This window comes from Myotis myotis, unplaced genomic scaffold (genome assembly GCF_014108235.1).
Source record: "Myotis myotis isolate mMyoMyo1 unplaced genomic scaffold, mMyoMyo1.p scaffold_m19_p_4, whole genome shotgun sequence".
In the NCBI taxonomy this organism is placed as follows: domain Eukaryota; kingdom Metazoa; phylum Chordata; class Mammalia; order Chiroptera; family Vespertilionidae; genus Myotis; species Myotis myotis.
The window spans coordinates 67,332,965-67,405,053 of NW_023416346.1; the positions used below are offsets into that span (position 1 = coordinate 67,332,965).

Here is a 72,089-nt window from a genome sequence, read left to right on the forward strand (position 1 = left end):
CTAGTGGTTCTGTAACTGGCCTGATTTGCAAAACTATATGGAAGAGATGACTGAATTTATCCCTGGGAGAAAGGGGGAGTTCGTCATTGAAGGAAGAGCACTGAGGATGAGTTTGTTTGATAAAGGCAGATAAAGTGTCTTAGGAAAATTCAGTAATGCAGCAAATCATCATTACCATTAGAATTGAAGGCCCAGCTCCCCCATTTGCTTGCTAAGTGCTCTCCTACAAATCATGTAACCTTTCTGTGTCTCAGATCTCACATCTGAAAATTGAGTTGATATATGATCATTCTGTTTACAATCCATTCTCCTGCTCCCAAGTTCAAATTAAATATTCTTTGGTCATGGTTTGAAAATTGTAAAAGACTTGATAAATGTAAAGACTTGATATTCTTGTTACTATCATCAGGGATCCTATATAATAAAAGGCTAATATGCAAATTGTCCCCTCGACTGGGAGTTTGACTGGGAGTTTGGCCAGGGGGTGGGGCCAGCCTGCCAACTGCCCATGGCCCCTCCCCCCAGCTGGGCCCCACCCATGCATGAATTCGTGCACCAGGGCCTCTAGTCATGTAATAATGATTCTAATTATTAAGTATTCACCTTGAGGAGATACCATTTCAATTGTTTTACATGAATTATCTCATTTAATTCTCCCAACTCCATGGAGTAGTTACTATTAATTTTCCCCTTTGACAGATGAGGAAATTCAGTCTGAGGAAGTTTAAGTAATTTGTCCAAAGTCTCAAAGCTAATACATGCTATATCCGAGACTGGACCCCTAGGAGCCTGATTTAAAACCCGCATTATTAAAGAATGTTGTCATATGAAAAGTGGCTGCAAATTCTAGCTAAGGACTCTAATGTCTAATGAAAGTAAGATAGATGTATATCTATCCTTAAAGTTCAGAAGGTCACAGGACAAATGCTCCCTGGAAAAGGCAAAATAGAGTCTTATGTTAATAAAATTTAAATTGGTTGAAAAGGACAGTTTCTATAAATTGTGTCTATTGAGGCAGGTGTTTCATTCATTTATCTAATCAATCAAAAATGTTCTGATACATGAAGTACTTTTGGGGTGAGAGTGGAGATGAGAGTTTAGCTTAAACTAGTCAATGTATTTCTCTGCACTACGTTCTGGCTGAATACAACACATTTTTATGATAATGAAGATAGCTTGGGAAAATAAAAATAAACTTAAAACACCACCAATTAAGTTATTATGTTCAACTTCTTTCCTTACCCAACCTGATTACCAGAGCTGTTGAAACACGCTGATTCATATTTTCTCTTCTCTCTTCATACCTGCAAGTGCAGTGATGCTTAAGGACCAGTGTTAACTGTAATCAGCAAAAAACAAATGAAAACTATCCAAATCAGCCTGGATAATCTATAAACTCTAAGAGTTTCTTCCTTTAATATTTCAGATTTCTAACTATCTATGTTTCTTTACGTGGCTGCATATGTTTCTGTTATTTATATTCATAGATAGTCATTTGTAATTTCCTTTTCCCTTACTGTATTGCAGATCCCTAAAGGGTAAAAACTTCAGCATTGCCCAGGCTACCATGCTACAGCCACTGCTTTGGCATATATTCTGAGTCACACAATTTGCTAACCTGACACGTAACAACATGTGATATCAATTTTTTTTTACCTATTTATTATAACATTGCCTGCAGCAGTTGCCATGCAGTACTCAGGAATATAGGAAAGTTCCACATTAGGAACTCAGCTGTTTTCGCTTAGACTCTCCTGAATCTTTTTCACCTTTGACTGACACTGAAATAATATATAATTACCTGAATCAGGAATCTGAAGATTCCTGTATATTTGAGTTACTCCAAACTCAGTAACTCTAGATACCTGCTTTTCTCTATGGAAGAAATCAATTCTAAATTGAAATCCCTCAATAGCCCTGATTATGAGCATACAGATTACTTATTCAATCCCTTACATTTTCTGATAAATAGCCAATGTAACCTGTTTGGCTTACTCTATTCCAAACTGTTTGATCATGAAATTCCTAATCATGGAAATAAATTTGATATCCTAAAAATTAGAAAAACACCTAAAATGATTTTGGCATACTGAAATGGAATAAAACTTGCTTTTCATCAGTATGAATTATGGGCTTAGTAAATATTAGAAAATATATCATGGTTGAATAACTTTATTTTGACCATAATACAATTAAAGAAGAAAAATATCTTTAACATTGAATCTATATGGCATAAAATATATAATTTGAATGTAGGTGATTTGCTTATTCACTCAACAAATATTTATTGAGCAGGCACTAATGTTAAACAATACACACAAAGTCTGCAACTTCATGAGGCTTACATTTTAGAGGCGGGATATAATTAACACATTTGGGCTTTATTTCAAATATGTCAGAATGAACTCACCAAGACTTTAATAGAAAATACTGGGTCTGGGAGCACTGGAGAAACAAGTTAAATGATGTCATGAAAAAATATGTAGCTAAATCCAGAATATCGGACATTCTATAAAACAAAGTTGATCTTTTCTAAAATTACATGGGGAGAAATGAAAATTGTTGTAGAAGAAAAGTTTAGGCAGTGGTTCTCAACCTTTTGGCCCTTTAAATACAGTTCCTCATGTGACCCAACCATAAAATTATTTTCGTTGCTACTTCATAACTGTAATGTTGTTACTGTTATGAATCGTAATGTAAATATCTGATATGCAGGATGGTCTTAGGCAACCCCTGTGAAAAGGTTGTTCGACTGCCAAAGGGGTCGCGACCCGCAGGTTGAGAACCCCTGGCTTAGAGAGACAATTAAATGGCATGTTTGAACCTTGATGTTTTCCTGGTTTTATATGAGGTTTCCTTTGGAGAGATAGAAATGTTCTAAAATTAGATTATGGTGATGGTTGCATAACTTTTGTAAATTTGAAGCAAATCATTGAATCTTGCATTTATAATGAAAATTAGCCCATCCGGCGTGGCTCAGTGGTTGAGCATCGATCTATGAACCAGAAGATCATGGTTTGATTCCAGGCAGGGCACATGCCTGCATTGCTGGCTCGGTCCACAGGGTGGGGTGCAGAAGGCAGCCAATTAATGATTCTCTTTCATCATTGATGTTTCTATCTCTCTCTCCATCTTCTTTCCTCTCTGAAATCAATAAAAATAGAATTTAAAAATAGAATTATAATCCAAGTAAGGCTTTCTATAAAAGATTCTGAGGGGAGGCATCAATGGATATCAAATATGGATGGTTATTAGATGATTTCAGAGAATTATTTTTAATTACATTAAGAGTTATAATATTGAGATTATGGAAGATAATGCCTTTATTTTAAAGAGATACATATTGAGGTATTTGCATATGTAGCATTATGAAATCTGTAACTTTCAAATTGTGCAGCAAAACAGAGAAAAAAATAACAAATTAATAAAATTTATTGACTAGGTTGTGCATATATAGGTGTTCACTAGAAAAGTTTTTCATGTTTTCTATGTGCTTGAAAACTTCCTAATAAAGTGTTGGAAAATATATTACTTTTTAAGAGGGAGAGAGAGAAAGGAAGAGAGAGAGAGAGAATGAATCATTGGAGAATATTACATAAGGAGTAATATTATCTTTGTTTTTGGCAATCTTAACAAATTGGACCTGCTTGTAATTTGATTAGGAGAACAGATATCTCTCAATTGTTGAAAACTGAAAAACTGAGTGTATTGGGAAATAGTTGATTATGAAGCTACAAATAGACTTGGCCTAATGTTCTATGTGTAGCAGTATAAATAGTAGTCATGCAATTCACCTTTTCATCCTGCTTCCTATCTGTTCCACCTTTTACCTTTCAATTTCTTCTGGTTCACTTATTTTTTTAAAAGTCTTTATTGTTTAAAGTATTACATATGTCCCCTTTTTCCTCCATTGATCTCTAGCAGCCAGCCTCTGCCCCCCAGCCCAGGCCTTCAGCCCCCTATTGTCTGTGTCCACTGGTTATGCTTATATGCATACAAGTTATTTGGCTGATCTCTTACCCATCCCCCTGCCTTCCCTCTGAGGTTTGACAGTCTGTTTGATGCTTCTCTGTCTCTGGATCTATGTTTGTTCATTAGTTTATGTTGTTCATGATATTCCACAAATGAGTGAGATCCCGTGATACTTATTCTGGAGAGCATTATGCTAAGCGAAATAAGCCAGTCAGAGAATAAGTATAGGCTGGTTCACTTTTGTTGTGAGCATCACAAAAAGTCCCTAATGCTCTTGGTATAAAAACCAAATAACTAATTCTAGGGGGTCTGACCTAAATAATCTGATTGCTGCTTATCGCTTCAACTTTACCTTCTGACCCACTCATCCTCCTCCCTCTCTGCAGGTCAAACGCAGTGGCCTTTTTTCAGTATCTTGGGTATGACATATTCCTTCTAACCAAGGCCTTTGCATGTACTATTAACCTCCAAGTGGAACTTTCATATTATTTATTTAGAAAAGCCTTTCTAGATGTCCTTGAGAAAGTTAGGTCTGTCAATTATGCTCTGAAAGCACCTTGTGCATTTTCTTTTAATGGTCACTGCAATGATAATTATCTAATTATCTGTTCAATCATTTGTTTAGCACCATTTCCCTCCATCATATTTAGGGTTGTATAAGGAAAGGATCTATGTGCATTGTGCTCATAAGCTCACCACTGAAGTTCTAAAACAAAGTCAGCATATAAACATGCTATTGTTTATATCAAAAACCACCTCTCAATCCCATTTTACCCATTATCTACTGCTTCATTTCTCTATTGCCCTTTTTAAATCAACACTCATGAAAAGAGCTGTTTATTCAGAGTTTTCAACCCCTCTACTCCCATTCTCTCTTGATCCTACATCAATGGAGCTTTCACCTTAACTACTCCATAAGAACTTTTGTTGTCCAGGTCACCAATGACCTCCACATCACTAAATCTGGTGATCAGTTTGCATTATTCATCTTTGTTTCATCATTCAACATCAATTAAGAGAGTGAGCCACTCCCTCCTCTTTAAAAGACTTACCTCAATTGGCTTCCAGAATCACACACTCTTGGTTTTCACTCACCTTCCCAGTGGCTTCTTTTTAGACTCTTTTTCAAGTTCTTCCATTGGAACCAGAGATAAACGAAAAATCAGAAAATGTTTGTTAAACTTCTCACATTAAGTTGGCAGCAAGTTTTGTTAAAGTAACAAAAAAAGTAACCAAATTTAAAGAGATGCTGATCGACATGGATGGACTTGGAAAATATTATGCTGTGAAATAAGCCAACCTGAGAAAGACAAATAGCACATGATCTCACTTATTTGTGGAATCTAATGAACAAAAGGAATTGACCAACAAAATAACACCAGAAGCAGGGAGGTGTGGAACAGACTGACATACCTCAATGTGAGGTTGAGGGGACAAGAAGAGATAAACCAAAGAACTTAATATACTTATATGTATAGCCTATGGATATGGGCAATAGGGTGGTGAAGACCTAGGGGGTGGGCGAGTAAGGGCTGGGAGGAGGAGGGAGAGGGGAAATGGAGGATTTCTGTAATACTATAAACAATAAAAATATATTTAAAAATAAATAAATAAATAAAATTATTGGAAAATTAAAAAATAAAGATGCTGATCAGAACAAAAGTTTATTTCATTCAGGTAAATAATAACCCTACTTAAAATGTTATGATTAACACTTTCTCACCATTATAGTTATTTATTATATTGAAATAACTACTTACTATAAGTAATTATAGATTGCTCCTTGATTTCACACTTTACCAATAATTAGTGACTTAATGTATTCTTTTGTCATTGCGTATTGAAACTCCTCCTACCCTCAGTGGAATCATTGTTCTGAAACCAATTTTCTTTTCTTTTTATATATAAATACCTTTAATTCAGACCCTGTAAAGTTATCAGATGTTTGGGAAAAAGGTTTCTAAACAAGAATCCATAAATCTTTTAAGATCTTAGCTATGAATGAGTGAGATCATTATCCATTTCATAAAGTCCCCCAAGTGAGTAACAATGTATAAAGTAAAAAGAAGGTCCCTCAGAGTTTGTAATTCTTTGGCTGCACAATCCTGTCTTCTTTGCTCAAGAAATTTGTAGTCAATTTCAGAATCCATTCCAGGAGCCAACTTCTTTCTTTTAACTATATTTTATTGATTTTTTACAGACAAGAAGGGAGAGGGATAGAGAGTTAGAAACATCGATGAGAGAGAAACATCGATCAGCTGCCTCCTGTACTCCCCTTACTGGGGATGTGCCCGCAACCAAGGTACGTGCCCTTGACCAGAATTGAACCTGGGACCCTTCAGTCCGCAGGCAGACGCTCTATCCACTGAGCCAAACCAGTTAGGACCCAACTTCTTAATTTAGATTACAGGCAAACCATTCAGGGAAAAAGATACAGAGAAAAAAACAAACAAAAACCACAAGGTCGACAAGAATGAAGAGCCAAAGATGCAACCAGTGGGAATGTTTTGAAAATCAGTCCCTGGTTGTATTTTTTGATTCTGCAGCTGCCTCTCCAGGCTTCATCCAAGCCTTGATACTCGCACCCAGGCCTCGTGGTTTTCACCCAATGCTCAAGGCTTTACCCCAACTTCATGGCTCCCCACCAAACCTAACCACTCCACCATCTTTCACCACTCCCTTCATTTCTCTCACGCCAGTTGCCAAGCAACAGTCTGAGCATCTGGAAACCTCCTGAAACCCAGTAAATTTAAACAAACTCTTCCCCAAGGCCTGGAATTCTGTTTTATATTTATATAGTGTTTTCAAATTTACAAAGTAAATTAACAAAGAACTATATTGGGGTCAACTGATAAAATAATTTAACAATCCAAAACATCCTAAGGAATAAATTAATTTTTTCCTTCCTTGGTGTCCTTAAACTTTGATGACCAACCTAGAATGATGAACTAGAGCCTTCTGATGGCAATTCCAGACATTACTCTAAGACAGGAACTCAAAGCATGGTCTTGAGACCCATGGTGGCCTCCAAGATCCTTTCAGAGAGTCTGCAAGCTTCTTCTTTTTCCAACTATGTTATATGTGTGAGGTCTGATTTTCTTCAGCAGATACGGGAATTATTAAGTCAACATTAACAATATTTTAAAATATAAAATAATATACCTCTGCTCACTAAATATTTTTTTAATTTGGAAAATATAGTGACTTTTCATAAAATATTATCTAGTGAAAATATAATGGTCTTATTGGTATTTTCAAATATTTTAAACATTTCTCAGTTTTAGTTTCTAATACTAAAAAGTTTTCTCAGATGTTATTTATGACATAAACAAATGCTCTTTAGGGTTTTTGATAATTTGTAATAATAAAGTGGAATCCTGAAATGAAAAAGTTTGAGAAACTTCCTCCAAAAAAATATTTCTTGACTCCAGAGAAGAACTACTAAATAACTTCTGTGGTCATGAACTTACTTTAATATATATATAATGTTTTTTTTCAGTTGATTTTAGACAGTGAGGAAGGGAGAGAGAGGGAGAGAGAAACTTCTATGTGAGAAACATCAATAGGTTACTGCACCCGCATCTGGACTGGGGACCAAACCTGAAACCAGGCATGTGCCCTGACCTGGCAACCTCTCTGTGCTTGGGGATGATGCTCACCCAACTGGGTTACATTGGCCAGGGCAGAACTTCCATTAAAAAATATATATGTGTTTATTGATTTTAGAGAAAGGGGGAGGGAGAGAAATAGAGAGATAGAAACATAGGTGAGAGAGAAACATTGATCGGCTGTCTCCTGCACTCCCCACACTGAGAATTAAGCCCATAACTTTGGCATGTGCCCTGACCAGGAATTGAACCGTGACCTAGCTCATAGGTAAATGCTCAACCACTAAGCAAGCCATGTCTGCCAGGGAGAACATACATTTTTAATGCACCCTCCGGTTACTCTTACACACACTAATATTAGAAAAATATAATAAAAACAGGTATACAGACATTGGTGTCTGATTCAACACTAGTTCTGCCACTTCTGGTTATATCAGTAGCCTGCACCACTCTCAATAGATTCCCTGCTCTTTTTTTAAATTTTTATTTATTGATTGATTGATTTCAGAGAGGAAAGGAGGAGAGAGATAGAAACATCAATGATGAGAGAGAATCATTGATCGGCTGCCTCCTGCACACCCCACACTGGGGATGGAGCCCACAACCCAGGCATGTGCCCTTGGCTGGAATCGAACCTGGGACCCTTCAGTCCACAGGCCGACGCTCTATCCACTGAGCCAAGCCGGCCAGGGCGATTCCCTGCTCTTACTTTCCCTTTCCCCACCCCTTAAATCCTCTTTCTACTGTACATTCTCATTTAAATAGTTACTCATTTCTGGAAAAAGTTTGAAAATTTCTACATAAGAGGAGTTTAGGGGCAGCAATCTGGTTCTTAAAGAAAATTACGGACATAAAATCACTATTCCATAGGTCAAGTACATTAATTTTACTTAGATTGTTTTATTTGAGGTGATTATGCCAGGTCACAGAATTTGGAGGGTATGATGGAGATTTATGGGGTGGTAGTAATATCTCCTAGTAATATCTCCTCTTTGGCAACATCACGTACAAATTTGCTTCTGCTTCTGAACAGGGAAGGCATTCTCAGATAATTTTATTGTCTCTTCTTTGCCAATGAGCACAGACTACAGTAACCTGTGAGGCTGGCAGCCATTTTGCCCTCCCTTAAACCCACCCCAAATCTGTTATCCTTATACAGAAGGTGTCAAATTCCTCAGTCCTCTCTGTGATTGGCACACAACACTGACCAATCAGAGACCTGGAACTATGGATATAATCAATGAACAGAAACCTACCAGAAACCCATGAAATTTTGCCCAGCAGTGAATAAACAGGAAAAAAACCCCACAGGTTTATTTAAAAATAGCAATGTTCTCTCTAAAATAGTGCTGCTCAAGATATAGTCCACTAACACTCAAAATTAGCAACATAAGAGGTATTTAAAATATTTTACTTGATTTCAGAGATGAAGGGAGAGGGAGAGAGAGATACAAACATCAATGATGAGAGAGAATAATTGATTGGCTGCCTCCTGCATGACCCCTATTAGGGTCGAGCCCACAAGTCAGACATGTGCCCTGATTGGGAATGGAACCATGACATTCTGGTTCATAGGTCAACTCTCAACCATTGAGCGACACTGCCTGGACAAGAGGTGTTTTTAAAAATTCAGATTTCTGTATTCTATCCCAGACCAACTGTATTATAATATCTAGTAATACGACATATAGATTTGTAATTCCAATAATTTCCTCAGATTATTATGATATAAATTAAAGTCCGAACATCATTGCTATAGGGAAAATTTTAACAAGAAACAATAAAAAGAATAGGAAAAATAAGCATATTCTGTATCACCACCTCTTTCTTTTATTGATTGCTAATGGATGGATGATGTCACCTGCACTCCTTTACACACAGGCATAATATTTTCTTCTATCCATTTAAGACACTATTTATTATTCTGTCAGTGTGCCAGTATTATCAGGATTAGGAAGGCTAATCCAAAGTAACTAAAGTTATGAGATATCTAAACTAAAGTCATCAAGTATAAATTATAATGCCCATCTACTTGTGATGGGAAATATTGTAAACACAGGGATGTTCAGTTTGATAACCTCCATATTTTGAATCTAATAAATAATACACATACAAAAATAAATTATAATAATAAATTACCATGGTGAGTCTGGAATCATCACAAAATGTGTCAGTAGATATTTGTAATGATTACTGCCTCAGTTTTAATTTGATATACCTACCCACCTCCACCACTGGCTTTGGGCTGGAATATTTCAATTTTTTAATTTCCAAGACATTGCAAGGAACTCACAGCTAGATCTCTGAGTTTTTTCTAATGTAGTAGTTTTCTTTCTGATAATTCAGTCCATTGTTAAATTATTAGATTTTACCTTTTCAATTTATGATCACATTCTATTCATGCCTCCTTGAAACTCATCCAAAACTGTGGGTGTTTCCAAATGAAATTATCTACTCATAAGCAGTTTCTTGGGTTAATTTTGCAGGTGGCTTATCCCAGCAGGGCTTTTAATTTTCCTTAATTTCACCTTAAATTTATGACACCGTTTTACTGATTTTACAAGGCACTTGGAATTCTGAATATATTTTTAAAGCGCTCTTCAGAATGTTCAATATAATATCTACACTGAAATGTATTATAATAGTAAAAGTTTAATAGCAGAGGTTTTACACTAGAAACATTATATTATGATAATTGGAGAACATTTTCAAAACATTTCCCTCTGTCTCTGTTAAAAGACATTTCCTAAAGATAGCAAATAAGTATGTGAAAAGATGCTCACCCTCATATGCCATTAGTGAAATGCAAATTAAAACAGAAACAAGATATCACTGAACACCTATTAGAATAGCCAAAATGCAGAACACTGGCATCAAATGTTGACACTGATGTGGACCAACATAAACTCTCATTGTTGGTGGGAAAGCAAAATGTACAGTCACTTTGGGAGACTTGATTTTTTTTTTTTTATAAAACAAAACATACTCTTACCTTTCAATCCAGCAATCATGCTCCTGAGAACATGTCCAAAGGAGCTGAAAACCAAAGTTTACACAAAAACCTGCACATAGATGTTTATATCAGCAATATTCATAATTTGCCAAAACCTGGAAGCAGCCAATATATCCTTCAATAGGTGAATGAAAAAAAAACAAAAAACGGTGGTACCTAAGACATTGGAATACTACTCAGCACTGTAAATAAATGAGCTATCAAGCCATTAAAAGACATGAAGAAAACTTAAATGCATATTACCAAGGGAGGGAAAGCCAATATGAAGAAGCTCTATCTTACCTAATAATAGACAAACATGTAAATTGACCATACCTTCGCTACATTAACCAGCCAATCAGGAGAGTATGCAAATTAACCTAACAAAGATGGCGGTTAATTTGCACATATAGGCTCCAAACAGTGGAGCAAAGCCTGATGGCCCAGGGGCCAGAGCAGCGACAGCCCCGGGACCGGCGGAGCAGTGAAAACCTCACGGCCCCGGGGCCGGCTCCAGCTGGAGCCTGGCCAGAGTGAAGGCCTGGGTGCCGGGTGCTGGAGGAAAACTGGTTCCAGCAGCCAAGGGAAGGGAAAGCCTATTGCATGAATCTCTTCATGCAACAGGCCTCTAGTATTAAATAATTCAAAATGTATGACCTGAGGGCATAAAGGGAGACTATCACCATATTTAATAAAAACATTTCAAAGCAAATCTTAAAGGAATATATATCTCAGTGACATTACAGACACACACACACAATTTTAGGAGGGTCTTATAAATAATACAGATTACTGTTGGATTTTGTGTACCAGGAATGCCCTACATGCGAACATATTCTTAATTCTTTTCTCTAGCCAATCTATCTTCCACACTACCAACTCTATTTAACTTCCTTAAAGAAAGAAACCTAATTCAGTCACTCCCTAATCTGAATTACTTAGTTTGCCAGAAAGACCCTGGCCTCAACCTGCTTCTTCAACCTCATCTCCCCTAAACTCTTTCATCTTATTCTCTGCTCTTCCTCCATATATCACTAAGATTCCTATGCCTCAGGAAAAAACTTACTATTCCCCAAATATTCCAGGACTGTTCTTAACTCTTTGACTTTAAACCAGTGGTTCTCAACCTTCTGGCCCTTTAAATACAGTTCCTCATGTTGTGACACAACCATAAAATCATTTTCGTTGCTACTTCATAACTGTAATGTTGCTAATGTTATGAATCATAACGTAAATATCTGATATGCAGGATGGTCTTAGGTGACCCCTGTGAAAGGGTCGTTCGACCGCCAAAGGTGTCGCTACCCACAGGTTGAGAACCGCTGCAAACAAACATGTTGTTTTCTTTGCCTTGAATATTTTTCCTTTAATCTTTGACTTTTCACATTGTACTAGTAGGAAATAATTTATTTCTCCTTAATATTCCCATTGCATAGTCACTCATTCCTTCAACCAATATTCCTTGAGTGCTTACTATGTACTCAGCACTGTGCTAGAAAATTCTGGTGATTTCACAATACAATCATGGTCTCTAACTTCATAGATTTTAGAAATGTTCATATTAAATAAATAATTAAAACTGTAATAGTATAATAAAATGTATACGGTTTGGTGAGGATACATAACTAGTACTTAGTCTAAAGAATCAGGGAACAACTCTCTTTGAAAGATGAATAGTCATTAGCCAGGTAAAGGAGATGAGGGCCTGTCCAGGGCAGAAGGAAAACATATATGATGATACTGGGGCAGGAATGAACTTGGCTCCTTAAAGAATCAATAGACAAAATGACTGGAGGACAGTAGCATGGGATAATACTGGAGAAATGGGCAGGAGCATGTTCATGAAGGATCTTGTAGAAAATATTATATATTTTTAACTTTGTCCAAAAAGCCATGGAAAGAGGGATGTTTTTGGTAACAATGATTTTTATTTTCTTTATGCTCATTAAAAATTTGCATCGACTTCTATAATGGTAAAAATAACAATAAAAGAGGTATTTAAAAAGTCCTCCAATAACTGTCACCTCAGGGTGAAGTCCAATCCCTCAGCCAGTGTGTGAAGCATAGTGGCTCCTCCCACCTCTGCCATCTGCTCCTCCAGCCTTACTGTGTAGCCACACACCATTCCTCGTATCATGGGGAGAGTTTTGGACAGAAAAATACCCATTTTTATTTTAGGAAAATCACTCTCAATAAGAAAAAAGAAAGAAAATCACTCTATTAGGAGAAAAATAGATAGGAAATGAATATGACTGAGTGCAGAAGGAATATTAATCTAGGTGAGAAATGATGGTTATCTGTACTAGATTGTGGCTAGAATGCCATGGCTCTTGAACAGCACCCTTAACTGAGCATCACACAGTACAGCAAGTGTGAAGCCACTGAACATTTTAAGCAGGGAAGTAATGTGATCATGTATTAATTTTTAAAAGATCACCTTGCACTTGTATGGAGAAATTATATTAGTGTGCTAAGAAAAAATACAGGGCGATAGTTTAGGTAGTAGTCCAGGTATGATAGTTAAGAATGGGGTGGTGGTGCCCCTGGTCTGTGTTGCTCAGTGGTTAGAATGTCAGCCCAAGCACCAAAGGGTCATGGGTTTGATTCCTGGTCAAAGATGCATACCTAGATTGCAAGTTTAATCCCCAGCCCGGGTTGGGGTGCATGCGGGAGGCAACTGATTGATGTCTCTCTCACATCAATGTTTCTCTCTCTACATTCTCTCCTTCCACTCTCTCTAAAAATCAATGGAAAAAATATCCTCGGGTGAGGATTTTTAAAAAAATGGGGTGGTGGCAGTAAATAAAGATGGTCTGAATTAGGAAGTTGGCAGTAGGAGACAAATGGCAGAAATGAGATACTATTTTGTAGGTAGAACCAAGAGGAATCATAACTGATTGGATATGGGCTAAGAGAGAAAAAGGAATCAAGGATGAGTACCAAGTACTATCTGGACCTTGGCAGATGGAGGTGCCATTTATTGAGATGGGGCTCATTAAAGAAGATTAGTGGATGCCCTAACCAGTTTGGCTCAGTGGATAGAGCGTTGGCCTGCAGACTGAAGGGTCCCAGGTTCCATTCTAGTCAAGAGCATGTACCTTCGTTACGGGCACATCCCCAGTAGGAGGTGTGCAGGAGGCAGCTGATAGATGTTTCTCTCCCATCAATGTATCTAACTCTCTATTCTTCTTCCTTCCTCTCTGTAAAAAATCAAATATATATATATATATATATATATATATATATATATATATATATAGTGGTGAAAAGTAGGTGAGCAAATTCGGGTTTTGCACATGTTAATTTTGAGATGCCTGTTAAATATCCAAATAGAGATTATGAATAGGCAGTTGATTGTACTGACGCTGAGTTCAAAAGTGATTACCTTATACCTCAGTTAGTTTAGACTCTGACACTACATGAAGTATGTCTTTAGGGCAATAATAATGATCTGTTGTTACCATGGTTTCAAACACATAAGAGGTACTCAATATACCTGTTTTTTTATTTGAATTAAATTTTGTAGTCAATCTTAGTCCCTATTTTAGCACAACTCTAAACACATAATTAATGCAATTTAAAAAGTTACTCAGTGATATGTATGTTTTGTCTTTACAAAACAAGTGGTTTTGTAATTTTTTTAATACTAACTTGGCATAGCTCCTATCACTGGGCTTTTGGAGTAAGAAGTACCTGGAACAAAAATTCTCACAAAAACACACACATGGTAGAACTTACTTAGCTGGGTGATAAGATTGGGAAATCTTCTCCCCCTAAAACATTATAAACCTGGACAAAAGTAACACAAGCAACTATTTCTGCACTCTGGAAGTTGATCAAAAAGTTTATTCTTAAAGAATCACTGATGTTGGGATACAAAGCCCTGGGGCTGCTCTATAGTCCACATCCCAGTTCATTCAGTTAAGAGGTTCTCCAAGGACTTATACATTGAAAACCACAAAACACTGCTTAGAGAAATTAAATAATATCTAAATAAATAGAGGAACAGTCCAGTCTCTTGGATTGGAAGGCTTAATATTATCAAGATGGCAATTTGACACACATTGATGGATACACTAAATGCAACCCCTATAAAAATCCTGGCTGGCTTCTTTGCAGAAACTGACATGGACAAGCTGATCCTAAAATTTATATGGGAATACAAGAGAGCAAGAGAGCTGAAACTAAGTTGAAAATGTGGAACAACATTGGAGAACTCACACTTTGATTTAAAAACTTAGGATAAAGGCACAATTAATCAAGATAGTGTAGTAATAATACAAAAATAGGCATATAGATAAGTAGGACAGAATAGAGAATTCAGAAATAAAACCTTACATTCATGGTGAATTTGTTTCCCACAAATGTACCAAGACAATTCAGTGGAGAAAAGGATAGCCTTTTCAACAATAAATAGTGCTGGGGTAATTAGATACCCCAAAATATAAAGAAATTAGACCCTTACTTCATACCATATACAAAAAAAAAATAACTCAAAATGGATCACAGACCTAAATTTGAGAGTTTAAACTATAAAAATTCTAGAAAAATATAAGTGAAAATTTTCATGATCTCAGATAGGGCAGAGTTCTTAAATATAACATTGAAAGCATAATCCGTAGAAGAAAAAATGGGTATATTGGAGTTTATCGACTTTTACTCCTAAAAAGTCACTAATAAGAGAATAAAAATATAAGCCCAAGACTAGAAGAAAGTATTTACAAATCATAGATCTGATAAATGGCTTATATACAGAACATTTGAATAACTCTTCCAACTCAATTATTAGGGAGATAAAAACTCAATTAAAAATGAACCAATTATTTGAATAGACATTTTCACAAAGAAAATATATGAATGACAGAAAAAGGACATAAATATACATGCAGCATCATTAGTGATTTAGGGAAAATTAAATCAAAATCCCAAGAAGAAACTATTATGGATCTATTAGAATAGCTACAATAAAAAAGACAAATTAAGTGTTCAGAAGGATGCTGAGAAATTGGACCACTTGCACATTGGTGGTGGGAACAAAACACGGTACAGCTACTCTGGGAAATATTTTGGCAGTGTCTTAGAGAGTTATACACAAATTTACCATGTAACAGCATTTTTATTCCTAGGAATTTAACCCTAAGAAATTAAAATACATGTCCATCCAGAGACGTGTGCAAATATAGTAGCATTACTCGTAATAGCAAAACAATCCAACTGTCCAAAATCTAGTAAATGGATGAGCAAAATGGTATCCTATCTAATAAAAGAGAAACATGGTAATTAGCCGTACGTCCGCTACCCATCCCATTGGCTAATCAGGGCGATATGCAAATTAACGGCCAGCCAAGATGGCGGCCGGCAGACAGGCAGCTTGAAGCTAACATGAGGCTTGCTTGCTTCAGTGAGGGAGGACTCCAACGTTCCCCGCGTGCCTTGCCGGTCTCAGCTTGCAGTTTGAAACATTGTTGCAAATATAGAAGCTAAACAAAACCCCAGAAACCTGCTTTCAGCCAGCCGGGATCTCAGAGCTGGAGTTGATACAGTCTTTCAATTATAGAACCCAAACAAACCAGATACCTGCTTTCAGCAGCAGAGGCCTCAGAGCTGGAGCCAGAGCTAAAGCTGGCCCAGAATAAAAATAAAAGGAAAAAAGGAGCAGTTGGGAGCTTCAGTCACCCGCCAGCCTGAAAACAGCCCTCAGCCCCTCACCCAGGCTGGCCAGGCACCCCAGTGGGGACCCCCACCCTGAAGGGTGTGTGACCAGCTGCAATCAGCCATCATCCCCTCAACCAGGCTGGCCAAGCACCCCAGTGGAGACCCCCACCCTGATCCAGGACACCATTCAGGACAAACCAGCCGGCCCCCACCAGTCCACCAGGCCTCTATCCTATATAGTGAAAGGGTAATATGCCTCCCAGCACCGGGATCAGTAGAGCCAAGAGGCCTTCTGGCACCAGGATCAGCGTGACAGGGGCAGCGCCCAAACCCCCTGATCACCCTGCGGTTCTGTTTGTGACAGGGTGTGGCGCCCCAACTCCCTGATCGGCCCTGCTCTGTGTGTGACAGGGTGCGGCGTCCCAACCCCCTGATTGGCCCTGCTCTGTGTGTGACGGGGTAAAGCCATAACCTCCCCATCGGTCCTGCCCTGAGTGTGACAGTGGCGGCGCCCCAACCCCCTGATCCACCCTGCTCTGTGTGTGACAGCGGGTGGTGCCCCAACTCCCCCATTGGCCCTGCTCTGTGCATGACGGGGGGAGCTCCCCAACCCCGTGATGGGCCCTGCTCTGTGCGTGACAGGGTAAGGAACCCCAAATCCCCTGATGGGCCCTGCTCTGTGCGTGACAGGGGGTGGCGCCGCAACCTCCCCATCAACCCTGCCTTGAGTGTTATGGGGGCGGTTCCCCAACCCCCCAATCAGCCCTACCCTGAGCGTGACTGAGGGTGGCATCGCAACCTCCCGATCCGCCCTGCTCTGTGCATGACAGGGGGCGGCGCCCCAACTCCCCAATCAGCCCTGCTCTGAGCCCGACCAGGGGCTGCACCTAGGGATTGGGCCTGCCCTCTGCCACCCGGGAGCAGGCCTAAGCCAGCAGGTCGTTATCTCCCAAGGGGTCCCAGACTGCGAGAGGGCACAAGCTGGGCTGAGCGACCCCCCTCTCCCCCAAGCACACAAATTGTTGTGCACTGGGCCTCTAGTGCCTATTTAATGGAATACTATTAATCAATTAAAAGGACCAAGATACTGATACATGATACAACATAGATATACCTCAAAAACTTCATGCTCAATGAAAGGAGCTAAACACAATGAAACATATGGTATGATTACACTTATATGAAATGTACAGAAAAGGAAAACTTATAAAGACAGAAAACCTAAGAGTATTTTTAAAGCTTGGGTGTAGGAGAAGGGATTAGCTGCTAATGGGCTCCAGAAAACTTTTTGGAATGATGAAAAATTTTTAAAATGAACTGTGGGGTGATGGTTGTAGAATTCTATAAATTTAGTAAGATAAGTGAATTATACACTAATAAGAGTGATTTTTATAGTATATACATTATAATTCAATAACTCTTTTTAAAACACAGGGATATAGTAAGTGTAAGAGTTTTTTATAGGCCTGTTTATACCTACTGTATGTATTAATTTTCATAATTTCTTCATATACACTAACACTCCTTACACACCAGACCTGACCGCTCAGTCTATTTCCAGTTCTTATTTCATATATCCAGGTACCTGTTATACTACTCCCTGCAAAAGTTAACTAACTTCTCATCTCCACCTCTTAATAAGCTTTCCTTCTCATTTTTTCCATAACTATTAGCGGCACCTGTATCTGTTCTGCATTTCTCACTTCAGTATTGCTTTCAATTTCACTACCTTTATCCGCACATTCAATGAGAAACCTAATCAAACCAATTTTTCTCCAAAATCTCTACTCAAGCATTTTAGCATGTATTGCTGATTTTAGATACTTACATACAGATACTAAAGCAATCTTCCACAAGTACTATTTTTTCACATCACTACTGTCCTTGAAAACCTGTAGCACTCTTAAGTATACATATGCATATGCATTTTTTCTTTCAAGCAAAATCACCTGATAAAAATATTTAAACAAAAAGCAACCATGGAATATATCATGTACATGTAAGCATAGTTAATACATTATTGATTATAAGTCCTGATATTTTAATGTGTATTTATCCCCTTTACTAAAAAAAAACCCAACTAAATTCATACACATACTATTTTGTAACCTGCTTTCATGATGACTAAAAACTATATTTTAATCTTCTAAGTCAGAAAATATTCATTACTGTGATTAGCAAATAAGTGTTCCTTTACATAGGCTGACTTTATTTTATTAAACTACTAGAGGCCTGGTACACAAAAATTTGTGCACTCGGGGGGGAGGGGGGTCGCTCAGCCCGGCCTGTGCCCTCTCGCAGTCTGGGACCCCTTGGGAGATAACAACCTGCTGGCTTAGGCCTGCTCCCGGGTGGCAGAGGGCAGGCCCAATCCCTAGGTGCAGCCCCTGGTCGGGCTCAGAGCAGGGCTGATTGGGGAGTTGGGGCGCCGCCCCCTGTCATGCACAGAGCAGGGCGGATCAGGAGGTTGTGATGCCACCCTCAGTCACGCTCAGGGTAGGGCCGATTGGGGGGTTGGGGCACCGTCCCCTGTCACACTCAAGGCAGGGTTGATGAGGAGGTTGCGGCACCACCCCCTGTCACGCACAGAGCAGGGCCAATCAGGGGGTTGGGGCACTTCCCCCTGTCACTCACAGAGCAGGGCCCATCAGGCTGGTTGGGGCTCTGTACCCTGTCATGCACAGAGCAGGGCCAATCAGGGCGTTGGGGCACTTCCCCTGTCATGGACAGAACAGGGCCCATCAGGGGGTTGGGGTGCCACCCTCTATCACCCACAGAGCAGGGCCGATCAGGGGGTTGGGGCGCCGCCACTCTCACACTCAGGGCAGGGCTGATGGGGAGGTTATGGCTCTACCCCGTCACACACAGAGCAGGGCCCGTGGGGGGGCAGGGGGTTGGGACGCCGCACCCTGTCACACACAGAGCAGGGCCAATCAGGAGGTTTGGGCGCCACACCCTGTCACACACAGAGCCGCAGGGCGATCAGGGGGTTGGGGAGCTCCCCCCTATCAGGCACAGAGCAGGGCTGATCAGGGGGTTGGGGCGCCTTCCCCTGTCAGGAACAGAGCAGGGCCGATAGGGAGGTTGTGGCCCTGCCCCCTGTCACACACACAGAGCTGCAGGGCGATCAGGGGTTTTGGGTGCTGCCCCCTGTCACGCTGATCCTGGTGCGGGGAGGCCTCGCAGCTCCGCTGATCCCGGTGCTGGGAGGCATATTACCCTTTTAGTATATAGGGTAGAGGCCTGGTGCACGGGTGGGTGCTGGCTGGTTTGCCCTGAAGGGTGTTCTGGATCAGGGTGGGGGTCCCCACTGGGGTGCCTGGCCAGCCTGGGTGAGGAGATGATGGCTGTTTGCAGCTGGTCACACATCCTTCAGGGTGGGGGTCCCCACTGGGGTGCCTGGCCAGCCTGGGTGAGGGGATGATGGCTGTTTGCAGCTGGTCACACCCCCTTCAGGGTGGGGGTCCCCACTGGGGTGCCTGGCCAGTCTGGGTGAGGGGCTGAGGGCTGTTTTCAGGCTGGGGGTGACTGAAGCTCCCAACCGCTCCTTTTTTTCTTTTTCTTTTTTTATTCTGGGCCAGCTTTAGCTTTGAGGCTTGGCTCCAGCTCTTAGGCCTCCGCTGCTGAAAGTAGGTTCCTGGCCTTTGCTTACAATGTTGCGATCCTGCTGGCTGAAGCCCGGCGGACTAAAGCAGGTTTCTGGGGTTTTGTTTAGCTTCTATATTTGTTACATAGTTGCTTAGAGTTGCAGCTCAGAGGCCTGCAGCGGCAGGCGGGGAACGTTGGAGTCCTCCGTCACTGAAGCAAGCAAGCCTCATGTTAGTTTCAAGCTGCCTGGCTGCCGGCCGCCATCTTGGCTGGCAGTTAATTTGCATATTGCCCTGATTAGCCAATGGGAAGGGTAGCGGTCGTACGCCAATTACCATGTTTCTCTTTTATTAGATAGGATTTCTGTTCTCTGTTATAGTTAATCCTAATTTTTAAATGGAATGTAATAAACAAAATAAACTAACAAAGTAGAAACAGACTCATGGATACAGAGAACAGACTAACAACTGTCAGAAGGGAGAGGGTTGGGGGCTGGGTGAGAAGGGTGAAGAGATTAAGCAAAGAAAAAAAAAAAAGAAAAACTGGTGGACAGAGACAACAGTATGCTGATTGGCCAGAGGTAAAAGAAGGTAAAGGGGGGGATAAACGGTGATGGAAGAAGACTTGACTTGGGGGTGGTGAACACACAATAAAATATACAGATTATGTACTGTAAAATTGTATACCTGAAACCTATATAATTTTATTAATCAACTAGAGGCCTGGTGCACGAATTCATGCATGGGTGGGGTCCCTTGGCTGGCCAGCTAACAGAGCCAATTGGGGCCGCCTCACCCAGTCCCAGTTGGGGATTGGGGCCAGCCTGCTGGAGGGGGGTTGGAGGGACCAGCCCGCTTGGGGGGTGGCGGGGGAAGGGACTGTGGAAGGTTGGCCAGTTGGGGGAGGTTGGCTGTGAGAGCGCACTGACCACCAGGGGGCAGCTCCTGCATTGAGTGTCTGTCCTCTGGTGGTCAGTGTGGGTCATAGCTACTGGCCATTCATCCAGTCGACTGGTCATAACGGTTGCTTAGGCATATGTATATATCACACCAATAGATTCAATTTAAAAAAGAGTTATCTTTCAAAGTCTTCCCCAACCCATATTCTCCAATACCATCTGTTATTCTTTCCTGAAGTGAACCCTTTATCCCAGCAAGGCAATTGGTTTGTACCTCATATATATGTAGTTATCTCCTGCTTTTTATGTTTTTGTATACCCCTAGAACCCATATATAACATTTTCACATGATATTTTTATGTATTAATATGCTTACTTCTTTGGTGCTTCTTGCTTTTATTTTTCTTTCCTAAATTAGGCTGACCTGGTGGAACAGCCAAGATGGAGGCTGAAGCTGGCAGCCCTGGCCCGCTGATCATCAACAACAAGCAGCCTCAGCTGCTGACACTTCAGCCGCCCGCTATGGCGCAGCCACCACCAGGGGCCCTGTGGGCCAGCGTGGGTCTGGGGGGGGGGGGGGGCAGTGCGGGGGAATGGAAAGGGGGCAAAGCCAGAGAGTTCAACCGCAACCAGCGCAAACACTCGGAGGGCTATTCCGAGCCTCCAGACTTGGGGTTTGAGTGCTGACACGCACAAGTGGGCGGCCGAGCTCTCGGAGGGGCCAGAATTCCTGATGAAACTAAAGTGCTTCGAGGAGGACTTCTGCCTCCATGTGACCCCAACAAGAAGTGGGCCGAGCTGGGCACCAACCAGCCCCGGACCCACGCCATGAGGCTCCTGGACGGCCTGGAAGTCACTGCCCGGGAGAAGAGACTCAAGGTGACCCGGGCCATTCTCTACGTGGCCCAGGGCACCTTCCGGGAGGGCGGAGGCGGAGGTGCGGTCCTGGATGCGCCACAATGTCTTCCTGCTCCTGGAGGTGGGCACGTTCCATGCGCTGGTGCAGCTGCTTATCATGGAAATAGACAACAGCGCCGCCTGCGGCGGGTGGTGAGGAAGCTGGCCGTCTCCCCTGCTGACAGCACGGACCTCAGGGTCCTGTTCAACATCATGCACCTGATTGTGGAGACTGCTCACCAGGCCTGTGAGGGCGATAAGGCCAAGTGGAGGACCGTGCGCCAGACTTTCAGGGCCGAGCTGGGTTCCCCGCTGTACAACAAGGAGCCATTCGCCATCGTGCTGTTTGGGTTGGTGACCAAATTTTGCAGTGGCCACGCCCCCACTTCCGCAGGAAGAAGGCTCTCTTGCAGCTTCGGAAGACAGTACTGTGCACTCTGGGCGGCTTTGAGGAGCTGCAGAGCGTGAAGGCTGAGAGGCGCACCATGCTGGGCCTGCCCCGCTGCTGGGGGCAGCATCAAAGGGATCCGCAACACGAGGGCCGCCTCGCTGCCCGCGTCTGCCTCCGACCTGATTGAGCAGCAGCAGAAACAGGGGCGGTGGGAGCACAGGGCGCTGATGAAGCAGGACAACCTGGACGCCTCCAACAAGCTAGCAGGACCCCTACAAAGCCGATGACTCTCGAGAAGAGGAAGAAGAGAACGATGATGACAACAGCCTGGAGGGGGAGACGTTCCCCTTCGAGCGGAACAAGGTGATGCCTCCCCCACTACAGCACCCCCAGACTGACAGACTTACCTGCCCAAAGGGGCTCTCATGGGCGCCCAAGGTCAGAGAGAAGGACATTGAGATGTTCCTTGAGTCCAGCCGCAACAAATTCAGAGGTTACACTCTGGGCAGCAACACGAACACAGTGGTGGGGCTGCCCAGGCCAATCCACGAAATCATCTCTCTCTCTCTCTCTCTCTCTCTCTCTCTCTCTCTCTCTCTCTCTCTCTCTCTCTCTCTCTCTCTCTCTCTCCCCCTACCATTGTTTTGATGAATATGTAAGTTAAGTGAAGCTGTTGTTGTAGAGCAGTGGTGGCGAACCTATAACACGTGTGTCAGAGGTGACACGTGAACTCATTTTTTTGGTTGATTTTTCTTTGTTAAATGGCATTTAAATATATAAAATAAATATCAGAAAAAGAAATCTTTGTTTTACTATGGTTGCAAATATCAAAAAATTTCTATATGTGACACGGCACCAGAGTTAAGTTAGGGTTTTTCAAAATGCTGACACGCTGAGCTCCAAAGGTTCTCCATCACTGCCTAGGGCAACGATCTGGATGCCCCACCTTGGGACTTCCAAGCAGAGGAGTGTGCCCTCCGTGCCAACATTAAACGCTTCAACGCCCGGCGCTATGACCCGGCCCACAGCAACCCTGACTTCCTGTCTGTGTACAACTGCCTGCAGAGCGTCCTGGGCCAGTGGGTGGACCTCCCTGAGGACTTCCAGATGAACTACGACCTCTGGTTAGAAAGGGAGGTTTTCTCCAAGCGCATTTCCTGGGAAGAGCTGCTGCAATGAGCCCCAGCTCCTGGAGGGGACCCAAGAGGAAAGGTGATGTGCCGCTCAGGGCTTGGCCTCTGTTGAACCCAGCATCCTGACTGGGAGCGTCATCTCTGCTTGCCACCCTCTCTCCATTCCTCCCGCCCTCCTCTCTGGGACATGGTTGGATGCAGCTCATTTCTCATTCAGCCCAAGGCTGGGAAAAGCTGGGATAGGCTGGGAACCCATCACATCTGAATTTCGGGGCTCACGCTGACTCTTCTTGAGACATGCAGATCCTTGGCAGGCCAGCTTGCCAAGGAGGACGCTTAGCATTGGGGCCAGGGCCAAAAAGTCAGAGTCCTGGTTTTGCTTTGGGGGTTTCTGATGTCATTCCAGCCTCCCACTGAGTTTCCTCCAGAAGCAGTTGGAGGCTCCTGCTGCTCCCTTAGCACTGGGTTGGGACAGGGTGGGGTGGAAAGAGAAGCTTCCCTTAGCCAGAGGTGCCCTCTCCCTCTTGATCTGCAAGGGCCTGTAAATACCTATATATAAACCTGTGTGTGTTCTCTTATGTCACGTTGGGGTTTTTAATGTGTTTGTGTATTCTGTATTCATTAAAAGGAAGTAAAAGTAAAAAAAAATAGACTGACCTACATCAAAGGTAACTTTCAAGGCTTTTTCTGTACTTTTAAAATAATTATCACACTGCAGATTATACAGTAGGTAAGCATTAAATGAATGTTTATTTAGATTAATAACATTTCTTGCATTCATTTGTCATAAATTTATGAGCACCTAATAACCTAATATGTGTATAACACTGAACATGCCATCAAGGAAACAGAAATATATGATACATGATCTACCTTCTTAAGGAGTTTATAATCTAGCTGGGATAAATAAGTAAGGCCAATAAAGGGTTAAGAGATATAAGACTACCATTTCCAAAAGCAATCTATGATTAAGAGAAAATGAGAAATCAGGAAATTAGTGATTCAGGGATCAAAAAAGAAAAAAAAGAGCTAAACTGAGCCTTAGAAGAGATAAGTAAAATATTAAAAAGTGAGAGAGGCTAACAGCATCTAAGGCAGGGAAAGTGTGCAGAGTGAAAAGGCAGATATGAGAATTCAGGGTTTATATAGAGAATGTGTTAAATTTTAAAAGGATAGGTTGAGACCACCAAGTGAATGGTGATGAATGCCTGATTAAATTGCCCAGATTCATCCTGCTAAAATAGCCATTTACTGAGTATCTACTACGTGACCGGTGGCTTACATACATATAGGGCATTTTCTGGATATTATGCATCCATTTCCTCATTCTCATGGCACTCTGCTTTTCTCTTGAGAAGAGACCAATGGGACTGTAACTAGAGGCCTTACCTTCTATAGTGAGGGGCAAGCAATCAAACTGAAAATGATTAATCTCAGTTCCCGTTTATCTCATCCTTAACATCATTATTAGACTATTCTGGCCATGAAGCCCTTGCTGTACTTACTGCTTCCTAGGTATCCAGAGACACTTCAGATCTTGCCTGTTTCCAGACCTGACTCACTAGTGTCCCTCAGATTCTGTGAGACTCTTATTTTTCCAATAAATTAAATTTTGAGTAAGATAGCCAGAGTTGATTTATATTGCTTACAACTAAAGAGTCTTAATTGATATAGTTATATTTTATTTTCCACATGTTATCAATAAGGAAGCTGTGGATAAGTGATATTAAGCAAATTTCCAAGTACATACAACCAGCAAGTGGCAAATGTAGGTATATTTGACTCTAAAATCTAAGTGCTATAAAAGTATTTACAAAAGGCTGCATGGCATGACCAAGATTCACTTAAAAGCTGGTCTTTTGGTCCCTAAACCATTCTGCCTTTTAACAAGGACTCACTGCAGATTTTTTTAAAATATATTTTTATTGATTTCAGAAAGGAAGGGAAAGGGAGAGAGAGATAGAAACATCAATGATGAGAGAGAATCATTGATTGGCTGCCTCCTGCACGTCCCCTACTGGGGATCGAGCCCGCAACCCAGGCATGTGCCCTTGACCGGAATCAAACCCAAGACCCTTCAGTCTTCAGGCTGACGCCCTATCCACTTAGCCAAGCCGGCTAGGGCTCACTGCAGGTTTTTATGAAGTGTATGACATGATCAAAATACTAGCATGTTAGAAAGGTTGTTTTCAAAGCAAAATGCTAGGTTGGAAGGGGAGCAAGAGAGCTTAAGGTAAGAGATAAGTGAAGAGGAAGAGGTATATAATTCAAATGGGAAATGACTGTGACCTGAAATAGTGAAATGATAGGACAGATACAAGAAGGGAACATTTATTACAATACTTTATCAGTTGTGATAGCCATCTGTCTGAAATGTGCACTCCATTTTTTTTACTATTTTTATAATAACTTCAGTCCATTGATTTCAAATTACAGTTCAGTAAGCATATGACTTTTACTGGATTAAACAGAATCTCTTAGTAAGCATATAGTAAGCTTATAAGCAAATGTACATCATTTGCAACTAAATTATGTACACATAATTTGCAGAAAAATGAATTTGCCTAGAGTTTTTATAATCAAGCAACATATTATGGCTTAACATTTCTTCAAATTATTATAAAAGCATGAAAAAAAGTAATATCAGAAAATCTAAGTACATATTTCTAGGATTGGTCTAAGGTAAAAAAGATAAAAATAAACTTTACAGAAGAATGGTTGGTCCACTCACTATCTTCATTTTCCAGGCAACATAAGCTTCTAGAAGCAAGCCATTTTCTCTATTAACAATAGCTGTACAACAAGTATGTCAAACTCCTGGCCCACATGCCGCATGCGGCCCACAACTAATATTTTTGCAGCCGAGCCACTATACCGGTATGTAAGAAACATTTTAATAAAAATTTTGTGACTTAATTTTTACAATATCCTGTTATACATGATTATTAATAATGAACTACAACGTTCGTTAATGACTGATTACTATAATCGTGTTTCATTCATTTCCCTTACACACCTTATGTGCAGGCGCACCATTTCTCTCCACTAATACTAGCAGCGAACATTTTAGCAGCTGATTGCCACGTTATTAGTCTTGTACTGACTTGTTTGGTGTGCAAAACAGGAAATATTTCACTTTTGGAGAACAAGAAAAATGGGTTTATTTGCATTATGCTTATTAATTTGTGCAGTTATTCAGTGTCTGGTAAGTTAATGTTCAAGAAAAAAATATTAATTTTTATGAAAATGTTCTGTTATTTTATGTTAATGATGACTCATTTATTTCAGCTCTTTGTATTCAGCATGTCTCTATCAAAATAAACCTACATTTCTATGAAAATCAAAGCTTTTGTTTTTTTGCAGCCCACATAAACTTACACCTTGTTTATTTGGCCCGTGTTAGCCTTTGAGTTTGACATGCTTGCTGTACAATATCATAAATAACATTGTAATAACTATGTACAGTTTCAGGTCACAGACTTACTGGGGTGATAATTTCATAAGTTATAAAAATAAGCACTATGCTGTGCACTTGGAACTAACATAACATTGTATGTCAACTGTAGTTGAAAATTTTAAAAAGAAATTTAAAAAGCAAAACAAGAAAAGGTAAAAACAGCTGCACAAGTTAATAGCAAAAATAATATGAGTTTCAAAATAAGAGGAAGGGAAACAATTTGAACGAAAAAAATTAAAATAATTAGATTGCAATGATTATCAGTGTTGTCTCTGATAATGTTTTAATGTACCAACAAAATACTATGTTGGAAAATAACAACTTTGTATAAAGTCTTCAAATAGCAACCAGAAGAAAGCTATTTGGCTGGCAAATGGTACATTTTGTAAGGTACCAGTGTATGCTGATACCTTTGACCAGGCTTTGTGAGTACTGCTGAAGCAAAAGATAGTTCCTACTTTGCAGAAGGGGTAATTGAGACAGTACTCAAGCTCTCTGTTAATCTTTGCTGGACTAAATAAGAACCCAAATTTTGGACAAACAATGTTATTCATTGTTGCCTTATTTTCCCCCTTTTTTAGTTCTAAACATAATACATGCCTATCTATGGTTTAAAAATTCAAGAAATGCTTCAGAACAGAAAATAAAAAGTTAAAGCATTTCCTTCAATCTAATTCCATTAGTTTGGTATGTATATTTTCAGACATTTTTCTATGAATGTTAATACACATACCCATGCACATCCCCTGTATGCAATCATTCTCTTTTAAAATATATATATATTTTTTTTATTGATTTCAGAGAGGAAGGGAGAAGGAGACAGAGATAAAAGCATCAATGATGAAAGAAAATCATTGATTGGCTGCCTCCCACACATTCCCTACTGGGGATCAAGCCTGAAACCCAATCATGTGCCCTTGATTGGAATCAAACCTGGGACCCTTCAATCCGCAGGCTGTCGCTCTATCCACTGAGCAAATCTGGCTAGGGCTGCAACCATACTTTTTATATAGATGAGATTATATTGAAGATACTGTTCACAACTTGCCCTTTTTTGAGATAAAAACCTTTTATTGAAAAATAAAAGAAAATATTTACCTTACATAACATATTAATTCCAGTTTAACTTAATAAATTATTTTATCATTATTTATTTTCAATTATAGTTGACATACATTATTATATTAGTTTTAGTTGTACACCCCAGTGATTAGACATTACATACCTCACTAAGTGATCATCCTGATAAATCTCGCACCCATTTGACACCATAGTCAATAATTATTGACTATATCCCCTATGCTGTACTGTACATACTCATGACTATTCTGTGACAACCAATTTGTACTTCTTAATTCCTTCACTTTTTTTGCCCATCCTCCTAACCCTTCTCCCATCTGGCAACTGTCAAAACATCCTTTATATCTATGATTCTGTTTCTGTTCTGCTTATTCCTTTATTTTGATTTTTAGATTCAATTGTTGATAGGTATGTATTTGTTGCCATTTTATTGTTCATATTTTCCTCCTCCTCCTCCTCCTCCTCCTCCTCCTCCTCCTCTTCCTCCTCCTCCTCCTCCTCCTCCTCCTCCTCCTCCTCCTCCTCCTTTTTCTTCTTCCTCTTCTTAAAGAATAGCCTTCAACATTTCATATAATACTGGTTTGGTGGTAATGAACTCCTTTAGTTTCTCTTGTTTGGAAAGCTCATTATTTGTCCTTCAGTTCTAAATGATAGCTTTGTGTGTAGAGTAATCTTGGTTGTATATCCTTCATTTTCATCACTTTTAATATTTCTTGCCAATCCCTTCTGGCCTTCAAAGTTTCTTTTGAGAAATCAGCTGACAGTCTCTGGGAGCTCCCTTGTAGGTACTGCTTGTCTCTTGCTGCTTTTAAGATTCTTTAATATTTTGCATTTTAATTATGATGTGTCTTGGTATGGGCCTCTTTGGGTTCATCTTGTTTTAGACTCTCTGTGCTTCCTGGGCTTGTATGTCTATTTCCTTCTCCAAGTTAGGAAAGTTTTCTGTCATTCTTTTTTTGAATAGATTTTCAATTTTGTGCCCTTTTTCTTCTCCTTCTGGCACCCCTATGATGTGAATGATGGTACACTTGAAGTTGTCCCAGAGGCTACTTACACTTTCCTCATTTTCTTTTTGATTATTTTTTTTTTCTTTCTGCTGCTCTTTTGATTGGGTGTTTTTTGCTTCCTTATATTCCAAATTGCTGATTTGATTATCACCTTCATCTACTCTACTGTTGATTCCCTGTAAATTAGTCATCATTTCAATTAGTGTACTCTTCATTTCTGACTGTTTTTGTTTTTGTTTTTTTTCTGCTGTTGAAGTTCTCACTAAGTTCTTTGAGCATCCTTATAACCAATGTTTTTAACTCTGCATCTAGTAGATTGCTTGTCTCCATTTTTTTTAAGTTCTTTTTCTGGCATTTTTTTCCCTTTCTGTTCTTTCATTTGTGCCATGTTTATTTGTCTCCTCATTTTGGCAGCCTCCCTGTGTTTGTTTCTATGAATTAGATAGAGCTGCTGACTCTCCCAGGTTTAGTAGAATGGCCTAATGGAATAGGTGTTCTGTAGGGTCCAGTGGCACAGCCTCCCCAATCACCCAAGCTGGGTATGTGAGATGTGCCAACTGTGTGGGCTATACACCTTCCTGTTGTAGTTGAGTTTTTACTGCTGTTGGCATGTCAATGGGAATGATTTACCCAGGCTTATCAGATGCAAGGACTGGCTGTGACCACTATCCACAACCTCCAACCACTGTGGAGGGTCAGCTGTGAGGGCCCCCTCCCCAAACAGGATTTATGTCAGCAAAGCTCCATTGCCTGCTGAGTCCACCCTTTGAGTGTTTTGCTTGTGGAGGTGGTTGGGTCATGGTGTTTTGATTTGGTCTGAAGCTGTCCACTGGGTGCACTGGCTCTGGGGCCTCCCAGAAGGTGCAAGACAAGGTCAGCAGCCATCTGTGTTCTGCCCAGGATCATCCAGCATAAATTATAAAACAATCTGCAGACGGCTGCTAATTGTATTGGGCTTGGAGGTGCCAGAACAGGTGAAGCTGTGAGCCAAGGCCAACTGTTAGTTCCAGGCCTGGAGCCATTCAGTAACAGGTATGGGGCTTTCTGAGGCCAGATGCTGCTTGTTTGAGATATTTTTGGGAAATCTGAAGCAGGAGCAAAGGCAGGTCAATCATATGGAAAAGCCACTGGAAAGGGCTTGAGTGTGCTCAAAAGTTGGGTGGGGCTGGACCTCAGGGAATTACCAAGGTGGGGCAAACAGTGTGAGCCAGGTTTGGTGGAGTCTCAGATATGGCACCCATCATTGTTCCTTCATCAAAGGACTAATGCCTCTGCCAGCACTTCTGTCTGTGAGAAAGCTGCTCCTCCAGTTCTTGCCCTGATGCCAAACAATTCAGTTCCTCCCTATATGTCTCTATTTCATTTTAAGCCTCTGCTCTCATGCTGGAGCTCAGATGGAGTGAGCCCAAGTAAGTCCGTGAGCAGACCCTTTAAGAGGAACTGCCTGGCACTCCAGCAGCCTCCATCCTCCTCAGCCTCAATCCCTGCTACTTTTTACAGCTACTTTTATGGCTACTTTCTTCCTGGCACTGGAACACTGGGCTGGAGTGCTGGAACCACTTGCTCCTCAGGGAAGGCCTCCAAACCCAAGATATCCCTCCTGATTTTTATCTGCCACATGTATGCATGGGACCAGCCATTCCTTGTCTCTGTCTCTGCCACTCCTACCAGTCTCAATGTGGCTTCTTTAAATCCATTGTTGTAGGACCTCCATTCAGCATGATTTCAGGTGGTTATGAATGATGGTTGTTCTATAGTTTAGCAGTATCTTAACCAGAAGTCCACAACTTACCTTTTCCATTTGACACTCTACTGTAGAGAGCCTTTTTAAATAGTGAGAACCAATCTTTTGTTTTAGGTTACTGAGGCAGATGTGTTCTCAAGCTCTGATTTATGGCATTTTCCAAATACTTAAATGATTCAATAAATTTTGGGTTGTGGGTTTTTTTTTTTTTTTGGGGGGGGGGTGGGTACACACACAACATCTTGGCTTTCTGAGAGAAAAAAAGAAACCTTTCAAATAATAAATAAATAAGGGAATTTGTTTTTTAATATCCTAAAAGAAAATGCAGCCGAAACCGGTTTGGCTCAGTGGATAGAGCGTCAGCCTGCGGACTGAAGGGTCCCAGGTTCGATTCCGGTCAAGGGCATGTACCTGGGTTGTGGGCACATCCCCAGTGGGGGATGTGCAGGAGGTGGCTGATCGATGTTTCTAACTCTCTATCTCTCTCCCTTCCTCTCTGTAAAAAATCAATAAAATATATTTTAAAAAAAAGAAAATGCAATGTGACATGTAAATGATGCTTAATTCAAACAACAAGGTTCTGATAACAAAAAAATTAAGCACTCTCAGTAGCCTTTTGAAAAATTATATTGGCTTTAGAGAGAAAGGAAGGGAGAGGGAGATGGAGAGAAACATCGATCGGCTGACTCCTATGCAACCCCTACTGAGGATCAAGCCTTTATCCTGGGCATGTGCCCTGACCGAGAATCAAATCAGTGACTGCTTAGTTCATGGGCTGATGCTCAACCATTGAGCCACACTGGCTGTTTGAGGTATTAACTTTTAATTAACTCCATATTAACTCTTAATAGGAGACTTTCCCTCTTTTTTAAATTAAATCTTTATTGTTCATATTATTACAGTTGTTCCTCTTTTTCCCCCCATAGCTCCCCTCCACCCGGTTCCCACTCCACCCTCTGCTCTTACCCCTCCCCCACTGTCCTTATCCATAGGTGTACCATTTATTTCCAGTCTCTTCCAGCACCCCCACACCCCTTTCCCCTGAGAATTGTCAGTCCACTCCCTTTCTATGCCCCTGATTCTATTATATTCACCAGTTTATTCTGTTCATCAGATTATTTATTCACTTGATTTTTAGATTCACTTATTGATAGATATGTATTTGTTGTTCATAATTTTTATCTTTACCTTTCTCTTCTTCTTCCTCTTCATAAAGGATACCTATCAGCATTTCATATAATACTGGTTTGGTGGTGATGAACTCCTTTAGCTTTTTCTTATCTGTGAAGCTCTGTATCTGACCTTTAATTCTGAATGATAGCTTTGCTGGGGAAAGTAATCTTGGTTGTAGGTGCTTGCTATTCATCACTTTGAATACTTCTTGCCACTCCCTTCTGGCCTGCATAGCTTCTGTTGAGAAATCAGCTGACAATCTTATAGGAACTCCCTTGCAGGTAACTATCTGTTTTTCTCTTGCTGCTTTTAAGATTCTCTCTTTGTCTTTGGCTCTTGGCATTTTAATTATGATGTGTCTTGGTGTGGTCCTCTTTGGAGTCCTTTTGTTTGGGGTTCTCTGTGCTTCCTGGACTTGTAAGTCAATTTCTTTCACCAGGTAGGGGAAGTTTTCTGTCATTATTTCTTCAAATAGGTTTTCAATATCTTGCTCTCTCTCTCTTCTTCTGGCACCTCCATAATTAGGATGTTGGTACACTTGAAGTTGTCCCAGAAGCTCCTTACACTATTTTCATATTTTTGGATTCTTTTTTCTTTTTGTTTTTCCAGTTGGGTGTTTTTTGCTCCTTTGTATTTCAAATCTTTGACTTGATTATTGGGATCCTCTAGTCTGCTGTTGGATCTCTGTATAATATTCTTTATTTCAGTCAGTGTATGCTTAATTTCTAGTTGGTCCTTTTTCATATCCTCAAGGGTTTCACTAGATTTATCAAGGGTATCACTAAATTTATCGGCAGTTTCTAGAATATTCTTGAAAAACCTTATAACCGTCTTTTTGAACTCTATATCCAGTAGTTTGCTTTCCTCCATTTCTGTCATTTGTGACCTGTTTCTTTGTCTCTGCATTTTGACTGCTTCCCTGTGTTTATAGAGTGGCTTTGTGTGCTAAGTGTACTACAGGGCCCAGTGGCTCAGCCTCCCCAATTACCTGAGGTGGATACTCTTGGTGCACCCCTTTGTGGGCTTTGTGCACAGTCTTGTTGTAGTTAAACCTTGATTGTTGTAGGTATCACTGGGAGGAATTGACCTCCAGGCCAATTGGCTGTGAGAATCAGCTGTGTCTACGGTGGGAGAACTTCTGTGCTGGAGACACCCTTCTGGGGCAAGACTTGCTTCAGTGGGACTTTGGTGCTCACTGAGTCTGCCCCCTGAGTGTGTCCCTTATGTATCTGAGGAGTTGTAATCTGGATGGTCCCACTCTGACCACTGGGTACACTGTCTCTTGGATCTCTAAGGAGGTGCTAATTTAGCCTCTCCCTGAGGCTACCCAGCAGGAGCTACGAAGAGATCTGCAGATTCCTCTTCCTTGTTTGGGGTTTGGAGGTGCCCAGATGAAGCCCAGTTGTGAAGCAATGCAAACTGCTGTGGGGCCTTGGGCCTTCTTTTGGATGTTCTGGATCTCTCTGAGATTGCAAAGGGCCAGGCCATTCATATGCAAAAGACTTTGCTCATAGCTTGGGTGGGGTGGAGTCTCAGGGAATCAAAGGGTGGAGCAAACAGCTATTGCGGGGAGCCGGTCCATGCTTGCTGTTTCAAGGGACCTGGCATATATGGCATACTGTTGTTAATATGTTTCCTCACCTTCTTGGCACTATGTATTTTAACCAAGGTCACCTCTCTGAGAAAGGTTGTTTCCCCAGGTAGGGATTTTCCCCTGAAGTTAGGGAGGGAATAAAACCTCTTAACTAAGTGCCAGGCGGGTAATTAATCACTTTAACTATGAACAATCATGCTAAAGCTACATAATCTTTACTCCCTGGAATGGAGATAAGAAACGCCCTAACCTTTGTAATAGAGATTGATAGGATTGAATCAACTGGTATAAATACAGATGTAACAAGACAGCAACACACAGAACTTAGAACACAGAACTTAGAACACAGAACTTAGAATAGACAGAACCTACACAGAACCTACAGACAGAAGAACTTCGCTGGAGAGAACATGGCAAAAGATCCTGGACTGAACCTGACTACAGAAATTGGCAAGAGAACCTGACTAGAACCTGATGACTGAACCTGGCTGGAGAACCTAGCGAGGGAACTTGGCTACAGAACCTGGCTGGAGAACCTTGCGAACCTGGCTGGAGAACCTAGCAAGACAACATGGATACAGAACCTGGCTGGAGATCCTAAGCAGAACCTCTCTGGAGATCCAGACCAGAACTTGGCTGGAGATCCTGGCTGGAGATCCTGGCTAGGCTGCTGATCAACTGAACGCTGTCTCCACGTCATTCCTTCTTCGCCGACTCCGTCCACACCTTTGGGGACCCCTGGACACGCTGGGGTTGGACCCCAGCAAGCTATGGCTGATCCTCAGCCCTGCCATAAGAGGCCCCGGGTCTCAGTGTCCCACGGTAATCACCTTAAGCACCTCTGAGAGAAAGCCACCCTCGAGTTCTGCCCGATGCCAGACAGTTCATTTTCTCCCCGTATGAGTCTGGGTCCCTAGAGACTTGCCCAGACCTGGACAGCAGAGCAGTGGGAAGCTTGAGACTCCTTCCTGATTGAAAACGACAACCACGTCCTCAGTTGCCAGCCCTTTCCGCTGTGCCTCTGTACCTCTGCACTTTACTTCTGCACCTCCTTTGAGTCTAGACCTTCCCTCTTAAATTTTAAGTGCACAATACATTATTGCTGAGTAAAAGTACAAGGTTTTACAATAGATCTCTAGTGCTTAGTCATGTTACTTAGCTGAAAGTTTCTGAGTATCCATTTTTATGATATTAGAGTATAATTTATTGAATGGAGATGCCCTGATATTTTGATATATATTTTCCTTTAAAAGCTTTTATTTTTAAAGCAAGTTTCAGGTATGTATTTTCTAGAAATCTTGTCTTATGAAAGAAAATAGAGCTGTTCCTTGGTATCTATAGGAGATTAGTTCCATCCCCTTTTCCCCCTGAGCATACCCAAATCCAGATGCTCAAGTTCCTTAATAAAATGGCATCGTATTTGTACATAGCCTACATCTGCATATTGGCTATAAGCAGGATATGCCTACATGTCACTTCATTCATGGATTCAGCATAGTGCTCAGCTTGTGACAAATTCAAGTTTGCTGTTTGTAATTTTCTGGGATTTTTTTCCAAGTATTTTTGATCCATGGTTAGTTGAATCTGTAGATGCAGAATGCACAGATATGGAGGCCTGACTGCATTAGTGAAAGAGAAGAGTTAAGTAAACAGATAATTTCATGTTAAATATGGATCTTCAGCCCTAACCGGTTTGGCTCAGTGGATAGAGCATCAGCCTGCGGACTGAAAGGTCTCAGGTTCGATTCCAGTCAAGGGCATATACTTTGGTTGCAGGCACATCCCCAGTAGGGGGTGTGCAGGAGGCAGCTGATCAATGTTTCTCTCTCATCGATGTTTCTAACTCTCTATCCCTCTCCCTTCCTCTCTGTAAAAAATCAATAAAAAAAAAAATAAGAAAAAAAAATATGGATCTTCATTAGATTCCAGAATTTTTCTTCTGAGGACTCTGCGTAGATAAATAAAGTGTGTGAGGTGCTCTTTTTAAGAAGTTGGTTGCTAAAACACTAATTCTTTAAATACTGAAAATTTAGTAAACTAATATGATTTGCTGCATGAAGTTATGCACCAGTACATTTGGCATAATTGGGGGACAATTGTTAAATAAAATAGGATATAATTAAAGGCTAAAAATGATTTTTATTTTAGCAGTAAGTAAAACAGTCCTACTCTCAGGAAGTCAGAAGTTCATTAGTTGAAGAAGTTAGTTTATTAATACTAAGTATGTTCTTGTGCATCACATTACTCTATGCAAGGATGGAGGGCTAGAGAGGAAGAAAATATTTCAGTCCCTTCCCTAGGAAATTAAGCAAAAATACTTAGAAAAATAAGGTGTTTGTGTACAGATAATAAATGTGGCTCTGTTATATTTATTTTAAAAACACAGAGAAATGTAATGTAGCCCAATTAAATAAGACTTGAAGGAAATTAAGGGTTAAATAACTAAATTCCATTGGGTATGCATTCTTGCAGAAGATAAATTTAGTAAGAAAGTTAGAATTTCCTGAGCACTCACCATGTTCTAAGCATTTTACATGTATTGTGTTATTTAAAGCTCACCATGTCTCTATGAAGTAGGTACTATTATTATCCACATTTTACAGATGACAAAACCAAGGCAAAGAGAGTTGAGAAATTTTCCCAGTCACCAAAGCATGAAACACACAGCTTATACCCTGGGTGTTGTGGCTCAGTGGTTGGGAATAGTCCCAAGCACCAAAAAGTTGCCAGTTGGATTCCTGGTCAGGGCACATGCCTGGGGTTTGGGTTCAATCTCTAGTAGGGGGCATACAGGACGTAACCAAATGATGTTTTGCTCTCACATCGATGTTTTTCTCTCTCCTTTTCCCTACCTCTCTCTCTAAAAATCAATATTTTTTAAAAACAGACTCAACTTATATACATAGGCATGATTCCAGAGAGTGCAGTATCACTAATATTTGGGGATTACAGTAGGGATATAAGTGTTTTCTGGAAAAGTTTTCAAAGAACTATGTATAACATATAGTAGAAGCCAGAAAACAATTTGTACAGAGAACAATTTGGAGGCTGTTGCAAGTACATTGGCCACTTAGTTGAATAACTGATGTAATTCTGTGTCATTTTTTATCTTTTTTTCAGACAAGGCTAGACACATTCTCATGACATCAGATAATTAAATTGTGTTGATTAGAGCACTTGGTCACTTTTAAACAGATAATTCTTAATAAGTCATTTAGATATACAAACATTGGTCATAAAAGAAGACAGATAAACCTGCTCAATATTAAAAGTAATGAATCTGGCCCTAGCTGGTTTGGCTCAGTGGATTGAGCGTAGCCTGCGGATTGAGGGGTCCTGGGTTTGATTCCAATCAAGGGCACATGCCCAGGTTGTGGGCTCAATCCCCAGTGTGGAGCATGCAAGAGGCAGCCAGTCAATGATACTCTCTCATCATTGATGTTTCTATCTCTCTGTCCCTCTCCCTTCCTCTCTGAAATTAATAAAAATATATTTTAAAAAAATTAATAACTGTGGTATTATTGCCATTTGCAACAGCATGGATGGAACTGGAGAGAATTATGCTAAGTGAAATAAGCCAGTCAGAGAAAGATAAATATCACATGATCTCACTCATTTGGGGAATATAGAGAACAACATAGACTGATGAACAGGGACAGATCCAAAGACAGAGAAATAGCGATCAGACTATCAATCCCCAGAGGGAAAGTAGGGGAGGGAGGGGGTAAGGGGGAGAGATCAACCAAAGGACTTGTATGCATGCATATAAGCCAAACCAATGGACATGGACAACAGGGGGATGAGAGCATGAGTTGGGGTGGGTGGGGAGGCTGGGGGTTAATGGGAAATGAGGACACATTTATAATACCTTAACCAATAAAGAAATAAAAAATAAAAGTAATGAATCTGGAGAACTCACAGATTCATTTCTTGTTCTTACTCTGTATTAAGCAGATTTTCTGATGATAACTAAAACAGCAATGAGTTCACTAGACATCCTGCTTATTCACTTGTGGTCAGTCATGATACAATTTCCTCACTTCTCTTTCATTGCTGAGTTAAGATAACTGAAGTTTTAACTATCTTCACCTTGAAACAATTCATACTAGATTTGCTGAAGCATCAGTCTTTACTACATGCTAAGCTTATATTTTAACTAGAGGCCCGGTGCACAAAAATTTGTGCACTCGGGGGGGAGGGGTCCCCTCAGCCCTGCCTGTGCCCATTTGCAGTCCAGGACCCCTTGGAGGATGTCCACCTGTTGACTTAGGCCCACTCCCTGGGAGATCAGGCCTAAGCTTGCAGTCAAACATCCTTCTGGCAGCCAGGGAGCCCTCGGGAGATGTCCGACTAAAGGCTTAGACCCCCAAGGGATCGGCTCTAAACCGTTAGTTGGACATTCTTAGTGCTGCCACAGAGGTGGGAGAGGCTCCTGCCACCATCTCCGCACTGGCCAGCCATGAGCCAGCTTCTGGCTGAGTGGCACTCCCCATACGGAAGTGCACTGACCACCAGGGGGCAGCTCCTGCATTGAGCGTCGCACCCTGGTGGCCAGTGCACATCATAGCAACCGGTCATTCTGCTGTTCAGTCAGTTTGCATATTAGCCTTTTATTATTATTATTATTATTACTAGAGGCCCAGTGCACAAAATCTGTGTACTGGGGATGGGTTGGGGGTCCCTTAGCCCAGCCTGTGCCCTCTCGCAGTCCGGGACCCCTCCCTCCTTACTGCCCACCTGCTTGCTGCTTCCTACTGCTCGGTTTGCTGCTCCTTAGCGCTGCCGTGAAGGCCTTCAGTCTGCTGGGTGCCGGGCCTGTGGGTTTGTGTCTCCGATCAAGCCCCCAGAAGCCCCAGCACTGCCTCAGCAGGGCTTGGGGCTGCTAGGTGCCAGGCTCCCCTGCGTGTTTGTGTCTCTAATCCAGCCCCCAGGAGCCCCAGCAGCCCCAGCAGCACCAGCACCGCCTAAATCACTTAAGGGAAACTTTATTTAGTCTTCTTTTAAAAGCAATCTAGTTTAAAAATGAGTTGCAGTTAAGAGAGAACAAAGAACATGGTACCTAAGAGTGAGACAGACAGACAGAGGAGAGGCTGGGCACTGGTCAGGGGCTTACATGCCAACTGTTCTCCACCTGGGAAATGATGTAAAATCGGTTTCTTTAGTTTTCTGCTCAATGGTCTTCTCCAGCGAGTGGAGTGGCATCTGCTCGCTTCTCCCTGGGGCCTGGCTTGATGGTCGCCTTGGGGTCTGGCTGCGCTCCAGCGGACTCCGCACAGGTCTGCCTGCTCCGCCTGGCCCTGTCCACACATTGCTTCCTCCGAGTCTTCCTTGAGCACAGCCCCAGTCCATCACCTCCTCCTGTGTCTCGCACCGCTTCCACAGGGCCGAGAAAGAGGCCCACAAGGAGTTCAAGTCTGCAAGGAGCTGGTCCTCTGCTTTCAGAACCTTTGGGATCTCCGCTTGCAATTGTTCCCTTCCATGACCTTCCTTCCCTACCTCCGGCATCTTCTCGGAGCACCGCATGCCTGTCCTCCAGCAGCAGGTTGTCTTTGTGTGGCTTTCAGGGCAGCCTACAGGGTCTGGTGGCCGCACTGTGGCCCTCCCGTGTTGGGTGCCGGGCCTGAGGCCTGTCCGGGAAGGTAGGCAGCTCCCCAGCAAGTCTCGCTGCACTAGGCGCAAGTGCGCCCACCCCCTACCACGCCCTCCAGGCATGCACGGCTCCACTCTGTGCTCAGGGCCTGGGAGTTAAGCAGCAGGGTGGTCCTGATGCAGTAGAGCTGGGCCAGCATCAACTTCCTGTGCTGGGCAGAGATCCCAGGGGGTGGCTCAGGCTGGACTCTGGGGAGGTCCCTGAGGGCAGCTCTCTGCTCCTCCTGGCGGGCCCTTTGGGCTCCCCCACCAGGCAGGTGGTCCTGCCCTCCATCTCTGATAGCTGGGAGCCACTGCCAGGGCTTGGTTCGCCCCCGCAATTCCAGCAGGACCCAGCTTCGTGAGGGGAGCCCCGAGTCCTAGTGCTGGTGGCTGTGGCAGCCAAGCAGAGTTCCGACAGGCTGCGGCTGGGGGCTGGGGGCTGGGTCCCCCCCCTGGGTGGAGGCCCCTGACAGCAGCTGCAGGAGGCTGGCCTCAGATTTGGACTTGAGCAGGTGGGGCAGGTGGGACAGCAGCTGGACAGGGGTGGGGCAGCGGAGGCAGGGGAAGGGCAGGGGTGAAGGGGCCTGTGGTAAATCTAGGGGCCCTGGCGCTGGCTCAGCCACAGGGGATGGGGTCGAAAAGTCTTGCAAGGAGGTGGGGGAGAGGGTGCCGGAGGCGGAGTCCATGGAGCAGGAGCAGCTGTCCCCGGGGCCCAGGGCCAGCAGTTTGCTGGTCAGTGTGACAAATGAGGCGGTGGTACTGAGGGGCATCTCGTCCGACTGGGACCTGGAGGGGCCGCCCTCGAACTCGGGAGAGGAGAGTGTCTCCCCGGGCTCCAGCACCACCATGGCCAGGGTCTCTGTGGAGCCTACCGAGGCGCAGTGCTGGGAGTCCAGGCTGTTGCTGCTTTTGCGCAGGATGGTGGGGAAGCTGGCGGCGGAAGTGCTACTCTCCCCACACTCATCTTCCTCTTCCTCCTCCAGGCTCTGCAGGGGCTGCTGGCTGCCTGCGTGCTCCTGCACATGCAGCTGCTGCAACTGGTCTGGGCATTGTAAATGGAGTCCACCCAGCCCCGGCACAGAGCCTGCCCGCTGGCCTGGAACGTGTAGGCCCCCACAGTGCTGTGGAACTCGTTCAGGTAGATGAGGAGGAAGGAGCCAGGGTCCCGCAGCCCCCGGCACACGATCTTGTCCACCAGCAGTGGTGGCCTGATGACCCTGGTCCCCTCAGCCTTCTTCACTGCCTTGGTCACTAAGAGCAGGTCCGTGAAGAGGAAGCAGTACACATCCATCTTGCTGTCCTTTCCCTCCTTCATCCTCAGGCTGCCCTCCAACAGCAGCTGGCGCGTCTCCTCCGGGGAGGCACCAGGGATGGGCGCGGTCAGGTCCAGGTGCAGAAATTCCTTCAGGAGCTTGTCCACCTCATTGTTGCTACCCTCCACCACCTCGTAGGCGTCCATGCGGCTCACCACGGCCGCCAGCTGCTGCCACTCCTGTCGCTGCCGCATGCACGCGTTCACGTGGTGGATGAAGCGCTCCACGGAGCTGATCATGGTGATGACGGCCTCCTTGGCACGCGGCTCGTCTGTCTTCCTCAGCATCGACTTGAGCAGCAGCGGGTACTTGGTGAGCCGCTGGTGGGGCTTGGCGAGCATGTCGCTCAGCTTCAGCCGCTGGCACTGCTGGTGCTTCTCGGCCCACGTCACCTAGGTCGGGAAGAGGTCGTTGTCATGCAGCAGGCTGCGCATGTACTCCATGCAGCCCTCCTCCTCCATGCCGTACCGGATGTAGGGCTTAAAGAGGGAGCCGAACATCTCGAAGCCTTTGAGGAGGTCCCGGGTTGCAGCAGCGCCCACGTGAGCAGCACCTTCTCCACCATCAGCACCATCACGCTGCCCCACAGCCCGCGGTGCAGAGGGGATCTCAGGGATGTTGCTGAACAAGAGCGGGTCTTGGAGGTGTTGGGACTCCTTCCCAGGGCGACCCTTCACCCGGGAGTCCCCACCGCTCCGTTCACCCCCTGGCCAGCGGGGAGCGCCCTCGGTGGTTCCGCTGCTCTGGGTGCCGTGGAGGAGGAGGCCCCTAAGGAGGAGGCCCCTAAATAGGAGGCCTCGGAAGGCAAGGCCCTGAAGCAGGAGGAGGCCCTGGAAGGTGGGTGGCTCCCCAGCACGTCCTGCTGCACCAGACGCATGTGCGCCCACCCCCATTGAGCCCTCCAGGCCTGTGCGGCTCCAGGCTGTGCTCAGGGCCTGGGCAGCGCTTCAGGAGTGGGCGTGGTGGTGTCGGGACTCCTCCCCAGGGCGACCCTTCACCCGGGAGTCCCCACCGCTCCATTCACCCCCTTGGCCAGCGGGGAGCACCCTTGGTGTGTCCCCTGCTCTGGGCGCTGGGGAGGAGGAGGCAGCAGAGGGAGAGGCCCTAAAGCAGGAGGAAGCCACAGAAGGCAGGCGAGGAGCCCAGGACTCAAGGCGCCCCCGCCGCCACCCCGTGTCCCGCTGGGGCCTGCACCCAGGAGTGCCATGGCTGCGGCAGGGCCACGGGCTGGGCTTGGAGGTGAGTCCTCCATGCACAGTCCCAGCGGCCTGCCTGGTGTGGGTGGAGGTTTCGGGTCACCCTGAGGGAGGCTCCGGCCTTTCTCTGCTCCTCTCCTGGTGGAGGGGCGGGACTCCAGCACTGAGGTCAGAGGAGCTGCCTTCCAGCCCCCAGGCTGCTTCTCAGAGTCTGAAGTTGCGCCATTGGCCTCTGCCTAGGACAGGACCTCTGCACCCCCAGGGTGCATAAACACACAAGGCTTCCATCAGGCTCCACTGTTCCACCGGGAGCCTGGGAGCCCTTAGGCTTTGCTCCGCCACTTGGAGCCTACATATGCAAATTAACCGCCATCTTTGTTGGCCATTAATTTGCATATCGTGCTGATTAGCCAATGGGAGGTGTAGCGAAGGTACAGTCAATTACCCTTTTTGTCTATTATTAGATTAGATATAGGATGTCCCTATTTCCCCCCTTTTGCCCCCTCTACCCAGCTCTTGCCCCCCCCCCCTTCTCTCTGGCCATCACCATACTGTTGTCTGTGTCCATGGGTTGTGCATATATCTTCTTTGGCTAATCCCTTCTTTAAATTCCCTTCTTTAAATTTTTATTTTCAGATAAGTGCTTATAACTGCACTATTATATATTTTCTATTATATCATTTAGAATTAAGATATTTTTTAATTGAACCCTTGTAAATTTTAGCACAATTTAATAAATTATGCTAGAAGCAATTAGGAGATTTTTTCATGTAATGCAGATACATTTCAATTAATATTTTATTAATTTTTAATTTTTTAATATTTTAATTTGAAATAATCTCATACATGTAAAAAAACTATAAAATACTACAGCATATTATATGTACCCTTCACCCAATTTCTTAGGTGTTAATAATTTAAACATAACCATTATACAACTAACAAAATTTGGAATATATTTTTCTTATAATCTCTTTAATGTTACTTAATCCATTTACTTTGTTTTTGTTAATCTTCACCCGAGGATATTTTTCCATTGAATTTTAGAGAGAGTGAAGGGAAAGGGAGAGACACATTGATTGGTTGCCTCCTGCACTTACTCTGATAGGGACTGGGGATCAAGCCAGCAACTGAGGTACATGCCCTTGACTGGAATCAAACCTGGGACCCTTCAGTCCACAGGCTAATGCTCTATCCACTGAGCAAAACAGGCTGCAGCTTAATTCATTTACTTTTAATCTATATGTGTCTTTATATTTAAAGTGGGTTTTGTTTTTGATTCGCCCTCATAATCTGTCTTTTAATTGGTGCATTTATACCACTGACTTTCAGAGTGCTTACTGATAGAGTTACTGCCATATCAGGTGGCTTCTGGGGCTTCTGGGGCCAGCGTGCAGCCCGGGATCGGATCCATCACAGGCGGCAGGCAGGCAGCATCTGGGGTCGCACACGGGGGCCTGAATGGCAGCTCGCACTGGCGGCTCACATTGCCCCGCCCTGCCTGCAGTATGCAAATTAGCCACCATCTTTGTTGGCTGTTAATTTGCATATCGCGCTGATTAGGTCCTATCAGGACCTAACATTATTATTAATATGAATGAGTTGCCAATATTCACGTAATTTCCACCCTTATGCATATTAGAATTGGAAAGTCTCTATTTGTATGGTTCCTATACTGCTTCCAAAATAGAAATCACAGTATTGTCAGAATGAAATGGCTTGAGGCTATGTAACATGAAAGGTTTCTTTATACACCATCTTGATACATAATAATATGAAAAAAATAGCAAACAATATTGAATTCTATGTGTCAGTATTAGCCCCATTTTAGAGAGAAAGAACAGAAGCAATGAAAGTGAGGTAACTTGCCCAATATCTAATACAACTAGTAAGGAAAAATCAGGATTCTAGTCCAGCAATTCTGTCTCTAGAACCTGTATCAAAATCACTTAGGTCATAAGGTCTCATGAAGAAAATAAAATGCTTAGGCTTGATTATTATCGGAATTCTCCTCTTTAACACTTAAGAAAGGGTTTTGTGAATTGTGTATATGTTGTTTGATACAAAAGTGACCATCACCTCTGAGGAGCTGTGAATTATATATTTGTTCTCACTAAAATATCTGCAGTATGGCAAGACTCATTGTTCCTCAGAGGGGTACTTAATCAAATTAATTAAATATATTTGGGTATTCTGGATGAGAATTATAGAAAATGTCAATTTGGACTTGTTCTACATTTTCCAAATATAATGCAAAATTTAGAAATAGTTATTACCACAAATATATGCATGGATTTTCACCATTAAAATCCTTCAAATTGTTCCTCCCTTTTAGTATAATTGAACAAAATGCTTTCAAACTTGCAATAAAAAAGGTTTATTTTATTTGAATTTTAGTGTAGAAATTTTTCAAGTGAGTACCATGGGAAAAAGAGTCTTGAGGGCCTTTATAAAAGCATTTCCCTTGTGATGTGAATTTACATTTTTAAAAAATGCTTGATATTTTTTTATGTTGAAAATTAACATTAAAACAAATATCCAAATTAGTAACTGATTTTCCTTCTCTGCCATGGCATTAATTGCAACTGCCCTTTTTAAAAAAAATATATTTTTATTGATTTCAAAGAAGGGAGAGGGGGAGAGAGAGATAGAAACATCAATGATAAGAGAGAATCATTGATCATCTGCCCCCTGCATGCCCCCCACTGAAGATGGATCCCACAATGTGGGCATGTGCCCTGACTGGGAATCTAACTGGAATCGAATCATAACCTCCTGGTTCATGGGTTGATGCAAAACCACTGAGCAACTGCCCTTTTAAACTCCATGCAGTTAAGGCTGTAGTGCCAGAAATGTAATTCACAAATAGTTTAAAAATCAGATGGTATAAGCATGTATCATATTCTATTCACTCGTGTATGTCTTTATTTTAGGAATGAGGAAGGATTGAGATAATTTTGCTTTGAAAACAATAGTGTGAAATAATACCCACTTTTATTACTATTTCTTTTTTGAACATAATTTATTTCCAGCTTAATAATACTTCCTATTTACCTTTTAGCAAACACGTCTCTCCTACCAGAGATGAGAAAAACAAAGGTATTATTTATACTCTTGAATAATACTCGCTACCATTCCTGTGGCTGGGCTCTAGATAGCCACACACTGGCAACTTCACAAAGTAGAAGAGCATTTGTGTTTCTTGTTTTGATTTATTTTCTAGGTTTTATTACTGTTGTTTCTTGCCCTTTTTCTCTTAGATATCTGAGAAGAGAAATGAAAGGCTGAGTATGAAAATCCTTCTGCTGTAACTGTCTCCATTGTAATAAAACTCAGATATCCCACAATTTGATTCTTATTCCCTCCCAAACATATCAAAAAAAAAAAAAAACAGCTGGGTGATTAAAATAAGTTACAATGGAATAAAATAGAGTCCAACAAACATCCACATTTATATGGACAACTAATTTTTTATGAAGGTGCACAAGTAATTCAGTAGAGAAACAATAGTCTTTTCAACAAATGATGCTGGAACAATTAAATGTTCACATGTGAAACATAATTTAAATCCATACCTTGTACCACACACAAAAATAGTTCAGATTTAAAACTTCTTTAAAAAACATGAAAGACTATATTTGTGACCTTGGGCTAGGCAAATATTTCTTTTCTCTTTAAAAAAAATATGTTTTATTGATTTCAAAGAGAGGAAGGAGGGGGGCAGAAGCATCAATGATGAGAGAGAATCATAGCTCCTGCACGCCCCTCCACTGGGGACTGAACCTGCAACCCAGGAATGTGCCCTGACCAGGAATCAAATCAAACCGGTGGCCTCCTAGTTCATAGGTCAGTGCTTAACCATTGAGCCATGCCAGCCAGCCAGGCTAGGCAAAGATTTCTTAGAACTGATACCAAACCATGATCTATTTTTAAAAAGATAAATCATATTTCATCAAAATTATAAACTTCCACCCATTGAAAAACCATGAAAGGCACTGTTAAGGGGGTGAAAAGAAAATCCATGGACTGGGAGAAAATATTTGAAGATCTTATACCTGATAAAGGACTTGTATCCAGAGTATGTAAAATATTCTTAAAACTTAAGAGAAAAATGAATAGACATTTCACCAAAGAAGATATGTGGATGGTAAATCAGTACACAACAAGATGTTCACCATCATTAATCATTACAGAAATGCAAAGTAAAACCACAATGAGATACTACTACATACCTATTAGAATGGCCACACTTAAAAAGACTGACCAGCCCTGGCCAGTGTGGGTCAGTTGGTTGGGCATTGTCCCATGCACCAAAAGAGTGCTGGTTTCATTCCTGGTCAGGGCACATGCCTGGGTTGCAGGCTCAATCCCCAGTGTGCTCTCACATTGATATTTTTCTCTCTCTTTCTCACTCTAAAAGTCAATAAAAATATTTTTTTGAAAAGACTGACCATAGCAAATGTTGGCACTCCTAGTGGGAATGCAAAATTGTACAACTACTCTGGAAAACAGGTAATTTTTATATATAATCATTTCAGAGAGGAAGGGAGAGGGATAGAAACATTAATGATGAGAGAGAACCTCCTGCACACCCCCTACTGGGGATCAAGCTCACAACCCAGGCATGTGCCCTTGACCAGAATCGAACCCAGAACCTTTCAGTCTGCAGGGCAACGTTCTATCCACTGAGCCAAACCAGCTAGGGTGAAAACAGGTAATTTCTTAAAAAGTTAAAAACACATACTATGTGACCCAGTCATTCCACTCCTAGGTATTTTTTTAAAAAATAAATGAAGCCGAAACTGGTTTGGCTCGGTGGATAGAGCGTCGGCCTGCAGACTGAGAGGTCCCAGGTTCGATTCCAGTCAAGGGCATGTACCTGGGTTGCTTCAAATATTTTCTCCCAGTCCATGGATTTTCTTTTCACCCCCTTAACAGTGCCTTTCATGGTTTTTCAATGGGTGGAAGTTTATAATTTTGATGAAATATGATTTATCTTTTTAAAAATAGATCATGGTTTGGTATCAGTTCTAAGAAATCTTTGCCTAGCCTGGCTGGCTGGCATGGCTCAATGGTTAAGCACTGACCTATGAACTAGGAGGTCACCGGTTTGATTTGATTCCTGGTCAGGGCACATCCCCACTGGGAGATGTGCAGGAGGCAGCTGATCGATGTTTCTCTTTCATCGATGTTTCTAGCTCTCTATCTCTCTCCCTTCCTCTCTGTAGAAAATAAATAAAATATATTTAAAAAAATAAAATAAATGAAAACATGTCCATACAAACACTTACACACAAACAAACATAGACGTTCTATTCATAGCAGCCCCAAACTCAAAATACAATGCTCATCAACAAATGTGGTGTATTCAAGTAATGGATAACTACTCAGAAACAAAATAGGAAAATGACTTCATGCATACAACAACATGGATGCATCTTAAAATAATTATGCAAAGTAAAAGAAGACAAGCAAGAAGGGTGATGTATAGCATGATTCCATTTATACAACATTCTAGAAAATGCAAACAAATCTACAGAAACAGATTAGACAGTTATTGCCTAGGGACATGGTGAAGGATTACAAAGGGGCATGAAGAAACTTTCAAGGATGATGAAAATTTTCATTATCCTGATTGCGGTGATGACTTCAAAGGTGTATAGATTTATTAAAACATCAGATTGTACATTTTATGTACAGTTGTACCAATTATACTTAAATGAAACTGCATTTAAAAATAATTAACTTGTGTAATCAGATAAAAACTGTCTAAATAAACTAACAAAAAAGTACAACATAAAAGTAAGTCCAAATGTAAATAAACTCGCAGTGCTTGGTTTCTTAAATATCTACAACAAAAGGTATTGCTGCAGCACTTTTCACTGTGTATTACATCTGTGTGTTTGTGAAGCAAGGGTGGTGGGTAGAATTGTGTATATGTTCATAACAGGGAAGGTGTAAGATGTCAATGAGTCATGTTCAGCCTGAATATACCAATAGATTATGTGTTAAGCATCATCTCATATAGAAGTATGAACATATAACCCACCCAAATATAAAATAATGGAAGAGAGACCATATGAGATTATGCAAGTAATTTATAGATAGCCTTATGGAAAAATAAGAATATTGTATGTGCTAAAACTAATTCTTATAAAATATTCATGGTAGAAAATATATGGTAGTATGCATAAATTCATTATATGAAGAAAATACATATTTTCCTTTAGGTACCTGCCATTATAAAATTAACTAATAAACTGAAAAAAGCTACAAAATAAATGTTACTAGATTCTTAAAGCAGTGCATATACATTAAAAGTAGAATATTGTGGCTGAGTAATATTCCATTGTATGTATGTCCCACAGCTTTTATTCACTCGTCTATTGATGGGCACTTGGGTTGCTTCCATAGCTTGCCTATTGTACATGACGCTGCAATGAACACAGGGGTGCAAACAGGGGTGGGCAAACGTAGGTTAACTTATCAGCCATCATCACTTAAAAAAAATAAATCATAAGTAAGGATACAAAATAATAACATTAATAAGACAGATAAATAATACAATAATTAAGAAATCAATAATACAATAACAAACTGTGTTTCATGTACTCACAGATGTACACCTACTTTGCCCAACCCTGTATATTCTTTCAGATTAATGTTTTTGGCACAAACAAAATAGAAACAGACTCATAGATACAGGAAACAGACTGATGGTTACCGGAAGGGAGGGGGGTCGGGAGACTGAGTGAAAAAGGTCAAGGAATTGAGAAGTACAAATTGGTAGTTACAAATAGTCATAGAGATGTAAAGTACAGCATCGAAAATATCTATAATAATAAAAGTGTAATATGCTAAATAGACTAGACGTTCTTCCGGAGGTCCTCCTAGACGACCTTCCAGATGAAGCTGTGGTGGTGGGGACCAAGGCAGAGGTGGCCACTCTGACGGCAGGGGCCGAGGCAGCTGCTGCAGCGGGGGCTGAGCCCCTTGCATGACTTTAGTGCATCAAGCCTCTAGTAGCCAATAATCCTATATAGTAAAAGGGTAATATGCAAATCGATTCTAACAGCAGAACCACTGGGAATGACTGGTCACTATGACAAACACTGACCACCAGGGGGCAGACGCTCAATGCAGGAGCTGCCCCTTGGTGGTCAGTGTGCTCCCACGGGGGGAGCTCTGCTCAGCCACAAGCCAGGCTGCCAGTTGCCAGTACAGCGGTGGTGGTGGGAGCCTCTCCTGCCTCAGCAGCGCTAAGGATGCCTGACTGCAGCTTAGGCCTGCTCCCCGCTGGCAAGTGGACATCCCCCGAGGGCTGCCAGGCTGCCAGAGGGATGTCTGGATGCCAGCTTAGGCCCAATCCTGCGGGGAGTGGGCCTAAGCCAGCAGGTGGTCATCCCCTGAGGGGTTCCAGACTGCAAGAGGGCACAGGCCGGGCTGAGGGACCCCCCCGAGTGCACAAATTTTTGTGCACCGGGCCTCTAGTATTGATATAACTATGTACGGTGTCAGGTGGGTACTGGAAATATAGGGGGGTACACTTTATAAAGTATATTATTGTCGCCTAACCACTATGCTATACACCTGAAACTAATACAAAATAATATTGAATGTAATTTTTTAAAAAAAAATAGACTGTTGTGGTTAGAAGTAAGCTATATTCTATGGTTTATGAAAAAAAATACTTCCAAACTGAAAATTTGAATAGTTTATTAATGTATTATCTTTGTATGAGGTTTTCACAAGTTTTTGTCTCTTTTTATTTTCTGTTCCACTCCAAACTTTTCTGTATCAGTTTAAGTGATTAAGTACTAATTCTTGAAAAGCATCTAAACAACTCTCCGAGTAGATTTTAAAATGAAAGCTGTAATTGGGCCATCTTTGTCAAATATTAAGTTAGAAAAGGGTATTTTCTAAGAGTCACAATTGCCTGAAATCAAGGCCAAAATTATTTTACCTATAGGATTTCACCATCAATTAATTTCTTTATTATTTCAGTGATAAACAAGCAATGGATATGAAAAAGCAATGCTCAAATAAGCAATAAACATATAGAAAGACATTTAATCTTATCACGAATCTAGGAAATACAAATACATAATAATAAAAAGTTAATTTGGAGATATTCATTAAAAATGTGAATAATGGTCTCCTCTCTGTGTCTTTTGAATTACTTTATTTTAACCCTCATCCCAAGATATGTTATACTGATTTTAGAGAGAGGGGTGTGGGGGGGAGAGAGAGAGAGAGAGAGAGAGAGAGAGAGAGAGAGAGAGGTATGAGACAAACATCGAATACACAACCTATGCATATGCCCTGACAGGAATTGAATTGGCAACACTTCGGTGCACGGGAAGCTCCAACCAACTGTGCCACACCGGCCAGGGCTGTTTTGAGTATCTTTTAATTTCTTATGTGACTTTCAATGTACTATCTGACTTTTTCCAATGTATATAATTTTGACAAAATATAAAGTTAGTAAAAAATGCCTCAATAATTGTTTGCAAAAACATTATGGCCAACAGATAAGAAAATTCAGAAACAAAACCAAGCAATTCAGTTAATATGATAAAAGTGATATTTTTCAAATAAGTGTATGACAATATGATTATAAAATAAATGGCACTAAGAAAATTATAATATATATATGCTGGCTAATACACACACACACATACACACACACATATACACACACACACATATGTATATGTAACTCAGTACTTATTACAAAATACTTATTCCTGATGTTACAAAATTTAACATGTATTTTAAACCATTAAAGTACTATAAAATATAAGAGCAGTCATTAAAATAGATATTCATCATTTAAATAAGAATAAGTTATAGAACAATATTTGTGGCATAATCCCACTGATTTCCATAGTATATGTTTTGAGTAAAAGTATGAAATGAAAGGATACACATAGTAAATTTTATTCACCATTATATCACCATCTTCTACCACATGCGCCTGGCAGATGGTAGCCACAAAAATATATTAGCTGAATGACTAAATAAATTAGCTCATATGCATTCTTGCTGTGACTGTAAGTTGAGATAACTTTTCTGTAGAAAAGTTTGGCAATATGTATCAAAGAAAAAATGAGTGTACAATTTATTCTAGCACTCCTATCTCTAGGAATTCATCCTATGACTGTTACAAGCCTGTGTAGTAAGTATGCAGAATTAAATATTTTTAATAACAGGAAAAAATATGTATGTTAGTGGAGAGGTGGTGTGGGAAGTATCTGCCTTACAACAGGACTCTGGTCAAATAAATTGAGGTAAATGTTTTCATGGAATATGAATCTATTTTAAAATAAGATGTTGATCATTTACCATGAATATATAGTTGATATTAATTGATAAATGCGCTGATTGCAAAATTTAATGTGATGTCACATAGATAAAACAGCATATCTAAATAGGCTGGTGTGTATTTGTACAAAGATATTTCTGGAAGGAAATGCATCAAAATGCTAACAATGTTTATCATTTGGTTGCTAAGACTGCATTTTTACTCATTGAAATTTTCTATATTATATATTTTTAAATGCTTCTATACTTTGACAATCAGAAATAAGCAATAAAAATCACTTACAAAATAGAAAATAAAAGTATTCCCTAACTTATGATGACTAAATGACAAAGCACAAATCTTATAATAAAAAATAACACAAAGGTTAATCTAATTCAACACATTTTATTTTTTGATTTACTACTTGTATTCGTGAGCAGGTTTAGATAGTGAATGTGAGTAATTAGGTTATTTTCTACATCAGTAGATCAAATCACCTCTGTGGACTTTTCTGCTTCCCTAGAAATATCAAAATATCTTCCAATTAAGTCTTTAAAAGATGACATCCTGTGAAATTTTACTCATATACAGATAGGTAATTTTTGTCATTCATAAAAATGGGCTAAAATATGTTCCTTACCTTTCAATGAAAAGTAAACACTGGTCTTTTGGGTTGTACCAAGGGAGTTGTTCTGTAGCAGAAAAGAATCCTGTAAATAAAAATAACACATACCTGTTTTTAAAGTTCATTTTGCAAAAGTTTATTCACATATTAATGAATTTGTAAATCATACTACAGTTTGGCTAGCATTCACAATGTTAGAAGGAAATTGGTGGCAGAAGACATTGTAAAGTATAGCCTGATCGAGGATGCGCTTTCACTAGCACAAATCCCCCCTCCCATCCTGCTGTTCCTGGAATTAAAAACTGCTGCAAAAAAAGTATAGAGCAAACAGTCTGCCTTTAAATAATACTACCTAACAATGAATACTCTTTTATTTTATCTACAAGGCTGTTGTAAGCATTGAGAAAGGCTACGAGGCAAGTCATCAGCAAGGTTGGGTATATTATATGCCAGCTTAAAAAGAAAAATATAGTAAAAATGGTGTAACTGACTCACGGCAACATGGGTTCGCAAACCTTGTAGATGGATATAAACCAGGCTTGCCAGACATCACAGACAGCACTTATTAAAACTGCTACGTGGAATGCAATATGCCTGCTTTCTAGCCCCTCCCTCCTTTGCCAATAAACGACTGCCCCTTTATTTTCAGTGTAAAAATACATGCTCATAGAATATTTCGATAAAGAGATTTTAAAAAGCATACATAATCACACTGCCCAATGATGCCATTTGGAGTATTTTCATCCAATTGTTTAAAAACAGGTTTTTGTGAGAGGCCAGACAGGAGTTCTGGATGAGCAGACGGGAGGACACTCCTCTTCCCTTGTTAGAAACAATGGCTAGTATTTTTACCACTTATCTAAGCTTTTCTTTTTAAATTATAAAACTATAAAGATAGAATTTTGAGGGGAAAAACGTCTTCCAGGGGTGTGTGCCTCAGCTACCGAGGAGCGTCTGGGAAGGTGGGCGGAGCCTGGAGGGGGGGAATAGTGTTTGGTCATTCATTGGGCTTAGCTATTGTCAATCAAGCATGCCCAGCAAATGAGGTGCCAGCTAAAGGAACACTGGGAACTAAATTAACGGGAGGTAGAACTGAAAGGGGAGGGGGATTGCGATCAAAACATTGGAGAGATCTCGGGGTCTCACACTGCACCATCCAGCTGCCTCACGCCTCTGTCCGCCGCTGCGGCAGCCGGGAGAGCGTTGTCACCGCTGCTCTCGCACAGGTCTGCGGCCACTGCTCGCTGCCTTCACGCCATCTCTCGCCGCTGTCCAGCCCGCCAGCCCTGCGCCGGCTGCTGTAGTTGCTGCACCGCCTCCTCATCCGGAGCCTCCGCCGGCCAAGCATCCGTGAGTCATTTTCTGCCCTTCTCTGGGCGCGCGGTTTCAGCGGTAGTTGTCACCTTAAGAGGGTTGCAGGCTTGCAAAATGGCAGAAGCGGATCTTAACATGGTCTCGGAACCTGCCGCCCAGGGGGTCGCTGAAGAGGTGAAGGCTAGCTTGTCCAGTGATTCCGGGGAAGAATCTGACAGCAGTAGCTCTAGCGGCAGCACTGGTAGCAGCAGCAGCAGTAGCAGCAGTAGCAGCAGCAGCAGCAGCAGCAGCAGCAGCAGCAGCAGCAGCAGCAGTAGCACCACCACCACCACCAGCAGCAGCACCAGCGGCAGCAGTAGTCTCAGCCGCTTCTATGGAAAGAGGAGGGTACCTGAGCCTTCTAGAAGGGCGCGGTGGGCTCCGTCGGGTAACAGTTTTGTGGATCGGCTGCCACAGGCGGTTCGAAATCGTGTGCAGGCGCTCAGAAACATTCAAGATGAATGTGACAAGGTAGACGCCCTATTCTTAAAGGCAATTCATGGTCTTGAAAGAAAATATGCCGATCTCAATAAGCCTCTATATGATCGGCGATCTCAAATCATAAATGCAGAATATGAGCCCACAATAGAAGAATGTGAATGGAATTCAGATGATGAGGTGTTCAGCAGTGATGAAGAGGTGCAGGACGACAGCCCTAGTGAAATGCCTGCCTTAGAGGGTGAGGAAGAAGAGGATCCTAAAGAAAAAACCGAGGTAAAGGCTGAAGAAACGGAGGTTCCTAAAGAAATTCCTGAGACAAAGGCTGAAGAAAAAGCCCAATCGAAAGATCTTCTGGAGGCAAAGACTGAAGTAAATGAAGAGCCTAAAGAAGTCCCCCAGGCAAACGCAGAAGAAAAAGAACAGCCTAAAGCAGCAGAGGCTAAGGAAAGGGCTGCAGTAAAAGAGGCTCCTAAAAGAGTTCATGAGGTCAGGCCTAAAGAAAGAGTGAATCTGAAACGAGCTCGTAAGGGAAAGCCTAAGAAAGAAGAACCTAAAGGCATCCCCAACTATTGGCTGACTGTTTTAAAGAATGTTGACAAGCTCGGGCCCTTGATTCAGAAGTATGATGAGCCCATACTGAAGTTCTTGTCAGATATCAGCCTGAAGTTCTCAAAACGTGGCCAGCCTATAAGTTACACAATTAATTTTTATTTTCTGCCCAATCCATACTTCAGAAATGAGGTGCTGACCAAGACATATATCATAAAGTCAAAGCCAGATTACAATGATCCCTTTTTCACTTGGGGATGGGAAATCTATGATTGCAAAGGCTGTAAGATAGATTGGAGAAGAGGAAAGGATGTTACCTTGACAACCACCTACAGTCGCACAACTGCCACTGGAGAAATTGAATTCAAGCCAAGAGTGGTTCCTAACTCATCATTCTTCAATTTCTTCAGCCCTCCTGAGATTCCTAAGATTGGAAAGCTGGAGCCACGACAAGATGCTATCCTTGATGAAGACTTTGAAATTGGTCAAATTTTACATGATAATGTCATTCTGAAATCAATCTATTACTTTACAGGAGAAGTCAAGCGTGCCTATTACAATGGTAAAGATTATGGAAACAGGAAATACAGAAAATAAAGAGGCTGCCTGAAAGAATTTTCAAGATCTCAAAAGTTCAAGAAGAAGTGAAACCTGCTCTATCACCTCATTACTAGTGTTCTTTACAGTCTTGTGTTTTTGTATTTTCTTAGTAGTCTAAAAAAGTATCTTACAATGTCTAAGTATCACTTTATTCTATATAGCCTGTTGCTGTGTGATATTCTCCAAAACCTGTAAACTGCTGTCAGTTATTTAAAGCATGTCAATTTGGTGCTACAGAGTTTTTATTTTTGTGAAGTCCTTTTGTCATGTTCCTACTAGACTGTATCTGTGAAAACTGTCAGAATTAACTGAGACAAATATTTGCTTGAACAAAACAATGTTCCTGAAGTACCAGGTGTTGTTATTTTTTCCAGCCCAGAAGTCTAAGGATTTAAATCTGCTTGCACTAGCTGTGCCTTCATTATTTTGCTATAGAAATACAGTACTTATATTAACTAGAACAGTGCATTGTGAAATTTGCTTGCAAAAATTAGCATACATTTAAGAATGTCCATACAGACTATACATATGACTATGATTTTATTTATGTGAGTGTTCTATAAATTTAATCATAATGAAGTAATTGCTTACCACTGAGGTATTAATATGACACAGTATTTTAAAAAGTTTCTTCATTTTATGCTGTGTAATTGTAAAGTTACTAACAACATTTGTAATATGTTCTACTTTGCCTTTCACTGAAAATGATCACTTTACATCACTTGATATTTTCATGTACTTCTATTGCAACCTAAAATAAATAAATGTCAAATAAAGTGTATCATGCTATAAAAATCTAACATTATTTCCTGATTATAAAAAGTAGTGCTTATTATAGAAAAAGTAGAAATACTGAGGAAAATGGATTTTTTTAAAATGGATTTTTAAAATATAACTATTATAACATTGTTCTACATTTCCCTGGAAATTCCACTGATTTTTAGAGTGAGTGGGAGGGGGACAGGCAGAGAAATGGGACTGGGGAGGAAACAAGACCAGGGAGAAAGAAAACAAGGGGAGATGGGAGGGGGAGGGAAAATGGAGGAAGGTGGGATAAGAGAAAGTGGAGAGGGAGAGGGGAGAATGAGGTAAGTGGAGTGAGGAGGAGGGAAGAGTAAGGGAATGGGAGGAAAGTATAAAGGGAAGAGGGTGGGAAGGAGGAGGAAGGGAAAGGAGAATGGGGGAGGAAGGTAGAGAGGTGGGGGGAGAGGGGTTGAGAGGAGAATGGGGAAAGGGGAGGAATGGACAAGGAGGGTGAAGAATGGAAAGGATGGGAGAAGGTGGGGTAGGAAGAAGGGGAGAGGGAGGGCAGAGGGCAGGAGTACCTCACTCAGAAAGGACTTCTATATAAGCTGTTGCTTTCACTTCCAAGAGCAGGATGGGAAAATGACCCAGGCCATGCTCCACCTTGACTGGAGAGGAGGTCACACTCCCAAGGTGGGCTTATTTTTTTTTATAGGTAAGATCATCCTCTCAAGCCTTCTACATGGTACAGTTGCTTACAAGGTAATTCGATTTTAAGATTTTGATTTGAAATTGGTATGAGGAGGAGGGCCCATAAACTCAATTTATCAGAGGTTTTGCTCTGGGCACAAAGGCACAATCACAATAAACACTAAAGTGCTATTTTATTTCACATTTGCCATTTCATTTTCCACAGGTATTTATTTTCCTTCAAGACCTTACAGGAAAGAGATGTGGTAGGAGAAAGACAGGATTTGGGAATTCCTGGGTCTCTAGGCAATGAAATTACATAATAGATTTTCCCAAATCACACCATATGTAGTTTAGTATTTTGCTTTTATCACTGCTTAACAATTGTGCCCCCCCCACACACACACACACCATATCTATAAATGTAAAGATCTTAAAACCCATAACCAATTACAAATGTTTGGATTTTTAGGTTGTTAGGATTTATACAAAATCAGGAAGCAGCTGATTGCTTTTAGCCATAACATCGCAATGTTGAGAGCACCTTTGTTTTATTTCTGAGATTTTTGCGTGCATCAAAAAATGGGAATGGCAGCAGATTTACTTATATGCCAGGGCCCAAACGAAGACTATAATAAATATGGTGTACTTGACTCACTGCTACAGAGGTCCCCAATTCAGATATATGCTGGAAAAAATCACCTGAGGACATTTTTCCATTGATTTTTAGAGTGAGTGGGAGGGGGAGAGGGAGAGAGAGAGAGACAGAAACATCAATGTGAGAGACACATTGATTGGTTGCCTCCCACAGGAGCCCTGAGTAGATTGGAGCCTGCAACCAAGGTCTTGACCAGAATTGAACCCAGGACTCTTCAGTCAGTGGGTTGATGGATGCTCTGTCCACTGAGCCAAACTGGCTAGGGCTGTATTTTCCAATCTTAAAAGACTGAGTGTCATTATCAATATTTGCACAATAGAAGCAGAAATGCAGAAAATAAAATTCATTCAAAAGCACACTACAGTAAGATATGCCCTGTAGGTAGATTGGTGTATTTTTCTCACAGCCCGTCTCTTGATTGGGTTTTATCACAAGTTCATAGCTCAAATCAAAAGGTGAATTCAAGTTGGGTGGGTGTAAGAGGATACTTGGAAAGACAGATTATTGATATTTTTACTTTTTCAGGTTAAGCCTGGGGGACTGGCAGCAGGTGCTAAGGACATTTTCATCAGTAAAGCTAGGATTCTGGAAATGCAAGCTGTCTGTTAGGGGCTATGACCTCCCTGGCTAGTGGGCGTGCATGGATAGAGCCCTGGAAACTCGTTGGGCTTGCACAGTCGTTGGGCTGCAGTTTGACCATCACACTTGCTCAGCCAATGAATGATGTCAGAAGGAGGAGCTGACTGGTAACACGGCTCAATGGCAGGGGCCAGGGCATGAGAATAGCTTATAAGGAGTCTTTTTCCTCACTATTCTGGTGCTCTATTTTTATTAGCTGTGATCCAAGGCTGTGGCCAGCTGATCCCTCTAAGGCCCCCAACCCTACAGAGAAGGTCATCATCTCTTCCTCCTCTGCTGAGGTGGTGGCCACTTCCTCTGTGAGTTCTTTCCCATCCAGGCATCCAGGACAAAAGTTCGCTCTTTTCCTTCAAGGTGGCAGAATTAGATAAGGAGGGGCTTTCCTAAGCAGCAAGGGGTAATGGCCGCAAGTGTCAAGCTAAGTGACAACACAAATAGTCAAATGATGCAAATTCCCATTTCTGTGAGGGCCTAGCATGCTGTTGCCTTGCCCTCAAAAGGCCTCAGGGACCATGTGATAAGAGAGAAGCCTGGCTTGAAAAGGAACTGAAGGTTCCTGGAAAAAAAGTATAAACTGTCACTCGATGAAGTGTTTGTACCCACTGGCCCATGTATTAGGACAATCTGCAGTGTAATAACTTCAACACACTTATGCATTACCAGTACATCAAATTTTATGTTTTGTATTTTTGGTAGTGTACTAATATGTTTTTAAATTTCAGCAATAAAAGAATTGAAGTATCAAGCATATGGAATTTGAAGTATACTTTTCTTCAAGAGATGCAGAACACAGCAAATTCTCTAAAGCATCTTTGTCGATTGTTATGCAGTTTAGTCCATATGATGCCTTTTTGTCATATAGCTTTTACAGAGTAACTGGGGAAATGATCAGAGCTCTTCACTGAAGTTAATAGATACTTAGGGGGGAGCATACTTGAAGAGCCTATCCAAGTGGATTGGCCTCCAGCTCAGAAGTAGGAAGGGTTTAAGTCAACCTTGCACCAGGTGTGGTTTAGTTATGCTCCGGCACATTACAAAATTGTATCACTTGAATAAAGTAGCATAGAGTTAAGACTTTTCAAGTACACATTAATATCAAGTTTCCTACATTATGTTTTTGAATTTTGCATGGCCCGGACTTAAAAAGAAAAGGATAAACATAATGAAGCTGTTATTTTCCACTGTGATGCTAATAAGAGTGTTTTTCTCATCTTTACTCATGCTTTATACAAATTAAGGTGATTAAGTATATTTTCTTCGCACTATGCTTCGCTGAAAAGTTGTCATTTTATTATTATTTTATTACATCTTCTGATTATAAAATATGTTTATTATAGAATATTTGGAAAATATACTGAAAAGTATAAAAATGAAATAATGCTAAGGTCAAAGGTAACCATGTTGTACATGGAAAATAAATATCTATATCTATCTTTAGTAACATGATAACTACTATCCCCTTGCAACACTTTCTATATTAGTTTATGTAAACATTCTTTAAAACATATATTAAAAATGGATATACCATAATTTATTGCATCAGTTTTTTGTATGATGGGCAATTAGAAGCATCTTTTTTTTTTAATGGATTAGTAACTCTAAGCACTATCTTGAATTAAGGACACATGTTGCTGCATATGTTGAAACATTTCCCTATTTGATTTTTTTTATCTTTCCCTGCAGAAGAGTTTTAATGTTAATGTGCAGTAGTTACATTTATTTATTTTTCCTTGTGGATTTTGGGTATTTGGCTTAGAAAGACCTTTCCACAGCGATATTTTTTAAATTGCTAATATTTTCTTACAGTGCTGTTATGGGTTCATTTGAAGCTTTAATCTTTCTGAGATCATTTTAGAGTGAAGACTGAGGTAGCTATACCACTTTTTTTCTCTCAATACAACTAAACAGTTGTTTCAATGCCATTAATGGAATTATTGCAGATCCAATGTAATTAGTTTCTGCCTTTATTATATTATATGACTCGAGGCCCACTGCACGAAATTTGTGCACAGGTGCGATCCCTAGGCCTGGCTGGTGATCTAAGCGTGCGCCTCTGGCATGGAAGGACAGGTCCCAGATGACCTCTGGGACCTGGGGGCAGCACCTGGGCACTGGGCCCCCATGCACCCCCGTCTGAGTCACAGCGCCCAAGTCTCCACCTGGAGATGGGGTGAGCGTGGCCGGACGCCATGGGCCAGGGCACAGTGTGGGCCTCTGGGCTGCCCAGTGGTGCTGCACTGAAGCCGGTGAACAGTGCATTCTCTCCCAGCTGGCCTCGTAGACCAGCTCCTGCTTGAACCCACAGGGAGCCCAACTGGCTCACCCACAAGAGGCTGCACAGGTGCGGGGCGGGCTCCTTGTGAGTGCCAGGCACCTGAGCATGGGGGCTTTCTCAGCACATGGGCCCTGGTGTCCCAGGGGAGGGTAGCAGGGGGAGTGAGAACGAGCTCTATGGACACCCCACATTGTCACTGCACATCCGTCCTTGTCACTGCCACCCACAGGTAGCAGGCTAGAGGTCTCAGAGGTTGGTCTCTGCCATCACCCCCAGTTCCCCATCCCAGCTACTGGTCGCCATCTGCAGGGTGATTGTTCAGGGCCGGCACAGTACCCCCCACCCCCCACCCTCACCCTGCTCCCTCAGTGCCTGGGAACCAGGTGGTAGCCCTGCCCCCTGCTGCCACCTCTGCTCGACATCTGCCAGGTGATCGGATCTCCACTCGCACCTTCCTTGGCCTGGTGCCACCTGCTCACCTGCTCCACCATCCCGCCGTGGTCCTGCTCTTATCAGGGCCCATTGGGGCCGGCATTGCCTCCACTGCCTTCAGCTGCCAGTGCCAGGTCACTGACGCCAGCCATGTGGTCAGCGCAAGTCATAGCAGGGTCGAACTCCCAAGGGGACAATTTGCATATTAGGCTTTTATTATATAGGAGACATTCCCTATGTGTTTGGCCTATTTCTGGTGTTTAGTTCAGAAGTGTTATTCTTGTGTCAATATACATTTTTAAAACATAAATTCCTCATATACATTTACCTATCTGATATAAATAGTTCCTTATAAAACTTGATTTAGTGGGTTTTGGTTATTTTCACCTATTTATTTTTACAAATGAGCTGTGGAATCCCTGTTTTTAGGCTCTCTCCCTATTGAGGTTTGTTTGAATTTATAGATTCATTTACAGAGAATCAGAAATTTCATATTATTCAGCCTTCTTATCCAAAGACAAGATGTTTTTCCATGCTATCAAGTCTTTTTTTTTTAATATATCCTTCAGTAGATTCTTAAAATTCATCTGTTAAAATAGGGTTTTAAAAAATATGCAGGCCCTGATGTGTGCTCAGTGGTTAGAGCATTGGCCCATGCACCTAAGAGTCAAGGTTCAATTCTTATCAAGGGCATGTACCTGGGTTGCAGGTTTGATCCCCTGCCTGGTTAGGGTGCATGAGGGAGGCAACCAATCAATCAAAGGATCAATCTATCTGTCTCTCTCACATTGATGTTTTTCTCTCTGCCTCCCACTCTCCCTCCCTTCCTCCCTTCCACTCTCTCTAATAATTAATGGAAAAAATATTCTTGGTTGAGCTCACCTTAGAAAACTCTTTTTACAGCACAGCTGTCAAAAATTCGGAACCTGTTACTCCATTTCATCTTCCTTTTGCTGCCTTTTTGCTTATAATGTTTTGCTTCTTATTTTTAAACTAGAGGCCCAGTGCATGAAAATTCATGCACTGGAGGGGGGTCCTTCAGCCCGGCCTGCCCCCTCTAACAGTCTGAGAACCCTCAGGGGCGGGAGGCAACCCGGGGATCAGGGGAAGGCAATGCCCCATCACACCTCTGCTGCTGCCACTCCTGGCAGTGCAAGCCTCGGCTGGCCCTGGTTACCTGAGCCTTGGGCAGCCCTGGGTAACTGGGAAGCTGCCATCTGAGGCTTTCCTGTGACTTGGGCCAGCCCTGAGCAGCTGGGGGACTGAGGGGACTGGGGGACTCTGGAGGCAGGCTCATGGCAAGGCCCTGGCAGGGCTGAGGGGACTGGGCCCCACCATCTTGTGGCTGTGGGTGCTGCCATCTATGAAGGTGTGTCAGTCAATTAGCATATTTCTTCCTTATTGGCTATGGGTGCCACCATCTTTGAGGGCATGGCAGTCAATTAGCGTATTTCCTCCTTATTGGCTGTGGACACCACCATCTTTGAGGGGGGGGTAGTCAATTAACATATTCCCTCCTTACTGGTTGTGGGTGCTGCCATCTTTGAGGGCATGGCAGTCAATTAGCATATTCCCTCCTTATTGGCTGTGGCCGCTTCCATCTTTGCGATGGTATGAGGGCCAATTAGCATATTCATTCTTTATTAGCTAGTACTAATGGCCCTGTGCACAAAATTCATGCACGGGGGTGGCGGTGTCCCTCAGCCCAGCCTGCACCCTCTCCAATCTGGGACCCCTCAGGGAGGGATGTCCAATTGCTGGTTTAGGCCTGATCCTTGTGGGCAGTAAGACATCCCCCTCACAATCCAGGACTGCTGGCCCCCAACCACTCACCTGCCTGCCTGTCTGATTGCCCCCAACCACTCTGCCTGCTGGCCTGTTTGACCCCAACTGCCCTCCCCACCAGCCTGTTTGCCCCCAACTGTCCCCCTGCTGGCCTGCTCACCCCCAACTTCCCCCCACACTGGCCTGATTGCCCCTAACTGTCCCCCACTGATGGCCTGCTTGCCCTCAACTCCCCCCCCTGCCAGCCTGATCATTCCCAATGCGCCCCCACCGGCCTGATCACCCACAACTTCCCTCTCCTCTTGGCCCCTAACCGCCTCTACCTTGGCCCTACCACCATGGCTTTGTCCAAAAGAACGTCCAGAAGGTCTCCTGGAAGGTCTCCTAGCCTAATTAGCATATTACCCTTTTATTAGTATAGATCAGGGGTGGGCAAACTTTTTGACTCCAGGGCCACAATGGGTTCTTAAACTGGACCGGAGGGCCGGAACAAAAGCATGGATGGAGTGTTTGTGTGAACTAATGTAAATTCAAAGTAAACATCATTACATAAAAGGGTACGGTGTTTTTTTTTAGTTTTATTCATTTCAAACGGGCTGGATCCGGCCCATGGGCTGTAGTTTGCCCATGGCTGGTATAGATAGAGGCCTGGTGCACGCTTGGGGGCCAGCTGATTTGCCCTGAAGGGTGTCCTGGATCAGAGTGGGGGTTTCCTTGGGGGACAGGGTGCCCTGGGTGAGGGGCCTGTGGTGGTTTTCAGGCCATCCACACCCCCATTGGGGTGGGGGTACCCACTGGGGGCAGTGCCAGCCTGGATGAGGGGCTAAGGCAGTTTGCAGGCCAGCCACGCCCCCATGGGGTGAGGGTCCCCACTGGGGTGGCATGGCCAGCCTGGGTGAGGGACTGATGGCTGTTTGCAGGCTGGCCATGCACCCCAGAGGGGACCCTCACCCAATGGGGGTGTGGCCAGCCTGGGTGAGGGGCTGAGGGCCATTTGCAGGCCCTTCCCTTGGAGGCTGGCCAGGCGAACCAAGGCTCCTGTGCACTCAGGTCGGTGACCGCCACCCATAGGCACCTCCTTCAGTGGCAGGCCAGGGAGGGCGGCAAGCTTGGGTTGCCCCTGGCTATAGAGGAAGCCAAGTTTCCTCCATCACCAGGGGTGACTCAAGCCCCCTGCTCACTCCAGCCTGCTCCGTGGCGGCCACCCACATGCCCCTCCTTCCATGGCCAGCCCAGGCAGGAGGGAAGCTTGGCTTCCTTCGTTGCAGGGGGCTACTCAAGCCTCCCACCCACTCAGGCTGGCTCTGTGCCTGCCAGCATTTTTTGTCCTGCTAATTTGAATATTTTCTCCTGATTGGCTGTGGGGCACGGAGGTATGGTCAATTTACATATTTTCCTATTGTTAGATTTTTTGTGCTCAGGCTTTGTCTTGTTTTCAGATAGGGACAAATTTTGCTTAAGTGTGATGTGTGAAGAGGTGGAAGGAACTGATCATGAGCATCACAGAAGCTTCAATTCAGGTTTGTCTCATATCATCCTCTCTCCAAATTGCTGTAGCTTCTGCTGGAGGCAATTTCTCTAAACATATTGATGGTGTTCTCTTCTTTTCACCCCTCACTTCACCATGGCCAGCTTTGGAATGAGCAGTAGGTCCACATGACTCAGGGAAATGCCTTGAGTGAGAGGTGTTCTGTAATGATCTTGTGGTTAATTTCTACTTTACTAACTGGCTAGTATCTATAGAATTACTTGTTGCTTGCCTGCCTCCTCACATAGAATCAGAGTCTGGATAATCTCAGAAAATGATTATATGCTAATATAACTCCTCCTTTATTTTAGCTCCCCTTTTGTTCTGTGTTTGGAGCTGTTTCCCTACAGGGCCATTTCTTGCTGACTCAGTGTCTGCCATGGGGCCTAAGTCATATGTTCAGGGCTTGAACATTTAAGGGCATTTGTGCACTGCCTGAGACCTATGAAAACAGCATTGACTCAGTCCTGCATTTCCTTGGTTTAAATTTTATAGTAACTGGAAGATACTCTTTCCAGTGCGTGCCTTGGGATTGTGGCTATTTCTTTGATTTGAAAATGATTTCTGCCATTTATTTCTTATTCAGATGATTCTGTTGCACATACAGGATTGAGAACCACAACAATGTAGAGGGAAATTTCCCAGAGGGCAGTATGTAGTGCCCTCTAAATGTATGCACTTCAGAAAACTCTTTCTGCAGCACAACTACCAACAACTCTTCTCATTGAATAGTGTTCCTGAAATATGAGTTTGGTGAATTTGGTTTTGGCCCAATAGGTTAATTAGCCCTTCTTTAGTACTTGGTAAAAACATACTGAATCAACATTAAAAAAAAATTAAAAATTTTTATTTTAAGATAATTAGACTCACAGAAAGTTGCAAAAATAGTACAGAAACGTTATATGTACCATTCACTCAGCTTCCTTAATGGTAATAGTAACACCTTTGTGGGGCGCGTTACGGTGTTCTGGCCAGGCTCAAGCCTCGGACTAATGAAAGGACAGGGTCCTCTCATTGCCACGTGCAAGTCCCAGCTGGAGGGCAGTGCCCTCCCAGCACAATTATAGCCAACGGCTGTGGTTGTAAGCTTGAACCTATGGTCCAAACACTTAGCCCCACGTGCCTTGTGATAGAGTTTGGGTGCATGTAGTTGAGTGAGGTTGAAACTCACGAGAATGCTGTAAACAACGTGATCACACAACTACTTTGCTATAAAATAAAGACGTGGCTTGTGGGCGCTGGCGCTGTCTCCTCATCAGGGAGCAGCGTCCCACCAAGACCCAGCTTTCATTCTTTTGTCTGTCTTTTCTCAATCCTTTCACCCCCGCCCCCTCCCCCCCCCCCCCCCCCGCCCAACTCAGGGTCACTGAACCAGGCTGAGCTGGCATGGCACATAAGGCGCCCTGGGGCTGAGTGTGCCATGGCCATGCTGGCTCCCCACACACCTTACATGACTATAGTACACCTACAGGCCTGGTGCACAAACTTGTGCACATTGAAAGGAAATTAATTAGAAGAAATATTTTAGAGGCCAGGGAGGGACTGCAGGAGGTTGGCTCCAGGGTGTGTCTGGCTCATCTTGCCCAGTCCTCATCTTGCCAGTCCCCAGCAGCAAGCTAACCTACCAGTCAGAGCGTCTGCCTCCTGATAATCAGTGCCCAATAGGTTAATTAGCCCTTCTTTAGTACTTGGTAAAAACATACTGAATCAACATTAAATAGCTATGATAATTATTATTTAATAATCTAGATAGATAGATAGATAGATAGATAGATAGATAGATATATTATATACAGTAATTAAAGTGGGTGCTATTATTAGCTCTATTTAACAAATGGGGTTAAGCAACTTGCCTAACCTCACAGAACTGGTAAAGCAGGCTTTAAAGTTGGCAATCTGGCTGAAGAGTATGATCTTAGCTGCTCTATTATATCACCTCTCTACCATGCTATATGGCCTAGAAAAGCACCTTCCTTGCCCATACTCAGAAATAGGGCCCAAAGGAAGCAGTAGAGGAAAAGTACAACTTAGAGGCAAAGAGGATGCCCATGTATACAGGTAAGTAAGAATTCCACATTATCTAGCAGTAGTACCCCCTGAAAGCACCTGAGCTTATGTCTGAGTAACTTTGTCAAGGTTCATGGCTGGGTGAGACCACTGGGTTAGCCTCCAGGTCACATCCATCATACACAGGGATATGATGAAAAATGGCTCAGTAAATTTTTTCAGAGGGAATACTGTTCTTGTTTATTATTATTATTATTGCTATTAGGATATGGAAGATTTAATTTTTCCTTTTAAAATTAAATTTATTGGGGTGACATTGGTCAACATGAACATATAGGTTTCAGGTGTGGGTTTCTACATTATAAGATCTGTATATTGCACCATGTGCTCACCACCGAAATGTAAATTTATATTTCAATTAAACGCAGGGTGATCCATTACTATAGATTTCTTTTACATTTCCAACTTCTTATATTTTTTTATGATTCCCTGTGTGCTTTGCTATAGTTAACAGCAATAAAGAATCTTTAAATCAATAGATATAAGAAGGCAAAAAAAGCTGTCAAACACCTGGTTGATGTGGCTCAGTGGTTGAGCATCAACCTATAAACCAGAAAGGTCACAGTTTGATTTCAGTCAAGGGCACATGCCTGCGTTGTGGGTTCCATTCCCAGTGTGGGGTGTGCAGGAGGCAGCCAATCAATGATTCTCCCATCATTGATGTTTCTTTCTCTTTCCCTCTCCCTTCCTCTCTGAAATCAATCTATAATAATAAAAGTATAATATGCAAATCAACTGAATGAACGAACAGCAGAATGACCGTCTGGACAACCTTCTGGACGACCACGCTATGACATGCACTAGCACCAGGCCAGCCAAAGCAGGTGCAATGCTATTGGTCAGGGGCCCTCGCCATCGCCCCACAATCACCCAGCAGAGGGAGGACCAGGCCACCCTCTGCAGGGCTATCTATAGAGGGGCTCCATAATTGATCACACCCCACACCTGTCGCCTGCAGAGGGAGGCGACTTGTGGTGGAGGAGAGGGGCAGCGCTGCACAGATGGCAAGCAGTGAGTGTTGGGGGTGGGGGGCAGCTGCCAGCAGCTGGTGGAAGGAAAGCCCTGATAGGCTTTGATTGCCAGACAGGCCCAGGGACCCTACCCAAGGAGTCCCGGATTGCAAGAAGGCGAAGGCCAAGCTGAGGGACACTCCCCCCTCCCATGCACAAATTTTGTGCACCAGGCCTCTAGTAAAAATATATTTTAAAATAAGAAGTTGAAAAAGCAATTTAGTCCTCTACGTCCTTGAGCAGAACTCAAAGGTACATTTACTGGAGTTGGGAATTGGAGAGGATGAATGGCTGGATTTGAAGTCTAATAGAATTGGTATTGATTCCTACTTTTGTCACTTATTGGCTATGTGACATTATGCAAGTTGTTTAACCCCTCAAATCCTCTTTTTTCTTACCTATAAAATGAGGCTTTTACCTACTTCCTAGAATTATTATAAGGCTTAAATGAGATATTGTTTATCAAACACATAGCATAGTGCTTGACATACAATAAACATTTAAATAATAATTATCATAGCTATTGCTATAATTAGGATAAGTGAGTTTTACTTTGAATTCCAGGTAAAATATCATGATATTAAGTATGTTAACATAGGTATTAACTCATTTAGGTCAGTCTGTCTTCAAGGGGGAAAAAATCTTGTTTCTTTCATGGATTTCCTGTAACCATTCCTGTTCTTTCTTTGATTTTTCCTCCTTAAATCGAGAGCTCTAAACTGATTTCTGGTGAACAACTACCTTCCTTCATTATCCCTACATCTTCAGTCTTTCAAGGTCATTTTGCATTTTTATCCTCTCCTCTGGTGAGCCAGTACTCTACCCAATCTGTTGCCTAACAAAAGGTCTATGACATAAACTCCTTTCTTTAGTAAGGTTGAATACAAGTACGTATGTCATATCCAGAACCCAGACATCTATTTCTATTTAACATAAGGATTTGCAAACTACTTCCAGTGTGGAATGATTTTCTCACAACCTGTTTTAGTTTTGGCCAGGATATTAACAGAGGACACAAAAAACAGGTCAATGATTATTTTGCCATGGTTTCTAAAAATGCTCTTTTGGCAAGAAATTCATTTTTAAGAATTGCTTGCAGAAGCTTAGAGAACACAAGAGGTGAAAGGCAATGAATGCATTCCAGATGGCATCTACTTAAAACATTGGCATCACATACCATGAGAAATGAAATTTGAGGAAAGTAATAATCTTTGGATGAATGTTTTTTTAAAACTATCACCACTATTTACAATTTTAGGTAAAATATCACAATGATAGATATGCTGAAATTGGTATTAACTCACACCAGCCTGCCTTGATTTAAGGGAAAAATTCTTTTTAAATCTAATAAATAATAAGGATTATGGGAATAAAATGCATTACTTATAGTTATTAGGTGTAATTCAAGTTTTAATTGAGTTCTTCAGTTCTTGAATTGAAAAACAACTTTAAAAATGCATCTGGACAAATAAATCACTTAATTTTAAAATTATTTTGGTTGGGTTCAAAGTGTAAAGAAAGCATTTCAACAATTGTAATATACTTTAAATATTAGAAGAGTTGGGTTTTCAAATCATAATTACCATGTCAGCAAGTTGCCAATCAATTGTTTAAAATTCTTTTGTTCAAAGACTACAGCTGCATTTAATGAGGCTGAAGGACTAGAGAAATAACCGAGCTATTTAAAAAATTTGTATAGATGATGAGGTTTTAGGAAAATGAATCCTGATTTTTTGTTTGAACCTATATTGAAGGGAAAATCTCTAAGTAGTACATGGGAAAGCATCAGAACATTTCTCTAGCTTAGGGAAATTCTTGGTTGATTTTTCTAAACAACAGTTTGGAAACAAGTTAGGCCTTTTCAAATGATGTTTTTAGGCATGTTTAGCTTGTGTTATTAATATTTATATAAATATAATTATTAGTTATACAAATATATTTACATTACCCAACAAAATGAAATGCTATGTATTAAACTGCATGTTTGAAGAAGTATTAACCCAACAATTTGATTTTTACTTCAAGTTATTTTCATAAGGAAGCAAGAGATCACAAATGTTATTGGTATACTTCAAATACCATAATATTTATACATTAAAAGAGAATATTTAGTTCTTTTACTTGATGCAGAAACACTTATTTAATATTAAATATGGCTTAAATCTCTGTATTGTACTAACATATATTTTTACTTTATTTTTTATTGTTGATTATATTATAGCTGTCCTCCATTTTCCCTCCCTTTGCCTCCCTCCACACTGCACCCTCCTAGACCTTCACCACATTATTGTCTGTGTCTATGAGCTATGTACATATGCATATACAGTCTCTGGCTGATCACTTCCTGCCCTTCCCACACTCCTTCCCTCTGAGATCTGTCATTGTGTTCCATTTACCCATGCCTCTGGTCCTATTTTGTTCATCAGTGTATTTTGTTCTTTAGATTCCACATATAAGTGAGATCATGTGATATTTGTCTCAAAGGGTAAGAGTTTCTTCTTTTTTAAAGTTATGTAGCATTCCATTTTATAAATGTACAATGGCTTTTTTTTTTCATCCACTCATATATCTTTTGTAGTAAACAAAAAGTGCTTGTGTAAAGTGCAGCTGAGTCCAAGTTTTCTTACTCAGAGCAGATTAATAAATTTTCATCCACCAAAAGTGTATAAGATGATGCTTTTTTAAATAGGTGCTTGTTTCAGATCTTTAACTTGCTCGGTCTTCTCTATCCAGAAACCTGCTTTGTGATAGTGTTCTTGAAGGTACCCTGTTCCTAAGCAAAGGTAGAAGAGAGACTACTGGGTGACATTCCTCATCCAATTTTAAGATTTATCTAGATAATCTCAATTGAAAACCATACTAACACCATTTATCAAACAATGTATAAGATCAATGACAAACTTAAGAGAAAACTATTTGTAAAAGAAATGAATAAGTAATTCAGAAAAATACATTTTTGTATATATTAGCCTTTTGGCTAGTAAATATGAAAAATGCTCACCTGAAATATTAAGAAGATAAAAATTAACATAGCATTGATACTGTTATTCACCTGTTTGGTTGGTCAAATTAAAATGTAAAAATTCCCATCAGTTTTACATAATGCAAAGAAAATGCCATGTGATATGCTGCAAAGTGGAAAGGTAAAATGGCACACATTTTCTGGAGTATTATTTGGCAACTAGAGGCCTGGTGCAAGAAATTCGTGCATGGGGGGGGTCCTTCAGCCTGGCCTGCACCCTCTCACAATCCTGGACCCCTCGGGGAATGTCTGACTATGGAATCAGGCCTAAGCCAGCAGTCAGACATCCCTCTCGCAATCTGGGACTGCTGGCTCCTAACCACTTGCCTGCCTGCCTGGTCACCCCTAACCTCCTCTGCCTTGGCCCCCGAAACTGTGACTTCATCTGGAAGGACCTCCAGAATGACATCCCGAAGGCCATTTGGCTTTCCAGTCTAATTAGCATATTAGGCTTTTATTATTATAGATACTTAATAAAAACTTATACTTTTTGACCCAGGAAAACTTCAAGGAATTTATCTTAAGGAAATAAACAATGACCAAAAACAATTATAAGATGTTCATTTCAGTGCTTTTTATAATACTGAAATGCCCAAAATAATTTAAATCTCCAAAAAGAGGGGGTTAAATGTATAAGATATTATTTATTTATACAGGTGAATAATATAAAGTCATTTTAAAGTAATAATGTAGATCTATATTGATATTGAAAGATAGCTAACACAAATTGTTTAATGTACCCTGGCCGACGTGGCTCTGTTGGCTGGAACATCATCTAGTGCACAGAAGGGTTTAGGGTTTAATTCCCAGTCAGGGCACATACCCAAGTTTTGGGTTTAATCCTGGTCGGGATGTGTATGGGTGATAACTGATCCATGTTTCTCTTTCACATCAATGTTTTCTTCCTTTTCCCTTTCTCTCTCTCTAAATAAAGAAGAACATATAATTGGGTGAAGACTAAAACATTTTTAAAATAGTTTAATGAAAAATTAGACACTTTTCGAAAGTGGACATACAGAAGGCCAAGAGACATATGAAAACATGCTCAAAGTCACTAACCATCCGAGAGATGCAAATCAAAACGACAATGAGGTACCATTTCACACCTGTCAGAATGGCTATCATCGGCAAATCAATAAACAACAAGTGCTGGTGAGGACGGAAAAAAAAGGAACCCTCTTGCACTGCTGGTGGGAATGCAGACTGGTGCAGCCACTGTGGAAAACAGTATGGAGATTCCTCAAAAAATTAAAAATGGAACTCCCATTTGACCCAGTAATCCCACTTCTAGGAATATGTCCCAAGAAATCAGAAACACCAGTCAAAAAAGGTATATGCACCTCTACGTTCATAGCAGCACAATTTATAATAGCTAAGATTTGGAAACAGCCTAAGTGGCCATCAGCAGATGAGTGCATTAAAAATCAGTGGCATAGCCCTAACTGGTTTGGCTCAGTGGATAGAGCGTCGGCCTGCAGACTCAAGGGCCCCAGGTTCGATTCTGTCAGGGGCATGTACCTTGGTTGCAGGGGCATATACCTTGGTTGCAGGCGCATCCCCAGTAGGGGGTGTGCAGGAGGCAGCTGATCAATGTTTCTCTCTCATCGATGTTTCTACCTCTCTATCTCTCTACCTTCCTCTCTGTAAAAAAATCAATAAAATATAAAAAAATGAAAAAAAAAATCAGTGGCATATCTACACAATGGAATACTATGCTGTTGTAAAAAAGAAAGAACTCTTGCCATTTGCAACAGCATAAATGGACCTGCAGAGCATTATGCTAAGCAAAATAAGCCAGTAGGAGAAAGATAAATATCACATGATTTCACTCATTTGTGGAATATAATGAACAACATAAACTGATGAACAAAAATAGGTCCAGAGACATAGAAGCATCGAACAGACCATCAAACCTCAGAGGGAAGGCATCGGAGATTGGGGGAGGGGTAAGAGATCAACCAAAGGACTTATATGCATGCATATAAGCATAAGCCATGGACACAGACAGTAGGGGGCTGAGGGCATGTGCTGAGGGGTGGGAGTATCTGGGGAGAGGTCAATGGGGGAAAATGAGACATATGTAATACTTTAAACAATAAAGAATTTAAATTAAAAAAAGAAAAATGTCTCAAAATATGGAAATGTATGCATGGATATGTAAGTGATATGTAGCACACACAAATGTTGAGATTGTTTATATGTAATGGGGTTTAGGCCATTTATATCCATGATTTTGGTATTCTAAATTTTATATAATGATCAGAACTTACTATTGTGATTGAAAAAAAAAACAGTGGGAGATACAAGAACATGTTAGAATTATAATATTAGTGTGGAGCTGTAAAGTTGGAAAACAGATACAGAATTATAGGGCTGCTATATAGGCACATATTTGAGTTACAAAATTTTGGAGACTGATTTTTAAAATAGTGTATTAAAAGCATATTTACAAGTGTAGTTCCATTCACAGTGATCACCTTAAGAAAAAACTCTTATTCCAGTAATACTGATGCTAACAGAATTTTAAAGATGATCTATTTCTCCATTTCATAGGTGAGAAATCATGGGCTCATTACATCTAAATACCACCTAAGGCCACAAAACAGCTAGGTAGTGGGAGGTTCACAAAACCAGGTTGCTTTCCCTTTCCATTTTTTTGATATTTAACTATCAATATAAAACTGTTTTCCAACCTGTCTGATCTTCAATTGTTACTTTTCCCTTTAATACCCAAGTATTTGTCAGCCCTTGTTCCTTCAAGTAACCTAACTAATCTAACCATGTAACCTAGTCTCCACCTAGTTTCCTTTCCCTAGTATTTCTGAGAAATATTTTTTCTCAGTTACATATATTTCAAAATTGTGACTGCTTATCATTTATCAGTTCTCTCTTAGGGCAAGGGCTTCGATCTTTTCTATTGGTCATATTGTGCTGTCTCACTACCACTTCTCCATGTTGCTACCACTTACCCCAATCCACATCACACTAAAAAAGAAACTCCTAAAATACAGTTAATATCTGACTTTTATGCTTCACAA

The 72,089-nt window shown here is 41.8% G+C and overlaps 2 protein-coding genes and 2 pseudogenes across 2 annotated transcripts in view; 2 read left to right on the forward strand and 2 right to left on the reverse strand.

Annotated features, from left to right (window-relative positions):
- FAM133A (family with sequence similarity 133 member A) overlaps positions 1 to 1,331 on the reverse strand; it is a 13,352-nt gene extending 12,021 nt beyond the window's left edge. Inside the window, exon 1 of the mRNA XM_036305483.1 lies at positions 1,243 to 1,331. The gene's annotated coding sequence lies outside the window, so the exon portion shown is untranslated. The remainder of the gene's footprint in view (positions 1 to 1,242) is intronic.
- Positions 1,332 to 21,154: 19,823 nt separating this feature from the next.
- On the forward strand, positions 21,155 to 23,180 carry LOC118653445 (annotated as a pseudogene).
- Positions 23,181 to 38,858: 15,678 nt separating this feature from the next.
- LOC118653446 lies at positions 38,859 to 41,026 on the reverse strand (annotated as a pseudogene).
- An 11,310-nt stretch (positions 41,027 to 52,336) lies between these two features.
- NAP1L3 (nucleosome assembly protein 1 like 3) lies at positions 52,337 to 54,982 on the forward strand. The gene has a single exon (XM_036306216.1). It carries the CDS (start codon positions 52,687 to 52,689, stop codon positions 54,196 to 54,198), a length of 1,512 nt encoding a protein of 503 aa, XP_036162109.1. The 5' UTR covers positions 52,337 to 52,686; the 3' UTR covers positions 54,199 to 54,982.
- The last annotated feature ends 17,107 nt before the right edge of the window (positions 54,983 to 72,089 follow it).

Excerpts from the sequence above, each read along its gene's own strand:
- NAP1L3 (XM_036306216.1), top strand. The coding sequence starts at position 52,687 with ATGGCAGAAGCGGATCTTAACATGGTCTCGGAACCTGCCGCCCAGGGG.